The sequence below is a fragment of the Ambystoma mexicanum genome, chromosome 1p (assembly GCF_040938575.1).
Source record: "Ambystoma mexicanum isolate Mex_15411 chromosome 1p, UKY_AmexF1_1, whole genome shotgun sequence".
In the NCBI taxonomy this organism is placed as follows: domain Eukaryota; kingdom Metazoa; phylum Chordata; class Amphibia; order Caudata; family Ambystomatidae; genus Ambystoma; species Ambystoma mexicanum.
The window spans coordinates 707,932,272-708,004,360 of record NC_090921.1 but is presented as its reverse complement, the minus strand read 5'-3'; positions in this window follow the sequence as shown (position 1 = coordinate 708,004,360).

Genomic DNA, 72,089 nt, shown 5'->3' with positions numbered 1-72,089 from the left:
CTGATACCTTCAAAACTCTCTCCAAGGTACTTTGGGCCATTCCCTGTGCTTAAAAGATTGGGCGAGGCTTCCTATCGCCTGCAACTTCCTCCCTCTTGGTCTCGGATTCATCCGGTGTTTCATGTTTCACAACTCAAAAAAGATGTGGTGGATCGCTTTTCTCGCCAATTGACTGTTCGTCCTCCTCCTGTTCTAACTTCTTCTGGTCCCGAGTTTGAGGTGGCAGGCATTTGTGATTCCCGTTATCATCGGGGCCGTCTCCAATACTTGGTGGATTGGCGTGGCTATTCGCCTGCGGAAAGATCTTGGGAACCGGCTTCTGCAGTCCATGCTCCCCAGTTGGTTCGCCGATTTTATCGCTCTCATCCCGGCAAACCAGGTACGTCTGCCCTTTGGAGGGGGCATACTGTCATATCTCACAGAAGGAGATGGTCTTTGTGGCACCGATGGTCACAGCCACGTATGGCAGCCATTGTTTCTCCCAAGATGGCGGCTCCGGCTGGTTGCGACATTCCAGCCTTGCAGTGGATGCCTGCAACGGAGGCTCCGCCCCCTCAGCAAAGTTCTGGTTATCTGCCGACAGGCACAACGCTCGAGTGCGTTGCTACTCCTTACAATCAGCGCTCCGTAAGTTCGCCTCTAGGCTTTACTACTTGCTATAGCTCTCATTGTTCGATTCTTACCCTTTTCTGTCTCTGTGTTTTCAAAGCTTCCCACCCGCTCCTCCAGAATTGAGACTTCGCCACTTAACAACCGTTCTCTTCGAGCCAGCGGTCGAGTCAGACCTGATTCTTTGCTAGCCATCCGGGATTGCTTGCGTTCGTTCAAGTCGGGACACATTAAGCCGGCATTATCGCTCCATTCTCTCCGGACATCACCCGGCAATTCACTCGAACCCATTTCCGACTTATCCCACAAGGGGAATTTGCTTACCAGGTATTGTTTGCATGCTTAGTTTAGCTCTGACGCCTTAGTTAGCACAGCCTTCTTCTCATCACGTCTCTTCTTATCTCTTCCGCCTCACAGCCGAGTCCAGAACTCTCACAACTAGGATCACCCGTAATTTCTTTACGACTAAATTCTGTTTCGCAGGTATTTTAGATTCCTTTCCAATCGATTTAACATACCACGACATTTAGGAGACTCAATACCTTCAACCTTCTTTCTTCTATATTTCAATCATTCAGAAGGAATCCGTAATCTTGCTGTTCTGAATACTTCATTGCACATTCCCTATCTCCATAGGGTAAATATTTCCTTATCCTATATCCAGATCATTTCATCCCTATTTCTATCCCTGAACCTATTGTTCTATAATCTTTACCTTTCTTATTTCCTTGTTGTATTTGCATTCAGTCACCTGGAATCGTAACGGAAACTCACCCCATCCAGTGCAACATAGAAGATTACATCTACTGAGGCGATCAGGGTTTTTTCCCCCAGAGGGTTTCCCCGGAGAGCTCATTCCCTCCTGATTCATTTATCTAGGGAGAGGAAGAGGTTCTCCAGGTGGCCACTCATATGCAACACACACATCTACTGGAACAGGTCAGTGGGTGCATGTTTAGAGGGAGAGTATTATTCCTGAAAAGTCCAATTTATGCAACAGTTATTACAAGTAAGTCTTCGGACTGTGCGATGTTTTTTAGTATGGAAAGGCACGTTCCTCGCCAGAGACATAATATAATAGTATAATGAAAGGGTACAAGCGTTTAAAGTTTCAATATTTCAATCTACTCATAAAGAGTATATTAACATGTAAATCATTCAAGTTAAATCTGTCTTTAAGCATAACTGCATACTTGACATTGGTTAGTGTATAATCCGTTTTTTATCTCTTCACCAGAACCAAGAGACATGTGCAAATGTAACAGTTTCAACACATAAAAGATATACAGAATATATACAGCACCATTTGGTCAGTACTTGTCAATTGTACTTCAAAGTAAACAAGATTCAAGCAAAATCAAACAGAATTAAACATAATTTACATACAGATTTCCGATGCAACATAATTCCACACAGATGTAAATAACAACAAAATGTTGACTTGTGTTGACAATATTCACACCAAGTCGATTAGAAGGCCTACTAAATTCATATAAACAATTCCAAATAGCTCCATCAGGTCTACTCAATTGCCAACGCGTTTCGGATTTCTAAATAACCCATCCTCAGGGCTAGGGTAGCTATTCGTTCCAAAAAGTGCTCAATGTGTTCAGGATGAGAATACCTAAAGAATAATAAAGGTGATAATTACTAACTGTTCAATATGGGGACTCAGCCGATCACAATAGGTGTATCAAAGCAAGACACAGTGATCACAATTCAAGGGTGTTTATTAAACTGTAAAATGGGTGAGATAAATGCCTAATATAAACCTAAATCTAAGATGGGAGCAAACTACGCCCATCAAATAATAATAATACAGTCCTAGTAGAGTCTAGTAAAAAAAAAAAGGCCTATACTAAAAAAAGCGATTGTCAATCATTACCGCTATTTTACAAAAGAGTGTGCGATAATTTTCACAAGAAATGAAAGAAGTGTTCACAAAATGATAAGTCAGGAAGTTATGGTCGGGGTCTCCCTTCCCACGTTTTTAGCATGGGACAAGGGGGGTCTCTTGAGCACAGCAGACTCCTGGGCTTCTCTGGCACACGCTTACAGTAGTTCCTTTCCTCAATATCAGGGCCTTCTGTGCCCAAGTCTCTTTTATGCAAAGTCTCTTGCCTCAGAGGGCCTGATATGCCAAATATAATATAACAAAAGGTTCCTTCTGTTAATCTTCACATCGGGTGATTACTCTTTACACTTGGATCCACCCCAGCTGGGCTTCGATCCTTCTCTCAACGATAGCCTCCCTCAGTCGGGCTTAGACCAATAACTTCACTGTGGCCATCCCTCAGTCGGTTTCACGCGTGTCATCACAAGGTTCACTTTACTTTCCACAGAGTGTCAAAGCCTTTTGACTGTACGATGGATTCGGTTTGACCCTTGTAGGACCACTTTGACACTTCACGCCGGCCTCCCCTAAGGCCTCTTGGTACTTGTAGTTTCCTCTATATTAGCCTTGCTATGTTCTCCATGGTCAGGAGAGGGGTACCAGTCAGAGTCCTTCAAATGAACACCTACGTGGTGCAGGACCACTCTGTTTCTGGTACCAATTTCTCGCACAAAAGACCTCTATCTATTATCTTCTTTCTGCATATACAATGTTGCCACTGCAACCTTGAGCCTAACACAGTCCGGTCCACTATCAGTTTCTTCTGACTCACTGGCTGTGCTGAACTCGATGGCTTTTCTTTTGCTGCTGGAGTCAAGGACGGTACCATGATGGCAACCGCTTCTCCCCATCCTGGCTATCAGTGTGGGAGGGTCCCATGTACAGCTGACATCTGTCACAACATTTGCCAGCTGCGATTCCCGGTCATACCTTTCGTTTCTTGGAGGCTTTGCAGGTCTCAGTTGAAAAAGGTAAGGGGAAATCCCTCCTGGTCGTCCCTATGGTCTCGCTGCCTTTCCCCTCCATTTGAACTGCCATCCCAGAATAGCTGCTCCCTCATGCGTCGGCCTTGCTCAAAGTGTGCTCTCCTGCTCCAACTTTTATCCCTGTGGGGAAGGACAGAGCAGTCAGGTGTGTCTAGTTATTGGCAATTGCCTGACCCTTGAGTTGGGACATGTCAGGTAAACGGCTCTGGTGTTAGTCCGTTGTCGCTCACGGTGTGAGAAAGGGATTGTGTCAGAAAAGGGGGGCAAGGTGGAGTTTCTAAATATCCTACTGGGCAGGATGGGGAAAAGGTGTCATAAGGAAGGGGATACCGCATCTCACCCTTCGGTGTGCCACTTCCACTCCCTGAAGACCCCATCCAGGTGATGCTCCTGCACTGGCCCACCCCCAGGAACTGGATACAATAGTGATGGCTGTGTCCTGGCGACCTGGATGACAGATCCCCGGGGATTAGCAGGTGAGACACCTTCAGGTTTCTCACATACCCTTCCTCCATGTGATGTAGCCTCATCTGTTTCACAGGGGAACCGGGAAAGGAAATCTACATTTCCTTGGTCTTTACCTTTTTGGTGTTCCACAGTGAAACAGTAGGGTTGCAGGTCTAGAAACCATTGCATGACATGAGGGTTGGAGTCGTTGCGTTGGCTAATTCAAACTAGGGGAGAATGGTCTGTGACAAGTGTGATCTTCCTTCCTAAGAGGTAGTATCTGAGGTGGATAATGGCCCACTTGATGGCCATGGTTCCAGTTCCAGCACAAAGTAATTTTCTTCATCTGGGAAAATCTTGCGACATGTAAACAAGATGGGATGTTCTAATCCATTGCACACCTGAGATAGGACTGCTCCTAACCCTGTAAGGGAGGGGTCCATTTGCACAAGCTCACAGTTCCTTTCCTCAATATCAGGCCCTTCTGTGCCCAAGTCTCTTTTATGCAAAGTCTCTTGTCTCAGAGGGCCTGATATGCCAAATATAATAAAAGAAAATGTTCCTTCTGTCAATCTTGACATCGGGTGATCACCCTTGGATCCCCCTCAGCCGGGCTCTGATCCTTCTCTCAACGATAGCCTCCTTCAGTCGGGCTTAGACCAACAACTTCCCTGTGGACATCCCTCAGTCCGGTTCACTCTTGTTGTCAAAATGGAGTTTCCTCTGTATTAGCCTTGCTTCATTCTCCTTGGTTAGGAGAGGGGTACCAGTCAGAGTGCTTTCAATGAGCACCTACGTGGTGCCTGACCACTCTGTTTCTGGTACCAAATTCACTCACAAAAGACCTCTGTCTATTATCACCTTTCTGCATATACAATGTTGCCACTGCAACTTTGAGCCTAACACAGTCCTGTCCACTATCAGTTTCTTCCGACTCACCGGTTGTGCTGAACACGTTGGCATTCCTTTTGCTGCTGGAGTCAAGGATGGTACCACGATGGCAACCGCTTCTCCCCGCCCTGGCTATCAGTGTGGGAGGGTCCCATGTACCACTGACATTCGTCACACTACTCGCCAGCTGCGATTCCCGGTAATACCTTTCGTTTCTTGGAGGCTTTGCAGGTCTCAGTTGAAAAGGGCAAGGGGAAATCCCTCCTGGTTGTCCCTTCAGTTCACACCATCTTTCTCCTCCGTTTGAACTGCTGTCCCAGAATAGCTGCTTCCTCGTGCGTTCGGCCTTGCTCAAACTGTTCTCTCATGATCCCCGCCCATTATCCTTGTGGGGGAGGGAATGGGCAGTCAAGTGTGTGTAGTTATTGGAAATCGCCTGACTCTGTCTGACCCTTGAGTTGGGACTTGTCAGGTAAACGGCTCTGGTGCTAGTCCATTGTCGCTCACAGTGTGAGAAAATGTTTGTGTCGGAAAAGGGGGGTGTACAGTTTCTAAATATCCTACTGAGCAGGATGGGGAAAAGGTGTCATAAGGAAAGAAATACCACTTCTCATCCTTCAGTGTCCCACTTCCACTACCCAAAGACCCCCCCATCCAGGTGATCCTCCCGCACTGGCCCACACCCAGGAACTGGATCCAATAGTGATGGCTACCTGGATGACAGATCCCTGGGGACTAGCGGGTGAGACACCTTCAGGTTTCTCACACACCTCTCAGTTGGATACCTAACAGAGACCATCGAATGAGCACCTACGTGGTGCCGGACCACTCGATATGTGGCATCTATCTTGGCTTCAAAAGTTCAGTCACTCCTTGGATGTTCAATTATATTTGCGTCACTCACCACATACTCTTCAAACACTGTTTCGTCATATTGCTTCATTCCAAGTTTCTGCTTGCAACCTTGGTCCTAACACAGACCGGTCTGCTATCAGTCTCCCCGACTCACCGGCTGTGTTGACTTTACTAGTGCTGTTTTGTTGTAGGAGCCAAGGACAGTACCATGGCGGCAATCGCTCCTCCCCGACTGGGCTATCGACGCGGGAGAGCCCTGTGTACCTCTGACACACAATGCACCTTTCTTCAGCTTTCATTCCGGGTCTTACATTTCTTATTCACGAGGGCTCGTGAAAGTAGAGGTTTTCCTCCGAAATGGTCAAGATCACTTGCTTCCTTGCAACCCTTTCTGGTCTTGCCGTCTTTCTCCTCGTATTAAACTGCCATCTCGGAACTGCTGCTTCCTAGTGTGTTTTGCCTTGCTCAGAGTGTGCTTTCACGCTCCACCTTTTATCCATTTGGATAAGTGTGATGGAAGTCAGGTGTGTGTAATTATCAGTAATTGCCTGACTCTGCCTGACCTTTGAGTTGGGACATGTCAGGTATACGGCTCAGGTGTTAGTCCATTTTCTCTCACAGTGAGCTGTCCGTGAGAAAGTGTTTGTGTCGAAATAGGGGGGGGAGTTGAGTTCCTAAGTATCCACCTGGTAGGATGGGTAAAAAGTGTTACCAGGAAGGGGATACTGTGTCACACCATCCGGTGTCCCACTCCCACTATTCGAAGACCCCCCATCCAGGTGATCGTCCCACACTGGTCCGCCCACAGGAACTGGATCCAAAAGCGATGGCTTGTCCTGGCCACTTGGAAGACAGATACCAGGGGACTAGGGTCACAGTGACCCACCATGAAGTGTGGGAAATTAAACCACTCAATGGTGCCTCTTGACACCTGGTCTCTTTCTCCTGTGGATGACCCCTGATTTCTGGGTCAGTATTGGTTCAAATTGGAAACATATGGCCTTTGCAGCCCCCACAATTGCAATGCTTAAAGAAAGTAGAGCAAGGACAGATTGTGTTAGTATGAAACCAAGTGTGTTGTGTGAAGAGACAGGAAGGAGACTTGGACACATTTCACACATGGTTTTGGTTATACACTTTTATTCAAAATAATAAGGGGTTGGGAAATAAATGCCTCACTATTCCTAATCTAGGAAGTATTTCCCTACCTCAACCAAAAAACAAATGGAGTCTGTGCTTTGTCAAAAGTAAAAAATATGCACTGTGTCCGAAATCCTATTCTGGCCCTCACACTCCAAAACGAACTTTAAAGTGCAAAGGGTAGTGTCTCTGGATCACAAGGTGCACAAATGTTAACTTTAAGGCAAAGATGTAAATCCACCGAAAAAGTTCCAAGTGGTTAATATTCACAGTTCCAGGAAATGGCTCCCTTCCCCTGGTTTCCGTTACCAATATGAAAAATTCAAACAGAGAATCAAACCAAGTTCTTTACAACCCCAAGAGGATAGCTCCTTTCTCTTGGCACATTCACAGTTCTCTGGGAAATAGCTCCTTCCCCCAAGTTTCTCTTCACGTTTCAAATAATTTAGAATCCTAAGGGCATGCGACTTCCTTGGAATTCTCCTCACTCTTGACTTTGCCTGGCATACTCTCCTGCCAGGACTTCTTTGCAGTCTTTCAAACACTTATCGTCCCCTGCTATACTCTCCTGCCCGGACTTTCATAGAATCCTCACAAACACTTATCTTCACGTGGTGTGCTCTACTGCCAGGGCTTTCACACAATGAGTTTTATGACACTTTACAATTTCAAGGCCATGGATCTTCCTTCAGATATCTGCCTTCTGCAACGTATTACACATACTTAACTTTGCCTGGTATACTCTCCTGCCAGGGCTTTCACACAATGAGATTTCCTTTTATCCATTAAATGATATTTGCCCACTGTTGGCATATTGTTCCTTGATTAACAGGATTTGTTTCAATCTTTCTTTCATACAATAGGCCTCTGCCCCTTTTCCCATTGTGTTCACCTTTACTTGGCTTTCTTTCACAATTACTTTGATTTCTCTTTTAAGGTGCAGGTTCAACAACCCCTTCGTGGCATAGTTTACAGGTACGTTAGCTTCTTCACAGATTTGCCTTTGCTCATGTGTTGCTTCTATGAAGCGACATACACTCTCAGGCAACCCAGTAACCATTCAGTTTTCCCTGGGTTTAGCAGGTACGTTTAGTGTCCCTCGTGCTTCTCTGCTTCTATTCCCTTCTGGGTTGCTGCATCGGTGTGTGTCTCGTTAGCCATGGTGCCCTTGCCATTTCTGTATATGATTCCTGCTGCCATGAACTCTCGAGCGGCAAGCCGTCTGTGCTCTGGTTTACTCTTCTGCTGTCTGGGTCAGCCTTGATATTGTTTCCTACGGTGTCCTCTCCCTCAGCATACTTGTCAGTGTCTGGGCAGGTCTCTGTGTAGCTCAGTGTCAGCAGCTCTCTCTGCTTGTTGTCAGCTGTAGTGGGTTTAAACTTCCAGGTATGATTGAATAGTTTCCAAATACTAGAACGCTGTGTGGGCTTGCCGGTCTTAGTGATCTTCATTGTTCTATCCCTCTTTTTTTCCTCAGTTATTATCACATCCTTCCTTATGTGATGTTGAGGAAACTGGTATGGGAACCTTTTGGGGGTGACTTAACTGCTCCATGCCTCTTCTTAGTCTCAAGGGTTGATATATTGTTCTTTATGTATTTGTCTCGGCAGGATAGCCCGGGGGCAACGTGCCCGCCTTGGAAGCAAAACGACACAGTGTCACACTCTACCCCCGGTCTGACCTGTTTGTCCTTTGTGGCTTTCTTCTTTGTAGATTTCTCTATTCTCCAGGATGTCCGGGACTTGAACAGGTAAGGCCGGTGGTCCTCCGTATCCAGCGTGGAACGAGAATAGACTCAGAGGAAGAGTTCTGGATTCCAGGATGGGAAGCAGTCAATGTCCGGGAGTAAGCGCAGAACCAGGAAGAGAAACCTACTCGCAAGTATAGCAATGGAGTTGCAGCGCGGGAGCAAGGGAAGGGGAACCCAGGAAGGAATGAGCGGAACGGCCTCGGAGAAGGCAGTAGGTCGCTTCAATAATCCAGGAATGAAGGAAGGGAAAATATGTATGGTATCGGAACAATGATACGAGGAAGGGAAAGGAACGGTGAGTACACTAGCTGCAAACTCGAAAAGGAGCGTTGAAGGAGCGGGGGCATTTCCCTTTCCTAGGGATCCATGGCTCCGGCGTAAACGCTAGAGCGCAGCTTGGCTGATGCGCCGGCCATGTGGGGAAGAGTATGGCTCCAGCGGTACGGTGCCTCATAGACCAGGAAGTCCAGAAGGGGCGTAGATGGCGAGTCATGACACACGGGGCACCACAGGTTCGATCCCCGGGTCCACGCTTAGAAATCTCCGGTCATATCGTATGTCATTTTGGGGATTACATAAAGTAGATCTGGTACATGGTTGAGGGAGAGTGTCGCAATATGTCATTAAGACATGAGGGATGGAGGGATCATCCCTGAGAAAGTATGGGGGTATGTGACTTTTCCCAATGCTGTTGTGTCCCCCCCCTGACGGTCGCCCCAGGTGGTCCTACCTCATATGGCCGCCCCCACGGTCAGGATCACGTAGTAGCTGCCGTTCCCTGGCCACCTGTGGAGAGGCTACCTGAGGGAAAGGAGAGATGACATCATCAGATTCATCACAGTTGGGAAGAAGAAGGTGCCAGATGTAATCTGGTAGGAAGATGGCTCTTTGGAGTAAAGGATAGGTGTGGGGAATTGGTACCTCCACCTGAATCAGATGTTCATTTTACTGTTCATACAGTAACGAAACAGTTTAAATTGTTCTGCTACAGAGATAAGAACGGTAAAAGTGCATGTTTAATTTTTGAAAGGACGGCCCACGTTGGTACCAAACAGGGTTGAAGATTTGGAAGAAATACAAGAGCTTATTAGACAAGTGACAGATATCTCAAAGAGCCTGTTTTGGAACCAGTTTATAATGAGGAGACACATGCATTTTATGTGAACCATCGTACTACTACTATGTGCACTCCAGGAGATATTTTAGTGTGCTGTAAATCAGTGTCTGAACAATCTTACATTGCCATCACTGTGAGTCTCATGGCTTTTTTCTTATTTTGGCAGGGGTTATATGGTGTTGTAAGTGGTGCTGTCACCGAAAAGGACCTGTGGTAATTAATATTGGAAACTACAGCACTCCTCACTTTCACTTTTAGTGCCCCTGATCACTGTGCTTCATTCGACCTCTTAGAGATTCAGCAGGAACGCAAATGTTGCAGCAAGAATTAGGGCACTTACTGTAGCAGGAAAAAGATGTGTGTTTGTTCTATGAAAAATGAAGAGCTTTTAACTGGTGAATAATCTAGATGTAGATGGTTCCCCGGCACAAACGAAAAGCTCGATTGTACACACAGATGAAGGATTAGTGGTAGAAATCTCTGTGCAAAGAAAAAACAGGTGAATTGGGTAAGAGAAGAGGGGTTTAGTAATAGAAGAGTTAGGAGAGTTGTGCAGTAAGCGCTAAAGGGGTGTCTGTTAACGGAAGACCCTGAGGGAGGGCGTAGGATCAGTGATGTAGAAATGTCATGAAGGCACAATTTAAGGTGTTGATTTGACATGTGGGTAAATGATGATGTCGGGAGGGAGACGTTTATTATGGACTATTACAGCAGACATCTAATGCCTGAATCATGCATCGCATCATATAAGCCTGAGTGTTTTTTATTTTCCTTTAAATCGTAGCAGACATTGATAGGATCATCCCCACATATGGACTTTTGGTAATGCTTGCCTTAGAGGCCCTTTATGACGCTCTCAAGTACACTGGGTCCACCCTTAGGTCCCTGAGAGCTGTCCAACATGCGGCCACACGCCTCATCAAGGGTCTACGCAGATATAACCACATCACCCTGGCCCTCATCGACCTTCACTGGCTCTCACTGCATGCATGAATCACCTTCAACTCGTGCTGCACCATCTATAAGGCAGTCACCCTCAAGTCACCCAGATACCTTACGGAGAAGCTCAGCATCTCCGGCGGGCAGTGCACCGCCAGATGCCATGACACATGTAGACTTGAAATCTGCCAATGCAAAAAGGAAAGGACCAGAAAACAAGCCTTCTCTGACTACATCCCAAGGCTATGGAACCTCCTCCCCATCAACATCAGACTCGCCCCGACGCTCCTACAATTCAGAAAAGAACTCAAGACCCGCCTCCTCAAGGAGTCTCTCCTCCAACACCTAGGCCATCACGTCACCTCCCGTGCCACCTGACTTGCTTATCGCGGCTGGCCCTCTCCTCCCCGCCACCCTGTACAGCTGTACCCCTCCTCTGTATCTTACCCCCGCTGTATACCTGTTTGGTTGTTACTTCTGAAAAGCGTTCTGTTATGCATCTGTACTCTTATATACCTCTGTAAAGCTCTCTGTTGTGTATCTGTTCTGTTGTATAACTCTGTAAAGGGCTCCATTGCTTCTCTGAATTAGGTCCACGCTCAATAAATAACATAATACTAATAATAACTGGGTCAAGGGCACCCAGCTGCCATCTTTGGATTCCAGTCAGTCTGTACCAGTTGCCATAATGGAGCCTTATTCCGCAGCAGAACTACATAGGGAGGTGGTGGCTCGACACCCCTTACCTGAGGATGTGAAGACCGAGATTGTTGGCCCAGAGGAGGACTGTCATAAGACTGTTTGTAATACACTAGAATTAGGAGAAAGACTCAGATGGGATACAAAGATGGCTATTGTTATATAGATGGGTGGGGTAGAGCAAACAGAAGTGATCTGTTCTGGAGGAGGTCGAACCATGGGTGGTATTAAGGGCAGGCAAGTTGGAGAGTGGGTTGGGTTGGCGTGGGCGGTTGGGCATGAGGGTATGCTTTTTTTCCCTTCAATATATATGCTATTAAATGCCCTTGTTGATCTGACTACGGAGAAGGCGAAACTCTGTTGGTCTGAACATATATCGAACATACGTAGTGTCAATCTTGAATCTCCTTTTACAACACATTTTGCAGAAAAGAAACACATAGGGCCTCATTACACGGATGGCGGTAAGGATTTACCGCTACCGGTAAAATACCGGTACCGGTAAATCCTTACTGCCTTACTACGAGGTCCGTTTGCGGGTTGGGGGATTTAACGCCTGCTTTTTGCAGGCGTTTAAAACCAACCCGCAAAGGGACCCAGGGAGTTAATTGCGGTACCGCAATTTGCGGTACCGTAATTAGCGCCTTCCCCATTCCCATTGAGCCCTATGGGGCAAAAATGGGAATGGGGAAGGGCAATGGTGGAAGGAGGAATTACCGCCCCGCCAACCTTGGAATGGGGCGGTAATTCCCCTTTCCGCCAAGGCGGTGCCGGTATTTTACCGCCCTCTGTGTAATGAGGCCCATAGTTTCCCCAACACCGTTTGCGATTTTGGAATGTATAAAATTGCCTAAACGGGAAGGAAACTTGACAAAGTTAATAGCACAGAGTGAGATGCATTGGATATACACACTTTCAGCTTTAGCCCTAAAAGTATTGAGCATAGACTCGAATTTACGTTGTTTTTTATGATGACTGATGAATGTTGTTTTTTCTTTATAAATGCACAGTTCTTTTCAAATTAGGTTGTGAACATTTCAGGTTAGATGTCCTGTTTGCGAAATCAGATAAGGGTATCATTTTGTTTTTTGAAATGCACTTATATCCAGAGACGGTTGCATTTCAATTTTGATTTTGAAATAGCCCCTTATTTATTTTTGTATTGGCCTTTTTGTTATCGTATCTGTAAGTGGTTCTTTAGAATTAAGCAGGGTAGTTTTAATGTTAGTAAGAGTTCACTCGGAATCTACAGGATACCCGCAAAATGGCGTTGAAGTAGAGATGTTGGTAACTTGAAGTAACGCTCTAGCTATATTCCAGATGAGTGATTGACATGATTGGTGCTCATATATGGGCAAAATGACTTTTGCTGTCGTTTTGCTTGAACTGTTACCTGTGCGGTGCTGCAGGTCGCTGTTTTTACTTACTACTCCTACAATGTTTAAAACCTGTTAGATGAGAAGTCTTTTTTGTCTTTTCATTGAGTTTTTTTGTTGATTTGATGAGAAGTATTTATCTTCACTTGTCCTCTGGGCGAATATATACATCATTTTTGTTAATTTCTTTGTTGTCTAGATGCTTGTACTAGGTGGGACTTCTGGTCAATTATTGGAATTTGTTCCTCTCATAACTCTAGCACCGTAAGGAGCATGATATAGAATGACGTTTAGCTATGGATGTGGAGATCGGTGGCTACATAATTGTCCCAGCATAGGATTTGGTATTTAAGTATTCTCTGACTACTAATAATTTTAGTGTTATTTTGTAATTTGGATTATTTTTTATTTCACTATAATAGATAAGGATGTTAGTAGCCTGTACTGCTGAAGGAGGGTATTAATATATAGCGAAACACATAGAGAAGGTGAAACATTAAAAACCACGGAACAAATACTATAAGTGTATTATGCCACATGTTTATGGGCTTAAGTATCATGAATAATTGGTGTTATTGTTTCTGGTTGATCTAACGTCATTGAAAATATTCTTTGTGACTCATTTAACGATGAGTTTTTATGCAATATTGTTGGTTGATTAACTACTATAATGTGAATTCTTGAGTACAAAACTGTTTTGAGAGCTCCTCCGAGGTGGGTGAGGAGGGTACTTTGGGATATGACCTCGACGACATCTTGACGATTATAAAGAAACTGAAGGCGTCTCAGCTCCGGGACCGGATGGCATTGCCAATGTTTCCATCAAGGCCAATCCTGAGTTTTGGGCTAGTACTCTCTTAATATTGTATCAGGGCCTTGAGAGCAGTGGAAAAGTGCCTGACAATTGGAGGAAGTCCATCCTAGTCCCTGTCTTCAAAAAGGGGGACAGGCAGGACCATTCCAAATATAGATTGTTGGCAATGCTTGACTCAAGTGCTAAAATCCTCTGCTTTATCATTCCAAACAAACTAACTAAGTGGGCTGAGGAAAGTCTTCTCAAGCGAATCCAAACTGAATTTCGGAAAGCACACAGCACATTACATATTATCTGTGCCATAAATTAAATCACAGCAGAGGCTTTAAGACGTTCTAAAAGAAGACTTTATTTTTGTTTCATGCTGTGGAGTAAGCTTGTGCGCTGGGAAATTGACCCCCTACTTTTGAGCCTCAATAGAAGCATGTATTCTGATACCACAGTGACAATCCGAGTCGAGCAGGACGGTGCTCTCATGCAGCCTATAGCCACCAATCAGGGATTAAAACAGGGTGCGTACTTGCACCCCTGTTATTTAATTTTTATGTCTCTGACATGGATTAGATCATTAATGCAGTTAAGAACCATCCTCCGAGCATTGGCGGTGAGGCTGCAGGGTGTCTAGCCTACACAGATGACAGCGTGCTCTTAGACCACACCCCCATAGGGCTCTGCCCTCTATAGATGCCCTTGATAGTGTTGCAAAGGGACATTTTATGAAAATCAAGAATACCAAGACAAAGATCATGGATATAGGGGGTTGCCGTTTCAACAAGTCATCCTTCATATGGAAATTGGACAATCTCAAGCTAGAAGTGGTTGGGCGTTATGTATATTTGGGATTCCCAATTAAATCCAACCACCCCACCACTTTCTGTGGCGAGTATATTGCTCCTAAAGATTAGAAAAAATGGCTTTCCATGAAGTGATTTGTCGACAGAAAAGGTGGGTACAACGTGGAGGGTATGTTAGCCATATAACGCACTAGTATTGTGCCAGGGCTTCTCTATGGCTTACAGGTGCGCCCCCACAAAACATGTATTATGGCTTGACAAAATTGAAGGTACAATAATTATTGGGCCAGTCGAGCACAGTATCTGTTGAGGCACTGAGAACCGAACTTGGGTTGTCATCACTTCAGTCCCGCTGTCTCCTTCAGCGTACTTGAAATTGAACTCTGTTCATTCTGATCCCAGTACACTGATGGGAATGATGACTGCTCAATTTGGAAGCGCCTAATGGCTTTATTCAAGACTTGCAGACGCAAGCATTAGGACATTTAATGAAAGTGGATCTATCCCCTGATCAGGTATCAAATCTACTGAACATTGACTCTATACTAAAATTTAAGCAAAGGGATTGGGATAGAGTGGACAATCTAAGTAAGCTGACCAAAAAAGAATTATTCAATGAATATTGCCATTAAGGATTTCATTTGGATTCTCCCTGCACACACCTGACGAAAATATGCTCTCTTCAATTGAGGTGTTGTATTTCATACCTTTGCCTCAATCTACTTCCAACTCAGGAGCACACTGTTGCCTGCTATAAAGTCCCACATAATGAATGAATGTGGCATTTTTGCAAATCTGGCATTGAAACCAGCAGACACGTGCTAACGGCCTGGCCTTGCCTTAGTTTCTTTTACATTCGAGCTTACCGGGGTTTTCGTAAATCAGGAAGAGCGTAGTTGTACAGATCAGTTATGGAGCACTCTATATGGAGCTGAATCAATAGTTATTTCTGTGGCTGCTCTTTACAGAGGAAAAAGGCACTGTCCCTTTTGCCAAAGTTTAAATAATGACACCAATTCTCACCAAGTTCTAAATGTGTTTACTTAACTGCTTTTAGGAGATTATTTGAGCCAGATTTTCTTTAAGTGTAAATGATGAATTATGTGTTCATTGATCATAAATTGGAAAATATATTTATCCAATTGAGAGCTGATTGTACTGTATGATGGATCCAATTGTTATCTTATGTTTCCATTTGTATCTGTTTTTCTTTTATCAACTGCTTTCTCTTTTGTACGTGCTAAAGGTTTATCTGTTAACCAAATGCACAATAAAAAAATTAAAAGTTTTTTTGTAATGTACTTGTTAGTTTGCGATTAGCTTTTCTCTTTCTTTTTTTATTAATTTAATCTGTGAATCTTTATATATATTTGTGAAAGCGTGTTTTGTGAAAGTGTGTTTGTATGTTCGGGGTTGGTTCCAGCCCCATAACAGTTGATGAGCTGAAATGTTGGCCCACATTTGACATAGCAGTCTGGGGTGTACTGGCAATAGTGAAATTTGACCAATCCCACTCATTCGTCCTGCACAGGGTGGGGTCCAGCCCTGTGCTATCAGTATAGGTAATTTTGGGAGATTGATGATTTTGCGATTGTTGGCTCCAGTCCCACAACAGTTGGTGGGCTGAACTTTGGCCTGAGGTTGACATACTAGTCTGGGGTGTACTGGACATAGAAATCTGAGTAACCACACCCATTCGCCCTGCACAGGGCAGGGTCCGGCGCTGTGCTATCAGTATAGGTGATTTCGAGAGATTGATGATTTTGCGACTTTTGCAGTAATAGGAAGTTAGGACACAAGGTAGGCATACCAGTCTGGGGTGGACTGGTAGTGGTGAAATTTGACCAACCCCATCCATTCACCCTGTACATGGGTGGAGCGGGGTCTGGCCCTGTGCTATCAGTATAGGTGATTTCGGGAGATTGCCAATTGTGCGTTTTTTGCGTTTTTTCAAAAATAGGACGTTATGACACAATAAAACATACAAAAGGCTATAGCAGAACCCCCCAAAAAAGAATGTATGGAAACACAAAGCAAATTAGCAGACATATCTATTATCAATCTAACATCACAAGACTTTACCTGCGAAGAACAATCAGTACTCAAACTGGGCTTAAACATCTGCCCCTCTTCTCCCTACAACAATGCTGAAACAAGAATAGACTTCGATAGATATATGCGTAAAATACGCTTGAAGAAATTCTTCGCCATCAATCCTCCTAAGCCAAAGACAGATGGACCTCTGAGTGGCTACACTCCTCTGACGATAGAGGACACACATATATTACCTGATCTAATCCATCTTGAATCGGAATGGCAAGATAACGAAGACATAAATGACCCACAATGGGACCTTATGAACATACAGACTGATTGGCCCAATAAAAGTAAACTCAAACTCAAGTCACATTTCAATCCCATGTTCAATCCAGGAGGGAACATTGAGGCTTTCCAAGATACGATTATCAGTGATCTGAAGAAATTTAGAAGAACGAAAATTGACATTAAAGACAATCTTACTCGCCATGAGCAGGAGATCCTGTCCAATATATGTGCATTGGATGACTATGTTATTAAACCATCGGTCAAGGGCACCAACATAGTCATAATGAGTCTGCAAGATTATATCAACAAAGCCAATAGACAACTCCAAGGACATAAAATGCTATAAGCTATTGGATACAGATCCCACAGCGGAGATGAATAACAAACTATTTGAGTTATTAACTAATGGAAAGAGAGAGGCCTGCTCGACGAAGACATGTGTAAATACTTGCATCCAAAATTCCCGGTGATGCTTATATGGCGGGGCAGAACACAGTACATAGGTAGAACACAATTGGATTAAATATCGAGCCACATTGATTCTGCCTATGTATATTTGTATTGTTACTGTCAAGGCACCTCACACCTCACCACTCACAATGTATATACCGACCATGTGTCCTCTACTTATGTACATGATACAAACTTGTCGCGCCGTGATTCATTCACCTTGTCAGAAATACACCAACACATCACCGCACATGCACAGCCTTGATAAAGACTTTGGTCGAAACACGTGTTGGCTCTTCTCACATGTAAATAGTACTGTACATGCTAGGATAACGGTCACATAAATCAACAATAAAAAATCAAATTGTGAACCAAAACAAGGTGTATTGACCTTCCTCCCCAATAAGCCCTACCAAGGATGTTAACATAATCCAGTGCCATTACCAACAAGGTTTTCCCACCCACTCGTATATACTCTACCATTGGGAACTTCAGAGCTTTTTCCCAAGCAAACCATGTACCAGGCTGCAGGATTTAACTAATCACTCGACAAGATCAAACAACAGCGCATAGGTCTGCCGTTCCTCCAAGCTCTCAATTCACCTACATATTGTCAGGTGTGAAAAAAGCCCAAAAACAAATGGGAAATGCCAGGGCACGCACCATCCAGGCCGGACGGGAGGTGTTGGTGGATGCCACCCATAGAGGCGGCACCCAACCCCGGGAGCAAGATATCCGCGGCGTGGGAGTATGAGCAAGGGGAGGGGAGGGAGGAAATTGAGCTGTATGTGCTATCTCGGGGCTGGCCTCTGGCTACGATATGGGGGACTGGTTACGGCTGAGGGCTGAGTCTGGTAGACGGGGAGAGGGGCGGGAACCAGGCAGTGCAGGAATTTTGAGGAGTGGCCCTTCCTCCTCAGCAAGGCTATATGTGCCTCGTCCCCATCCGGCCTCCAGACAGTTCACACACAATTTGAAAGGGGGAAGTATTAGCAGCTCCCTTTGTTCACTCTTGCCCCACATGCCACGTGTGATCAAAAGTATGGCTTTAAGTATCCGGCTCTGTCTGGAGATAATGACTACTTGAAAAGTCTCCCATATAACCCTAGCATTGGATACCAATGCCTACATTAGTATATAATTCAAGGCGATATCGGAGGTTAGAGATTGCTGGAATATTTGGTCTGATAATGAGACACGTCTAGCACGCCGGATCCTGTGATATACAGTTTGAGTGAAGAGGTGGATCTGAAAAAAGCCCCGGGCAGTGGTCAGAGAGTGGCCCAGGTAGTATGCTACAGGTGGACACTGCATTAATAATGGGGCATTTCACCAAGATGCAATCTATTCCATAAGAGGTACCATGAATAATATGTACAATCTCGGTCATGTGGGTGAAAGTATCACCAGGCATCATGTAAGGCATTCGATTTCAGTACTGCCTTATGGACGGGCTTCCCATCTACTGGATCTATTTAGGTCACTGCTGAGTGCACCATTAAAACCGCCCACCCGCCCACACTATTTCTTGTTCGCCTATTTATGCAATTCAGAGTTTGCATCTAGAAAGAACTTTAGGGAATTGATGTGAGGGCATATATATTCAGAAGCACCACCTTCACCACAGCAATGTCCCCCAACACAAGCAGGAATCTGCCATGTGGTCTTCTTTCATGCAATGGAATTTAGATTGCAGTGTTCAATGAATGTAGATGGCGACTCCTCTGGGGATGGACTGATAGAAAGGAAAGTATCTATGGATTCCCCAACTTGCAGTTGTGAGTACAGGCTGATTAGATTGCAATGAGGTTCCTATAGCATCAAGACGTTTAGATTACATCTACCTATGTACGACACAATCTGTTTAAATGTCCTCACATCACCAAGGCACCCAATATTCCATGCAAACCCAAACCTTGATGGCTAAAAGGTTTTGAATAAATCATATCTATGGGCACAGGGGCAACTCTCCAGGACATCGTTTTTCAGCCTGCCAAGCCATTACAAAAGGGGAAAGACCATATGCAAATGAGGCTTGGTCCCACCCCAAAAGGGCAGTTCAGCCCGAACTGATAGGTCACATCCCTTCTGCACGATACCCCAAGCATCCCCAGACAGGTTTCGGTTTTGTTGGGCATCATTAGTGAGGAGTAGCTTGGGTCTCTAGGCCCAACCAGGGTTAGGGGCCACGTCTGTGCATACCCGCCCTACTCGGGGTGACTAAAGAGAGATGTTTCGGCATTGTTGGGCATCATCAGTGAGGAGTAACTTGGCTCTCTAGGCGTTCCCAATTTTCCATGTTATTATAGTGGGAGTAACAGTGTGGGGAGCCCATTCCCTAGTGTTATTATCTAGGCCCATTCCAAGCTATGAGAAGATCAAGCAAGTGGGAGCAATCTAATGTCCTAATTTTGAAGAGTTGAATGCCTAGACCGCCCAGCGATGCAGTGCTTTAGAACCATTCTGAAATACGTACAAAAGGCGCCATACCTTTGGTGCCAACCTGCGATCCACCCCTCATCCACACCAGAAACCACAAATGATTGGCATTTCCAGTACAAAAAGCCCAGTCAGAAAGAAACTAAGCAACGATTGGCGAAACATGCTCAAGAAGAGTCCAGGAGCCCATCCTGTGACACTCAGGAACAGCGGACTGCCTACTTTATAGAACACCAAGCTGTAACTACCGAAGGTACATGTCTGCTAGAGCAAGCCAAATGGGGAGGAACTAGCCACAACAGAGCCAGAAGATATCTGCAGGTTTGCTTTCCATTTTTGCCCCTCTTTGGTGAATTGTGAAGGGTGCCAGGATGCTGACCTTATCCTTGGCAAAGACCATAGACTGCGCCGGGTCTGTGAAGAAATTAGTATTGCTGTCTGCTATTATTTTAAGTTTCATTGGGGAAATCATTCCCTATGACTCCTCAATTGTCCAATATTTTCTTGACCTCTATAAAGCCTTTCCTGGTGTCATGAATGGATGGACTTCAATTAGAATATAATGGCAAGTAGAGTTTTCGGTTCCATGTGTTAAAAACGCAGCAAAAATGGCTGTGGACGCAAAATATCCTGTGTTTGTGCCGCTGCAATCCATGTAAAGGATGTGGGGGACACCCCTGCAACCCCCGGACCCATTATACCATTTAAGGGAAGCAGGGAACACCCTGCTCCCCTTAAATGGTATAATGGGGTACACCTTTACCGGGTCAAACCACAGCATTTTGCAGCGATTTTTTGCACAGGCGACATTTTTGCCACGATTTTATCACTGCATACCGAGTTTTCATATTGAATCACCTCCTTCCTCTTTGCTGCCTTAAGATATGCGTCCTGCTCACCATCGTTAAAGATGCAGGCTATTATAGATCAGGTGGTGGTCTCTAGCCAAGATGCGATAAGCTCTTTCGACAAAGAAGTGTTTGGATGCCTGGGGAGTTCCCAGGAAACTGATCAGTGGGTTCCCAGGAGACCCAGGACTCAAACATTATTGCACCGTGAGCGCCCTTCCAAATCCTCATTCTTCATAATCATCTTCTTTAGTTCTGAAGGCACAGAACCATATCTCCTGTCCCACTGATCTGTTATTATGCATTTGTCATGTAGTTGTAAAGTCTTCCGATCTGAGCAGTGGAGGTTTCCATGTGAGTGCATCTAATTTCTGTCTCCTAGTATCAACGCTTTGCTTCAAAGTTTAGACCAATGTGATGTGTGTCATACTTTGGGGTCTACATGAGGTGGGATCTGAGGTGTTTACTCCGTCTGAGCTGCAGACTGACAGGGCACTTAATTCTTAGGTTGCTGTTGTACATAGCCATCCATTTCTGTGTGCTTCTTATTGTTGCCCATGTTTGTAGCAGTAGACAGCTTGTCTACAATCCACAGACTCAGCAAAGCATGAGTTCTAGTAGTTAAGGCACGGGAAAGCGAGCAGTGGTTCCCAGGCTAGCTTTTCAGAGTAAGGGTACTGTATGGCGATAGGTTCCTAGTAAAAGAAGCGTGGCCATATCCCCTCGGCTAATCCACACTCCAGCAACTGCGGGTCTAGACACCAGAGTTTCCTTCCCAGTCCTCTGTCAGTTGACTATTAGATGTCCAGCACTACAATACAGCCAATCAATGTGCATATGTGGGGCACCAATGCACCAGAGGTTCGTAGAGCGGCCTCGCTCTTGCCAACCAAGGAACACAGGTTCCTATCAAAATTAGAGTGGATTTGGGTAAGAACTGAGTCACCCAGGCGCTGGCTCAGAGATTTTATTGTTGACTGTGAAATTTAGATTGGACTCTTAAGAATAAATGAGAAATCTTGTCACTCAATGTTTAGGGTGATTTATTAACACACTTAAGCAGACACATGTTTTAACCCAAAATAGGCGGTCATTGCGATCTTTCGAAAGACCGCTGTGACCACCCATCTTTATGCAGAGGCACTACTGGCCTTTCAGGTTAACCAGCCAGAGCCCCATGCTGAGCTCACCACCACTTTCTATATATGTGTTCACCACACACACCTTGAAAAAGACCCATGTTGGGTCGAAACACGTGTCGGCTTAAGTGTGAATCATCCAAAATATCTACAGATCTACTGGCTGACATGTGCCTACACTATATTAATCTAATAGTGTTGGGTGATTTCAATCTCCGCGACAACATTCCTAGATCGAATGAGCTTAGATCCTTCTTTGACAGTTTACTTGATTTTGAACTGCACCAACTGATCCACAGCCCTACCCATAGTCTGGGCAACACTCTTGACCTGATTTTCCTGAAAGACTCTCTGTTGAGCCTGGATACCATTGAATCAGTGGTATGGTCCGACCATTACCTGGTTACTTGTGTATTTCAGTCCCTGAGCCCCCCGATTAAGATCCTCCCTCCCAAAATGCTGCTGCGCTCATGGTGCTCGGTCGATACTAAAGAGCTCAGTGCCCATATAATTGACAAATGTGACTCTGTGAGGCTTCCGTCTCTGCGTTCACTGTCTCAGTTATTTCGAGAATCCGCCAACACTCATGCTCCCCTGAAACTGGTACAAGGTCGTAGGCTACCATCCCAACCTTGGTTCTCAGAACAACTAAAAATTGCCTGTCTGAAGTTAAGACAGACTGAACGAAAATGGCAAAAGAACTACGATCTCGATCTCAGAGCTTCTTATAAAGCCTGTCTGTCCATCTACTTGGCAGATATTAAAACTGCCAAAGCTACTTTTGTCTGCCATAAGATCGAAACAGCACTCTGTCAACCCAAACCTCTCTTCTCTGTAGTTAAATCTCTATCCTCCTCTGAAGCCCTCACCTCCAGGGTCAAACCTACCCAAGAACTGTGCGACAATCTGTCCCTTTTCTTTATCAAAAAAATAGAGGTTATCCGCACTAACATTGCTAAAGCTTTAGCAACGTCGCCCTATGGTGCCTTCAATACACCTTCTCTTTCCCCGTCTGAAAATTCCGCCATTTGGTCGACTTTCCCTCTCTTTTCCGAGGCTGAAGTTCTATCTGTTATTCAACAAATCAAATCCTCTTCTCCCGTGGATGCCATTCCTATGGAGATTATTAAGAAGATCGCTCCTGACCTTCTGGTAGCCCTCACGTCAGCTGTAAATGACTCTTGCCAATCTGGCTTTGTCCCCCCTGAACTGAAATCGCCTAGGGTTGTTCCCCTTTTAAAGAAGCCCACACTTGACCCCACGGTTCTCGCCAATTTCCGCCCTATTTCTTTGCTCCCTTTTCTTTCCAAACTCTTGGAATCACTAATTGCTCCTCTACTATCTTCCTATCTGAAAACCACTAATATCCTTAATCCTGCCCTGGCAGGTTTTAGACCAGGCAGAGGCACCGAGAGTGTGCTGGTGTCCGTGCAAGACGATATGTCCAGACTGGTTGACTCCGGGAGGGTTGGAGCCCTGATTTAGCGCGATCTCTCAGCGGCATTCGACACGGTCGACCACCCCCATCTTGCTGTCTCGCCTGGCCCAGATTGGAATTTCTGCCCAGGTTCTTGCCTGGTTCAACTCCTTCCTGTTGGACCGCGCACAAACTCTTGCCATGCCTCCGTTTCTCTCTTTACCCTGTTCTCTCACATGCGGTGTCCCTCAAGGTTCTTCTTTGTCCCCGATTCTGTTTAACATATATATCTGGGCTTTAGTGTGCCTCATCTGTGCCCACGGCCTCAACTGTTACTCCTATGCCGACAACACCCAAATCCTGATCCGGCTAGATTGGGATCAGGCGTCGGCGGGCCTTCGTGACTGTCTGAGGGCCGTGGGTGACTGGATGGACCATAATTGGCTCAAGCTTAATGGGGATAAAACCGAGGTGCTGGTGGTGGGCTGTCCCCCTGATCCCTCACTGTGGATATCTGCCTTCTGGCCATGTACTCTAGGTCCTCTCCCTTGTCCAGTTAGTAAGGTAAAATATCTTGGGGTTATTCTTTCCGACACTCTCTCCGTGTCTAACCAAGTAGCGGCTGTGTGTCAGGCTGGCCACTATCAACTTAAGATCTTGAAGAAGGTCTTGCCTATGATACCCGAACCCCTTCGTCCTCCGGTGGTTGCAGCACTGGTCTCATCTCGCCTGGATTATTGTAACTCTCTGTACGTGGCCCAGCCTATCGGCCTGATACAACGGTTACAACGATTACAGAACCTAGCGGCTACCGACGCCCCTGCCCAGGGCCTAGCCCAGGAAAGACCCAGCCGCTCCTTAGAAGACTTGCCATGGAGACTGAATGCAGTAACAGCCAAAGCGTCACATCCTGTTCAGAACCTGCTGAATATTGTGACCAATGAAAAGAGTCCAACTTCCATTACCCGATCGAAAGGGTTTCTTGATGAATCACTATCACAAACATGTTTCAAATTTAAAATTCTGGGCATTCTTATGTTCCGAAAATGCTCTTTGCTTTAATACAAATCGCCAGCCTTGAATTCCATGAAGAGATACTCTGCTGCGTGACCAGGCCTGGGGGTTCCCAGAGTAAATGCATCCCATTTCCAGCACTGCTTACAGGAGAGAATGTGGCCATAGTCCTCAAAGGAGTAAGAGGGGCACAATATAGCCTAGGAGATAGGAAGAGGGCACAAGAGTAACCTCCCTTTGTTCTAAAGGGACCCACAGAAAAAGGAAAAATAGACATGAGAGTTCCCTTTAGTGAGATAGCGAAGGACACCCTAACCCTCGGAGTGACCAGTGGCACTATAACCCAGGATCAAGAAGTATTGTGCCAAACAATTTCCGTCTGATGTGGATTACAAACAGTGATCAGAGCAATGGACCTCTGTGAAGAGGGCCTGTTGCAAAAATGTGGCTGTGCACTGCATCCCTGTATCTGTGTTGCTTTTAGAGAATATGGGGGCACTAATATCCCGAGGATAGGAACAGATCTAGCACCGTTTTGCTTGACCCATCTCCAGCTTGTTGATTTAGACCAATCTAATGGGCATGGCCGTTTATGACTATACTTTATAGACATGTATTCCAACCCTTTCCTATTTTGTGGAATGGGGTACAAAATGTGCACTGGTACCAATATTCTTGGGAGCCTGCAATAGTTTTCAGAATATGGGGGGAGTCCAGTATCCCACATCTTAAAGCGCACACTATCCTGACACCATGTGCTTAGTTTGTTCTGAGGGAAGACTGACCCTTTTTGTTTTGGTTACACCCTTAATCCCCCACAGGCCTTTAACTAGACCCGGCCATTGACACATACTTCCTTGTAGCAATGCTTGCCACAATGCACTTGCACTGAGAAATAAACTCTTGCATCCTGGGACAGATCCTCACCATTTTAAAAGGAGTTTGGTGCTTCATGCAACTGTCACTTATAATGATTCAAGCTCAGGTGAGTGATCGATGTAATGGATAAAAGGAACGCTGCCGCTAAGATCTGAATACATGACGTACTGGCATATGCAGTCATTGAAAGCTGCATAGCAAGCAGGACACACTTGAAACTCGCCCTACAAAGAGAATGATTATGCGGCAGAAACATGTGGATAATCGATTGACAGTTGATTTGAGAAAAAGGGACTCAAAAGTTCATAGAAACATAAACAAAGAACTCAGATGTGGACCATAGTGATAGCCAGGAATGTATGAGTAGGAGCGGGGGTGAGTTCCTAACAGGGCCGCCATTTAAATGTAAGCCCAATCAACAACGTATTTAGGCTTTCTGCTGCCCAAGGCCTAACCAAGTGCATGTGCTCCGCTCCCCTCTTTACCATGCCGCTTTCAGACTGCATCCCTTGTACAGGCTCCATCAAATATCATCTTAAAAACACATAGGGGCTCCGGTTCCCTGTAATTTGGCAGCAGGGTCCCTAAAATGAAGACGCTCTCATGTCCAGACACAGACCAGCTGTGAAGTCACTTGGTATAAAGCCAGGCAGTCTTTATTATACATATTTACAGGTAGGGTTCCAGTTACTCTTGATATATATATTACAGGACAAGGAGAGAGCAGCACACAATCAAAGGCCATCCTCACACACCCCTGCTCAAGCCCCAACTGACGCTCTTAGAACACTCACATACAGCACTCACCAACATTCTCCTGAGCTGCAAATCATTATAGTCAACAGCATCCTACCAGCATACATAGATGACCAGCAGGACAGGACAAGATTAGAACAATACATGCTAACATCCCCCTTTCTACACAGTCACACACCAAAAGAAGCAGCATACACACCGCCTGTCACGCCTCAACACAACCAGATGCACCACCACATCCTGACCCAACACCAAACCAAAACTCCTTCCATCCTAGACTGCCACTCTCTGATCCAGGGCCTGCCACACCCAAGCACACACATACCCACAGGGAAAACACTCCAGGAATAAAACAAACACACCAAAAAGGTGGGGAAGAAAATGACAGGGGAGGGAACTACAGTTTGCCCAACTACAGAACTAGGATGCATCACTCCTCTAATGGATGCAGAGCCGGGGCGTAACAGACAGAACACCCACGTCCACAAAACTGCAAATCAAGAGGGTTTTGCTACACATGTCCAAGAGCAGCAACACAAAATGGGGTACGTAATCCACCATTTTACACCATCACATACAAAAGCTCCATCTAGACAACCATTCCACTCATCACCCATGCCACCATATGTCCCATCCAGATGTATACCAGAGGAGAACACTCATACCACTACTCTCCTCACTTATAATGCTACATCTACCAAATATAGAGAAAATCACACAACCCACATCTTCACCATGCTCACAACAAAACAAAAAACATAGTAGAACAGATTCAACATTTGAGTACTCCTGGCAGCACCATATCACCGAATTTTTTAAAAAAATAATACTAACTTATATAAAAGTAGATCTGCAAAACTGTAGATGAAAAATACAATTGGTCAAACTATGTACAGTCCTTGCAAGGTCAAAAATGCATCAGCAATCCTTTTTGTTGTCAATATTAACCCTTTATATGGCAGTTTAAAGCATAACTGCTTTTGCACCCATTGCTGCTCAAGTTTCCGTTCACAAAGGACAGGTGTATGGTTCATCCTAACCCATTATCCTTTTCGTATGGCTGGTGCGCCTGTCATGACTCTAAAACAAGGTGCCTCACTATTAGTCACTATCCTAGACTATGCAGACTACCCTGTGCCTCATTAAACTAATAACCACAATTGAACAATTTGTTTCACTCTGCAGAACTAGTGAAACAGTAAAACAATGGAGCACACTAGGGGTAGGATGACCACAGAAACAGTCCCATAATGTTTGGTCACAACACATAACATGCAACAAAACGTTGCATACAACAATGGCCAGACACTTTACGCAAAATGAATTTCGAACTTTCCTGTTAACATGAAACTTTCTACTCTTTTCACAACCTTCAAAGTGGACCTAGGGTTCTTTAAATCAAGATAGACATCTAACACACCCACAATTGAGATCGTGCAAACATAATATACATGCACTCCTTGTACTCTGAAAAGAAATATGTAGAGACAGATCTCACAAGCAATGTTCTACAGGTACTGGCTTTTAGCAGCTGTCCTTTTGCATTCCTTTTGTGTACTTGCATTGTTAATTTCCCATTAAAGGCCCGTCTTCAACACCCCATTCCTCGCAAAACTCATTGACCACTCTGCATACTCTCAACTCAACCATTTTGCAGAATCTAATAACCTCCTCAGTCCCGCTTAATCAGGGTTCCGACCGCGCCACAGAACAGCAACCACTCTGATCTCGATCTGGGATGACCTCAAAGTCTCGGCAGATTCTGAGGGATGCGCAACACTGGACCTCCTGGATCTCTCAGTGGCCTTTGACACCATTAACCACTCAATCCTCTTCGAACAACTATTCTTCCCTAGGAATCCGAGACTTGGTGCTCAACTGGATTACCTGTTTCCTCAACAACAGGAAATAAATCACTTTCCTCCCCCCTTTTCTCTCCACCACTCGCAGGTGAACATTGGTGTACCCCAAGGAGCCTGCCTCTCAGCTCCCCTTTTCACCCTCTACCTGTCCCCTCTTCCATGGATCATCCACACACACAACCTTACCTGCTATAACTACGCTGATGATACCCAAATTATACTGAGAATCCTCAAAACAAGCATCTTCCACAAGTCCGACCGAGCAGCTTGCCTCAGAGATATAGACCTATGGATAACAAGAAACCACCTCCTTCTGAACCCTGGAAAAACAGAGACAAAACAGAGTGTGCGGCAACATAGCTCTACTCTGGCAACCACTCCCATGGCCCACATCCCTCGGCACTCCACCGCCTACCTCCAACATAGTCAAAAAGCTTGGCTGCACAATGGACTCAGGCCTAACCCTGTCCCGCCAGATCAATAATGTATCAAAATCCTGTCACTACCACCTCAGACTCCTGAGACGCATCTTCCCCTACCTCTCCTACCCCAACAGATTAGCTGCTATTATGTCCATTGTGATTTACAAACTATACTTTGCAAACTCCATTTAACTGGGTGCACCAGTCTACCAATTTAACAAACTCCAAAGAGCGCAAAACGCTGCTGCCAGACTCCTTCTTGCACTGGGACAAAGGGACCACATCTCACCTGCTCTCCGCACCCTTCACTGGCTCCCTATAGATTGAAAGGCCACTTTCAAAACCCTATGCATCACCCACCTAGCAGTATACATGACTGGCCCGACATACCCACAAGAAAAGATGGTAATATACCATAATGTCGCACTCATTCGTGCGCATCCGCAGTCACTGCGACTTTGGTGGTGTTAAGATGGATTTCTGAACTCTGTCCTGCAGGGGCAGAGGTTCAGAAGGCCAGCCTAGTTTCTTGGAACAGGGTAACCTCTGAACAAGCCAAGCCAATCAGGGTAGCGATGGCAGTGGTCAAGACTAGGTCTCAAGAGGGGTGAGGGCGACAGAAAGCCCGCAATGAGCACACAAAGCAAGGATGCTTACAAATTACTCCAGGCAGGTATTATATTAAAAATATAGACACATTTATTACAAGGCCTTTGTAACATCTACCATAGTAAAGAATCACGATAAAACTCCAGTAAACCAACACATCACAATCAATACAATATATATACAAGACCAATGGGTCTAAGGAATTAGAAGCACGAAATATGCAGACCACCTAGATGGGGGGGAAAACAGGCAGTGCAAGTAATCGTTAGACCCAGTTCGCATCAGAAGCCACCTAACTAGAAGGAAGTCCGAGCCCTACGAAGAGTGGAGCCTTGTGCTCAAAAGTACCTGCACACACGGGTGCCAACAGGCAAAGGAGAGTCTCTTCAGGGAAATCAGACAGTTCAGAGAGGTGAACGAAACGATGATGAACAAATCCCCGCTACTCAAGCGAGGCCTCCACTTGTGGGCAGAAGCAGGGAGTGAGCACGGGAAAGGGTTGCGGTTTACACCAGCGATGGAAAGCCACAGGCTAAAGCGGGAGGGCGACCTGTTTAGGGTATTGACTACTCACCGGTCCCCGATGCAGCCAGACCCAGGATTCTCCGGTTCGGTTTTCAGTACTGGCAGGTTCAGATGCGATCAGGAGGATGTCTCGACGCTGTGTAGATTCCACAATAGCAGGAGTCAGGGTCGAGGGTGTCCCAAATGCAGCGAACATGCACAGATTGTTACCACAGCAGGGCAATTCAGCAGCCGCGTGTATTCCAGTCCCAAAGCACACGTCTCATTTCAGACCTGGGAACGCCAAGTGTATGAATCGTGTGAGAGTGTCGAGGACTCAGAATTTAGCAGCAGCCAGATGGCGGTGATAGAGCAAGATTCCTGTGTCGGCTAGTCAGTCCACTGGATGGCCCAGGGACGCTTCCGAAGGCTTACGTACAGGATTTGGTGAAGAAGCCGAGAATAGTTGTTCCCACTATTCTAAAGGGTCGAAGCGCCTTTGCAGACCTTCTCGTACGATCAGAGGTCTCGTAGGACGACAGCAGTGCAGGGTGCCAAAACCTTCAGCGGGTCACCAGCGATTCCTCGACTTAGCTTCTTAGTTGCAGGATACTTGGCTCCTTATCCTTTGTTCGTGAGAACTCAGGAGATCGACATGGTAGTGGGGTTTTCAGCCTCCTCTTATGCAGAGTTCCCTCCTTGCCAAAACGGCGAGGGCCCAATGGGAGATCTGCTCGTAAACACTCACACCATACGTGGACCTATCACGGACCACGGTGGTCCCAGGCATTCAAGACATACTAGACTCTCTGGCACCCAGGATGGGTATTGGGAACAGACATCCCAGCCCACATCCTGGAGGCTCACACAAGGCATGCAGAAGCCCGCGAAAGCGTTGTGTTTTGCGGGAAAGTGCATGACCAAATAAGGACTGCCCGGGTCGGCTCGACCTGGGGGAAGGTGAAGGGGCAAGACGGTCAGCGGACAGGACAAAGAACCTCGTGGCATGGCCATTTTGGAGGCCAGGCCACCTATTTGGGCCAAACGCGGGAAGCTCGGTTAACATGGCAAAAAGAGGTTCAAACACAAAGAAACGATAGCTGCCACCAGTCCCGTCCTTGACACACTTGCATAGATCGTTATAGATCCATCGAGAGTTTCTAGAGACCCAAGAGTGCAGTAAATTAGGTTACAGTGCCCTCTTGTGACATGTTGCACGAAAGCTGCAACATGAGGAAAGAACTACGGAAAACGGCGTCTCCCGGTACTGACTGTCTTAAGGGCATGTCAGTTTCCTCGTAAGAATTGAGCGAAAGCCCAGAGGAGTGTGGCGTAAGGCTGCGCTTCTCTGGCAAAGTCGAGATCAGTGTGTAAAACAACAGCAAAAAGTTTAGGGGTTGCCATATGGAAGGAAAATGACCTACAATTATGAAATCTTTCCTAACACTCACCCCTCCCAGACTAAGGACAGAGGGAACTAATCCACCCCTGGATGAGTTTCTTGTTCAGGTCGGTTAAACATTCTGGACAACCCATCAGCATTGCTATGTTGGACACCTGGCCTATGCTCAATAGTGAAGTCGAAGCCCTGTAGACTTATGGACCACCTGAGCAACTTTGGATTCTCTCCCTTCATGTTCATCAGCCACTTTAAGGGCTTATGGTCAGTTTGCACAGTGAAGTGGGTCCCATAGAGGTAGGGCCTCAACTTCCATAGGGCCCACACAATAGAGAAACATTCTTTCTCTACGGTGGAACATCTGAGCTCTCTGTCCTTAAGCTGGTGACTAATGAAACCAATAGGGTGTTCCTTACCCTTCTCATCTACTCGCGATAGTACAGCTCCTATCCCAGTGTTAGAGGCATCTGTCTGCACAATAAAAGGTCTTTGATAATCAGGGGCCCTGAGGACAGGGGCCTGGCACAAGGAGTCTTTTAAGCCATTGAAGACCTTCTCACGCTCGTCGGTCCAAGTTACCTTCTTGGGTTTCTTCAGAGTGGTGAGGGCAGTCAGAGGGGCAGCTATGGTACCATAGTCTGCCATGAAGTTGCGGTAATACCCTGTGAGTCCTAAGAAGGCTCTCACTTGGGTCTGTGTAGTGGGGGTAGGCCAGTCTTGTACTGCTTGTACTTTACTGGGTAGATGCTGTATCCTCCCTCCACCTACTTCATGTCCAAGGTAAACCACGGAGCCTTGTCCAATCTGGCATTTACTAGCCTTTATGGTCAAGTGTGCTTTCTGAAGAGCCTCTAGCACAATCCTGAGGTATTTGACATGGTCTTCCCAGGTGACACTGAAAACTGCTATATCATCCAGATATGCAAGTCAGAATTCATCCAACCCATTTAACACATGATTCACAAGCCTCTGGAAAATGGCAGGTGCATTCTTCAACCCAAACGGCATTACCCTGAACTGGTAAAGACCGTTGGGAGTTGAGAACGCTGTCTTCTCCTTGGCATGTTCTGCTAGGGCTATTTGCCAATAGCCTGCAGTGAGGTCAAAAGTGCTGAGGTACTTGGAGGCACCCAAGGTATCCACCAGCTCATCTGTTCGAGGCAAGGGGTGTGCATCTGTCTTTGTGACAGCATTCAGAGCCCTGTAATCCACGCAGAACCTCAATTCAGAAGTACCTGCCTTTGGAACCAAAACCACAGGGCTGGACCAAGGACTACTAGACGGTTCAATCACCCCAAGATCTAACATTTTGTTGACCTCTGTCTTAATGTAAGACCGTACTTTGTCTGACATCCTGTATCCTCTACCTTTGGTAGGTACGCTGTCTCCTGTTTCTATGTTATGTTTGCACCAAGGTGTCAAACCAGGGGACTGCGAAAACAGCGGGAAAATTGCCTAAGCAAACTTTTCACCTCAGCCTGCTGATCAGGAGTCAGATGAAGGGCCACTCGGACACCCTCAAAGGAGCTATCTGAAGGACCGCTTTGGAACAGGTCGGGGAGAGGTTCAGACTCCTCTTCCTCAACATCTGAAGCCAGTAGCAGTCCTGCGATTTCGACTCTTGGGATGAAAGCTTTCAGCCTATTTACATGGAACACTTTTGGGGCTTGTCCAGGCCTTCCAAAGTCCACTAAATAGTTAACCTGACCCAGGGGCTCCAATACTGTGTAAGGGACGGACCATTTATCCTGTAAAGCTATAGGCCTTATGGGATTCATGATCAGGACTTGTTGACCAGGTGTAAAGTTGATGAGGGAAGCCTTCTGGTCATACCAATGTTTCACCAGTGCTTGTCCTGCCTTCAACTTATCACTAGGCAGACCCATCAGGAGTACCATCCGTTTTCTGAGCCCTAACACATAGTCTACTACGTTGGTAGTAATAGGGGGAGTGGGCATCTCCCATCCCTCCTTGACTATGGCTAAGGGTCCCCGTACCGGGTGACCAAACAGAGGTTCGAAGGGGCTGAAGCCAAGACCCTCCTGTGATACCTCTCGGTAGGTAAACAGTAAGCATGGTAAAAGAAGATCCCATTTTCTTCTTTGAGGTTCTTCCAGAGCCCCAATCATACTCTTTAACGTTCTGTTGAACCGTTCCACCAGACCATTGGTCTGCGGGTGGTATGCGGAAGATAACTTGTAGGTGACCCCACATTCTTTCCACATAGCCAGCATATACTTAGACATAAAGTTGCTGCCTCGGTCAGACACAACTTCTTTAGGGAAGCCAACCCTAGCAAAGATGCCAAGTAACGCTTTTGCAACTGACTTGGCAGTTACAGTTTTTAATGGGATGGCCTCAGGATATCTGGTAGCATGGTCCCCAGCACCAGGATAAACCTATTGCCTGAGGATGTTTGCGGGTCAAGGGGACCAACAATGTCGATCCCTACCCTTTCGAATGGTATTCCCACAACTGGGAGTGGTTCCAATGGAGCTTGGATTGTTGAGCCACTCTTACCAGATAACTGGCAGGAGGCACAACTCCTGCAGTGACTTTCTACTTGCACCCCCATCTTGGGCCAGTAGAAGTGCATGGATAACCTTTGCTTGGTCCTCTTAATACCAAGGTGATCAGCAAGGGGCACTTCATGCGCCAACTGCAGGAGGAAGGGTCTTATAGCAAGCGGGACCACCAACCTCCTATTGTCTCCTTCTGTAGACTCTGTGGGCTCACTATATAGGAGTCCACCTTCCCAATAAATCCGATGCTTGCCAGGAGGTGCACACTCAAGCTGGGAGCAGGCCTGTCTCCTTAGGCCTTCCAGAGATGGGCACTCACGTTGGCCTTTACTGAATTCTTCCCTGTCAGGACCACCTTCTACTAACAGGTCGTTTAGTTCAGGATGGTCATTGGGGTCAAATACTTCAGGCATCGCCGCCTCCTCGTCAGGTCCGGGCGATTGACCAACTTCCTCCACCGCAGTGGTAGGTGAGTTCGGGGGAATATTTTCTCTCCCTCGTTTTGGTTTTCTGACTCCTTTAGCCTTGGGTTTCCCCTTTCGCTGGGGCAGCTCACTGATCTTGGTCAGTGCTGCACTTGTTTGAGACCTTGTGCAGGGTCTGTCAGCAGTGTCTCCCACGAGCCCTAAAGCTCTGAGATCATTGCCCAACAAGACCTTTCCTGGGACGCTTCTCTGAATGCTCACTGGAATCCTGACTGCTGTACCATTGATAGTAAGGTTTACAGGTATTACTGGGAACAAGAGAGGTGGGCCGTCAGCCAACTTAGTGGGCATCAGAGTAGCTCTGGCAACTTCCTCTGGGTCTACCAAGGTAGAATCCACTACAGTTCGACTGCACCCACTATCCCTAAAAGCTGGAGTATCTACTCCATTGATCAGAACACTGTCCTTTAAGTAGTGCTTGGTGTTATCTGGAGTCCTAGCATAAGCCTCTGTGACTTTAGGCTCCCAGGAACCCAGGGAAACTAAAACTACCTCAGCTTCTAGCTCACTGGGGAAGGAGTCTGAGGAGAAGGATGCTCCGGTAATCTCTTCTTCCTTGTAGGAGGAGAAGGCCAGATTAGCAGAGTGGACCCCCAAGGTTTTGACCTTACATCCGGGATCCCCCTTCACGTGGTCAGTTGCTCCACAAGCAAAACAAGATCCATTGGGTCTGTTTACAAAGGGAGGCTTATTATAACCAGAGTTCTGTTTTGGAGGCTGACCTCCACTACCCTGTGAGTTCTCTTGTGTCTTACCCTTATTTTTCTTTTTGTGGCCCTTTTGAGAAGAAGAGTTATCAGTTTCTCCACCCTCCTTATTTTGGACTTTTTCCCTTCCTCCTGCTTACCAGGATGAGTCTTGTCCTTATGGGACACTCGATGTGACACCCACAAATCTGCTGCAATGCCAAGCTTCTATGGATCTATCTCCTTAGAATCTGCCAAATGCTGCTTAAGCTCAGGGGAAGAAGAGGCAAAAATATGTTCCAGCATGACAAGACTTATCATACCTTCAAAGGTAGAAACCGAATAACCTTCGACCCAGCCAGTCAAGTTTTTTAAGGATTCGGTTACATAAGATACCCAAGTACAACCTTCTTTTTTCTTATACTCTCGGAATCGTTTTAAATATTGGGCAGGAGTCTTTCCAAACTTTAAAATGAGAGTTTGCTTCAACATTGCAAAATCTGCTCGCTCAGCCTTCGACATTTCCATAATGGCACTGCAGCCAGAATGGGGCAGTCTGCTAAGTAACCAGGCATTTTTTTCAGCATTGTCAACTTGTTGAACTTCACATGCATACTCAAATGTATTCAGCCAGTCCATACTGTCATTATTTTCCTCATACACACTGAGCAGATCTTTTGGAAACCTTGGATGAGAGGAGGTCCCGGACCCGTGTCCAGGACCCTTGGATCCATTGGCAACTTGAAGCTTGGCCAGTTCCAACTGGTGATCCCTGTCTTTCTGTTCTTCTGCCTGTTCGATTTTTAGTTTGGCCATATTGAACTCAAGCTCCTTCTGCCTAAAAAGCAGTTCTTGCTTCTTGAATTCAAGCATGGCCTCCCCATCAGCACTGGCAGAGGAAACATTGGACATTTCATCCTCCCTGTCCTCATGGTCGCTGGGGACCAGTGCGGCGGCAGAACTGTCAGTTCTGCAAGTGAGAGCAGCCCCACCTCCTTCCGCACTGTCCTCAGAAGTTATAGCGCTAAACTGAGCTTCTTGCCACGCCATGATTCTTTGGATCATTTCCATTTTGGTGCCTTGAGAGGAGACACCTCTCTCAGCACACATCTTGTTCAATGTTTCGGATTTAGAAGCATTTAAACTTGTTAGATAGGACCATGGCCTTTAAAAAGTTATACTATGACAATTCACTATGTGTCCTGTTAGGAATAACTTGAAATGCCTTCGCTCGTGCGCAACACAGGGTACCTTCAGTCGTATCCCACCGCTGTACACCAATTTGTTAAGATGGATTTCTGAACTCTGTCCTGGAGGGGCAGAGGTTCAGAAGGCCAGCCTAGTTTCTTGGAACAGGGTAACCTCTGGACAAGCCAGACCAATCAGGGTAGCGATGGCGGCGGTCAGGACTAGGTCTCAAGAGAGGTGAGGGTGACTGAAAGCCCGCAATGAGCACACAAAGCAAGGATGCTTACAAATTACTCCAGGCAGGTATTATATTAAAAATATAGACACATTTATTACAAGGCCTTTGTAACATCGACCATAGTAAAGAATCACGATAAAACTCCAGTAAACCAACACATCACTCTGTCCTGGAGGGGCAGAGGTTCAGAAGGCCAGCCTAGTTTCTTGGAACAGGGTAACCTCTGGACAAGCCAGACCAATCAGGGTAGCGATGGCGGCAGTCAAGACTAGGTCTCAAGAGGGGTGAGGGTGACTGAAAGCCTGCAATGAGCACACAAAGCAAGGATGCTTACAAATTACTCCAGGCAGGTATTATATTAAAAATATAGACACATTTATTACAAGGCCTTTGTAACATCGACCATAGTAAAGAATCACAATAAAACTCCAGTAATCCAACACATCACAATCAATACAATATATATACAAGACCAAGGGGTCTAAGGAATTAGAAGCACAAAATATGCAGACCACCTAGATGGGGGGGAAAACAGGCAGTGCAAGTAATCGTTAGACCCAGTTCGACATCAGAGGCCACCTAATTAGAAGGAAGTCCGAGCCCTACGAAGAGTGGAGCCTTGTGCTCAAAAGTACCTGCACACGCGAGTGCCAAAGGGCAAAGGAGAGTCTCTTCAGGGAAATCGGACAGTTCAGAGAGGTGATCGAAACGATGATGAACAAATCCCCACTACTCAAGCAAGGCCTCCACTTGTGGGCAGAAGCAGGGCGTGAGCACGGGAAAGAGTTGCGGTTTACACCAGCGATGGAAAGCCACAGGCTCCTGCAGGAGGGCGACCGGTTTAGGGTATTGACTACTCACCGGTCCCCGATGCAGGCAGACCCAGGATTCTCCGGTTCAGTTTCGGTACTGGCAGGTTCAGATGCGATCAGGAGGATGTCTCGACGCCGTGGAGATTCCACGATAGCAGGAGTCAGGGTCGAGGGTCTCCCAAAAGCAGCAAACACTCACAGATTGTTACCACAGCAGGGCAAATCGGCAGCCGCGTGTATTCCAGTCCCAAAGCACACGTCTCATTTCAGACCTGGGAATGCCAAGTGTACGAATCGTGTGAGAGTGTCGAGGACTCAGAATTTAGGAGCAGCCAGATGGCGGTGACAGAGCAAGATTCCTGTGTCGGCTGGTCAGTCCACTGGATGGCCCAGGGACACTTCCGAAGGCTTACATACAGGATTTGGTGAAGAAGCCGAGAATAGTTGTTCCCACTATTCTAAAGGGTCGAAGCACCTTTGCAGACCTTCTCGAACGATCAGAGGCCGAGTGGTCTCGCAGGACGACAGCAGTGCAGGGTGCCAAAACTTTCAGCGGGTCACCAGCGATTCCTCGACTCAGCTTCTTAGTTGCAGGATACTTGGCTCCTTATCCTTCGTTCGTTAGAACTCAGGAGATCGACATGGTAGTGGGGTTTTCAGCCTCCTCTTATCCAGAGTTCCCTTTGTGCCAAAACATAGAGGGCCCAATGGGAGATCTGCTCGTAAACACTCACACCATACGTGGACCTATCACGGACCACGGTGGTCCCAGGCATTCAAGACATACTAGACTCTCTGGCACCCAGGATGTGTACTGGGAACAGACATCCCAGCCCACATCCTGGAGGCTCACACAAGGCATGCAGAAGCCCACGAAAGCGTTGTGTTTCGCGGGAATGTGCATGACCAAATAAGGACTGCCCCGGGTTGGCTCGACCTGGGGGAAGGTGAAGGGGCAAGAAGGTCAGAGGATAGGACAAAGAACCTTGTGACATGGCCATTTTGGAGGCCAGGCCACCTATTTGGGCCAAACGCGGGAAGCTCGGTTAACATGGCAAAAAGAGGTTCAAAACACAAAGAAACGATAGCTGCCACCAGTCCCGTTCGTGACACACTTGCACAGTTCGTTATAGATCCATCAAGAGTTTCTAGAGCCTTTGGAATGACTAGAGACCCAAGAGTGCAGTAAATCGAGGTTACAGTGCCCTCTTGTGACATGTTGCACAAAAACTGCAACATGAGGAAAGAACTACGGAAAACGGCATCTCCCGCACTGACTGTCTTAAGGGCATGTCAGTTTCCTCGTAAGAATTGAGCGAAAGCCCAAAGGAGCTCGGCGTAAGGCTGCGCTTCTCTGGCAAAGTCTAGATCAGGGTGTAAAACAACAGCAAAAAGTTTGGGGGTTGCCATATGGAAGGAAAATTACCTACAATTATGAAATCTTTCCTAACACTCGCCCCCCCAGACTAAGGACAGAGAGAACTAATCCACCCCTGGATGAGTTTCTTGTTCAGGTCGTTTAAACATTCTGTACAACCCATCAGCATTGCTATGTTGGACACCTAGCCTATGCTCAATAGTGAAGTCGAAGCCCTGTAGACTTATGGACCACCTGAGCAACTTTGGATTCTCTCCCTTCATGTTCATCAGCCACTTTAAGGGCTTATAGTCAGTTTGCACAGTGAAGTGGGTCCCATAGAGGTAGGGCCTCATCTTCCGTAGGGCCAACACAACAGAGAAACATTCTTTCTCTATGTTGGACCATCTGAGCTCTCTGTCCTTAAGCTGGCGACCAATGAAACCAATAGGGTGTTCCTTACCCTTCTCATCTACTCGCGATAGTACAGCTCCTATCCCAGTGTCAGAGGCGTCTGTCTGCACAATAAAAGGTCTTTGATTATCAGGGGCCCTGAGGACAGGGGCCTGGCACAAGGAGTCTTTTAAGCCATTGAAGGCCTTCTCACACTCGTCGGTCCAAGTTACCTTCTTGGGTTTCTTCGGAGTGGTGAGGGCAGTCAGAGGGGCAGCAATGGTACCATAGTCTGCCATGAAGTTGCGGTAATAACCTGTGAGTCCTAAGAAGGCTCTCACTTGGGTCTGTGTAGTGGGGGTAGGCCAGTCTTGTACTGCTTGTACTTTACTGGGTAGAGGCTGTATCCCCCCTCCACCTACTTCATGTCCAAGGTAAACCACGAAGCCTTGTCCAATCTGGCATTTACTAGCCTTTATGGTCAAGTGTGCTTTCTGAAGAGCCTGTAGCACAATCCCGAGGTGTTTCACATGGTCTCCCCAGGTGGCGCTGAAAACTGCTATATCATCCAGATGTGCAAGACATAATTCATCCAACCCATTTAACACATGATTCACAAGTCTCTGGAAAGTGTCTGGTGCATTCTTCAACCCAAACGGCATTACCCTGAACTGGTAAAGACTGTCGGGAGTTGAGAACGCTGTCTTCTCCTTGGCATGTTCTGCTAGGGCTATTTGCCAATAGCCTGCAGTGAGGTCAAACGTGCTGAGGTACTTGGAGGCACCCAAGGTATCCACCAGCTCATCTGTTCGAGGCAAGGGGTGTGCATCTGTCTTGGTGACAGCATTCAGAGCCCTGTAATCCACGCAGAACCTCCATTCAGAAGTACCTGCCTTTGGAACCAAAACCACAGGGCTGGACCAAGGACTACTAGAGGGTTCAATCACCCCAAGATCTAACATTTTGTTGACCTCTGTCTTAATGTAAGACCGTACTTTGTCTGACATCCTGTATCCTGTACTTTTGGTAGGTACGCTGTCTCCTGTTTCTATGTTATGTTTGCACCAAGGTGTCAAACCAGGGGACTGCGAAAACAGGGGGAAAAATTGCCTAAGCAAACTTTTCACCTCAGCCTGCTGATCAGGAGTCAGATGAGGGCCCCTCGGACACCCTCAAAGGAGCTATCTGAAGGACCGCTTTGGAACAGGTCGGGGAGAGGTTCAGACTCCTCTTCCTCAACATCTGAAGCTAGTAGCAGTGCTGCGATATTGACTCTTGGGACGAAAACCTTCAGCCTATTTACATGGAACACTTTTGGGGCCTGTCCAGGCCTTCCAAGGTCCACTAAATAGTTAACCTCACCCAGGGGCTCTGGGTAAGGGCCGGACCATTTATCCTGTAAAGCTCTAGGCCTTATGGGATTCATGATCAGGACTTGTTGACCAGGTGTAAAGTTGATGAGGGAAGCCTTCTGGTCATACCAATGTTTCACCAGTGCTTGTCCTGCCTTCAACTTATCACTAGGCAGACCCATCAGGAGTACCATCCGTTTTCTGAGCCTTAACACATAGTCTACTACGTTGGTAGTAATAGAGGGAGTGGGCCTCTCCCATCCCTCCTTGACTATGGCTAAGGGTCCCCGTACCGGGTGACCAAACAGAAGTTCGAAGGGGCTCAAGCCAACACCCTCCTATGGTACCTCTCGGTAGGCAAACTGTAAGCATGGTAAAAGAAGATCCCATTTTCTTCTTTGAGGTTCTTCCAGAGCCCCAATCATACTCTTTAACGTTCTGTTGAACCGTTCCACCAGACCATTGGTCTGGGGGTGGTATGCGGAAGAGAACTTGTAGGTGACCCCACATTCTTTCCACATAGCCTGCATATACTTAGACATAAAGTTGCTGCCTCAGTCAGACACAACTTCTTTAGGGAAGCCAACCCTAGTAAAGATGCCAAGTAAAGCTTTTGCAAGTGACTTGGCAGTTACAGTTTTTAATGGGATGGCCTCAGGATATCTGGTAGCATGGTCGACCAGCACCAGGATAAACCTATTGCCTGAGGATGTTTGCGGGTCAAGGGGACCAACGATGTCGATCCCTACCCTTTCGAATGGTATTCCCACAACTGGGAGTGGTACCAATGGAGCTTGGATTGTTGAGCCACTCTTACCAGATAACTGGCAGGAGGCACAACTCCTGCAGTGACTTTCTACTTGCACCCCCATCTTGGGCCAGTAGAAGTGCATGGATAACCTTTGCTTGGTCCTCTTAATACCAAGGTGACCAGCAAGGGGCACTTCATGCGCCAACTGCAGGAGGAAGGGTCTTACAGCAAGGGGGGCCACCAACCTCCTATTGTCTCCTTCTGTAGACTCTGTGGGCTCACTATATAGGAGTCCACCTTCCCAATAAATCTGATGCTCCCAGGAGGTTCACCCTCAAGCTGGGAGCAGGCCTGACTCCTTAGGCCTTCCAGAGATGGGCACTCACGTTGGCCTTTACTGAATTCTTCCCTGTCAGGACCACCTTCTACTAACAAGTTGTTAAGTTCAGGATGGTGATTGTGGTTAAATACTTCAGGCATCGCCGCCTCCTCGTCAGGTCCAGGCGATTGACCAACTTCCTCCACCGCAATGATAGGTGAGTTCGGGGGAATATTTTCTTTTCCTCGTTTTGGTTTTCTGACTCCTTTAGCCTTGGGTTTCCCCTTTGGCTGGGGCAGCTCACTGATCTTGGTCAGTGCTGCCCTTCTTTGAGACCTTGTGCAGGGTCTGTCAGCAGTGTCTCCCACAAGCCCTAAAACTCTGAGATTATTGCCCAACAAGACCTTTCCTGGGACGCTTCTCTGAATGCTCACTGGAATCCTGACTGCTGACCCATTGATAGTAAGGTTTACAGGTATTACTGGGAACATGAGAGATGGGCCATCAGCCAACTTAGTGGGCATCAGAGTAGCTCTGGCAACTTCCTCTGGGTCTACAAAGTTAGAATCCACTACAGTTCGACTGCACCCACTATCCCTAAGAGCTGGAGTAAGTATCTCCTCCATTGATCAGCACACTGTCCTTAAAGTAGTGCTTGGTGTTATCTGGAATCCTAGCATAAGCCTCTGCGACTTTAGGCTCCCAGGAACCCAGGGAAACTAAAACTACCTCAGCTTCTGTTCCACTGGGGAAGGAGTCTGAGGAGAAGGATGCTTCGGTAATATCTTCTTCCTCATAGGAGGAGAAGGCCAGATTAGCAGAGTGGACCCCCAAGGTTTTGACCTTAAATCTGGGATCCCCCTTCACGTGGTCAGTTGCTCCACAAGCAAAACAAGATCCGTTGGGTCTTTTTACATAGGGAGGCTTATTATAACCAGAGTTCTGTTTTGGAGGCTGACCTCCACTACCCTGCGAGTTCTCTTGTGTCTTACCCTTATTTTTCTTTTTGTGGTCCTTTTCAGAAGAAGATTTATCAGTTTCTCCACCCTCCTTATCTTTGGACTTTTTCCCTTCCTCCTGCTTACCAGGATGAGTCTTGTCCTTATGGGACACTCGATGTGACACCCATAAATCTGCTGCAATGGCAAGCTTCTTTGGATCTATCGCCTTAGAATCTGCCAAATGCTGCTTAAGCTCAGGGGAAGAAGAGGCAAAAATATGTTCCAGCATGACAAGACTTATCATACCTTCAAAGGTAGAAACCTTATAACCTTCGACACAGCCAGTCAAGTTTTTTAAGGATTCGGTTACATAAGGTACCCAAGTACCACCTTCTTTTTTCTTATACTCTCAGAATCGTTTTAAATATTGGCCAGGAGTCTTTCCAAACTTTCAAATGAGAGTTTGCTTCAACATTGCAAAATCTGCTCGCTCAGCCTTCGACATTTCCATAATGGCACTGCAGTCAGAATGGGGCAGTCTGCTAAGTAACCAGGCAATTTTATCAGCATTGTCAACTTGTTGAACTTCACATGCATACTCAAATGTATTCAGCCAGTCCATAATGTCATTCTTTTCCTCATACACACTGAGCAGATCTTTTGGAAACCTTGGATGAGAGGAGGCCCTGGACCCGTGTCCAGGACCCATTGATCCATTGGCAACTTGAAGCTGGCCAGTTCCAACTGGTGATCCCTGTCTTTCTGTTTTTCTGCCTGTTCGATTTTTAGTTTGGCCATATTAAACTCAAGCTCCTTCTGCCTAAACAGCAGTTCTTGCTTCTTGAATTCAAGAATGGCCTCCCCATCAGCACTGGCAGAGGAAACATTGGACATTTCATCCTCCCTGTCCTCATGGTCGCTGGGGACCAGTGCAGCGCCAGAACTGTCAGTTCTGCCAGTGAGAGCAGCCCCACCTCCTTCCGCACTGTCCTCAGAAGTTATAGCGCTAAGGTGAGCTTCTTGCCACGCCATGATTCTTTGGATCATTTCCATTTTGGGTCCTTGCGAGGAGACACCTCTCTCAGCACACATCTTGTTCAATGTTTCGGATTTAGAAGCATTTAAACTTAACAAGGTACTTGTTTCCATACTGTTAGATAGGACTATGGCCTTTAAAAAGTTATACTGCGACAATTCACTATGTGTCCTGTTAGGAATAACTTGAAATGCCTTCGCTCGTGCGCAACACTGGGTACCTTCAGTCGTATCCCACCGCTGTACACCAATTTGTTAAGATGGGTTTCTGAACTCTGTACTGGAGGGGCAGAGGTTCAGAAGGCCAGCCTAGTTTCTTGGAACAGGGTAACCTCTGGACAAGCCAGGCCAATCAGGGTAGCGATAGCAGTGGTCAAGATTAGGTCTCAAGAGGGGTGAGGGCGACTGAAAGCCTGCAATGAGCACACAAAGCAAGGACGCTTACAAATTACTCCAAGTAGGTGTTATATTAAAAATATAGACACATTTATTACAAGGCCTTTGTAACATCGACCATAGTAAAGAATCACAATAAAACTCCAGTAAACCAACACATCACAATCAATACAATATATATACAAGACCAAGTGGTCTAAGGAATTAGAAGCACGAAATATGCAGACCACCTAGATGGGGGGGAAAACAGGCAGTGCAAATAATCGTTAGACCCAGTTCGACATCAGAGACCACCTAACTAGAAGGAAGTCCGAGCTCTACGAAGAGTGGAGCCTTGTGCTCAAAAGTCCCTGCACACGCGGGTGCCAACGGGCAAAGGAGAGTCTCTTCAGGGAAATCAGACAGTTCAGAGAGGTGAACGAAACGATGATGAACAAATCCCCGCTACTCAAGCGAGGCCTCCACTTGTGGGCAGAAGCAGGGCGTAAGCATGGGAAAGGGTTGCGGTTTGCATCAGCGATGGAAAGACACAGGCTCCTGTGGGAGGGTGACCGGTTTAGGGTATTGACTACTCACCGGTCCCCGATGCAGGCAGACCCAGGATTCTCTGGTTCAGTTTCGGTACTGGCAGGTTCAGATGCGATCAGGAGGATGTCTCGACGCCGTGGAGATTCCACGATAGCAGGAGTCAGGGTCGAGGGTCTCCCAAATGTAGCAAACACGCACAGATTGTTACTACAGCAGGGCAACTCTGCAGCTGCGTGTATTCCAGTCCAAAAGCACACGTCTCACTTCAGACCTGGGAACGCCAAGTGTACGAATCGTGTAAGAGTGTCGAGGACTCGGAATTTAGCAGCAGCCAGACGGCAGTGACAGAGCAAGATTCCTGTGTATGCTGGTCAGTCCACTGGAGGGCCCAGGGATGCTTCCGAAGGCTTACGTTCAGGATTTGGTGAAGATGCCGAGAATAGTTGTTCCCACTATTCTAAAGGGCCGAAGCGCCTTTGCAGACCTTCTCTTACGATCAGAGGCCGAGTGGTCTCGCAGGACGACAGCAGCGCAGGGTGCCAAAACCTTCAGCGGGTCACCAGCGATTCCTCGACTCAGCTTCTTAGTTGCAGGATACTTGGTTCCTTATCCTTCGTTCGTGAGAACTCAGGAGATCGACATGGTAGTGGGGTTTTCAGCCTCCTCTTATGCAGAGTTCCCTCCTTGCCAAAACGGCGAGGGCCCAATGGGAGATCTGCTCGTAAACACTCACACCATACGTGGACCTATCACGGACCACGGTGGTCCCAGGCATTCAAGACATACTAGACTCTCTGGCACCCAGGACGTGTATTGGGAACAGACATCCCAGCCCACATCCTGGAGGCTCACACAAGGCATGCAGAAGCCCGCGAAAGCATTGTGTTTCGCAGGAAAGTGCATGACCAAATAAGGACTGCCCCAGGTCGGCTCGACCTGGGGGAAGGTGAAGAGGCAAGACGGTCAGTGGACAGGACAAAGAACCTCGTGGCATGGCCATTTTGGAGGCCAGGCCACCTATTTGGGCCAAACGCGGGAAGCGCGGTTAACATGGCAAAAAGAAGTTAAAAACACAAAGAAACAATAGCTGCCACCAGTCCCGTCCGTGACACACTTGCACAGTTCGTTATAGATCCATCAAGAGTTTCTAGGCCTTTGGAATGACTAGAGACCCAAGAGTGCAGTAAATTAGGTTACAGTGCCCTCTTGTGACATGTTGCACGAAAGCTGCAACTTGAGGGAAGAAGTAAGGAAAACGGCATCTCCCGGTACTGACTGTCTTAAGGGCATGTCAATTTCCCCATAAGAATTGAGCGAAAGCCCAGAGGAGTGCGGCGTAAGGCTGCGCTTCTTTGGCAAAGTCTAGATCAGGGTGCAAAACAACAGCAAAAAGTTTGGGGGTTGCCACATGGAAGGAAAATTACCTACAATAATGAAATCTTTCCTAACAGGTGGTGCACAAAATACCGAATCCCATTACTGCGCCCAAGTAGAGCAGGGTTGTCGAGGTGTCCCCCACTCTCCTTGTGGGCAGTAACGGGAGTCGAGATTGGAGGGGTGTCCCCTGCTTACCATTGTGATAAGCGGGGGACAAGAAAGTAAACAGATGTAAATTTAAAAAAGCACCTGCGGTGTCAGCTCCCAGCCACGCAAGTGGGAGGAACAGACACAGCAGGGATAACGGGGAGTCAGCAGCGCACACAGAAGTGTGCCGCTGTCAAGTTAAGTGGGGTGGGGGGGTCGGTTAGGGGTATGCGGGGCGGGGGAGGTGGGTAAAGTGATCTATTTGATCACTGCGCCGCACCATAATTGGTGTCGACATTTTAATTGGCGCAGTTACGGGTGGTGCAGTGATCACATAGATTCGAAAAGATTATGCCCTACGTCCCAACACGCACTCTAAGATCTAGCTTGACCCTCCTACTAGTGATTCCTGCCTCCAATTCAGCCAGGATTAGAGGGTCAGCGTTCTCTACCTTGGCTATAAAATATGGGTCTAATGCTGACAGATTGCGCTACAACTGATCATAGTCAATACATTTGTTTGTGTTGGTCCGAATAGACAGACAGTAATTAAATTACTATAAACCTTTTTATATTTAATAATATTTATCACAGCCTAGATCTCTACATTGGCACCAACACTATGGAACTCTCTGCCTCCCCAGATTCGACACAACCAGGACCACATGGCCTTCCTTAAAGCATTGAAAACCTGGCTTTTTCCCTAATTATTGGAAGTGACCGCCTAGGTCTGCCAAAACACTCCACCAATGATCATAACTTGGTTCTTTCGGCAGTACCTCTAACAACTGCTGGCCTCAGAAGCTGGCCAATAATCACACCATCACAGAAATAGGAACAGTTGTGACTCGAAAGCCAACTGTAGCGGCGGACAGGCTCTAGGACATGCAGCTGCTGACCCTCAGCATCGTTGCCTGACTACAAAGACCACTATTAATTGTATACTTCACCCTGACATGCTCATCTCATCCAGACCTGACATACCAAAGCTCTAAAACCAAATGATGACTTCCATGTTTATACCATCCCAGAGATCATGGCTCAGCAGTACCATAACTAAGCCTAATCACTATCTTCCCATGAGGAAGCACACCACCTTTCCCCCGGTGATACAAACCTCTGTCTTTCCGCCAAATCTGCAGACTCCACACCGCCACACTTCCAAGCTCAATCTGCCCCACTTACAGCAAATGCGACTGGACCAAATTGATTGCAGCTGATACTAATCCGCAAACCACCATTGCATACTGGGAATCTACTCATAGAGCAACTACTGCAGAACCTAAAGTACTATGGTTCAAACATAGCCTTATCATGTCACCCTCACCTGGTATACAAGTGGTACATGCTGAAGTCAGGCAAGCAATAAGGCTACAAACTACCCTCCTGAGGCTGAATACATCTATGCAGTACTGCCTCCGCCCAATCTGCTCTCTGGCACCCCCGCCTCGATGAGACCACATTGCTGCAAAATGATTTCACATCTATAAGCTCTATCATGCGAACGAGTCACCCAGCCACTAGCCATATACCATGACAAGAGACCCAGATCATGGGTCCTCTGTATCAAGGATTCCAAGAAACCTCCTTCGTGTTACTTGACACGTGGTGAAGAATATTATTCTTCCCACCAGTGTGGCCCTCTGGATGTCTTATTACAAATAAAGAGGGACTAATTGATTGGAAGATGGATCCCACAAAACACCAGGCTGTAAGGAGGAAAAAGTACCTGTTAATTACAATGTCAAATAACAGTGCAACAAAAACAGGATATCTGAGTTTTCCCTAACCTGTACTGGATGATGACTTGACTCAAAGTGAACACAAGGAAGACAACCAGGTAGATTTCTTGTCGTCTGGACATACGGTTATTGCCGCCAACTGATTGAATCTAGCTAGATAGGCTAGGAGTGTTGAATCACCCTGTTTCAAACTCAACAACTCCAGCTCCAAGGCCTGAGACTTGTATCGTGTATCGAACACTTTGCTCATTGCATCAATCAATGTGTTGCAGTCATACAACAGATTACTGCCTACCTCCAGCATTGGATTAGCCCAGGCGGCTGCTGTTCTTCCTAAATGTGACAAGAGAAAGGCGGCCTTAGTTGTGGAGTCCGGAAAAGAGCCCGGTCTACATAAGAAATGCAAATGGCACTGATTGAGGAAGGTCCTAAATGTCTTAGGATCCCCATGAAACTTCTCCGGAGGAGCTAGAGGGAACTGTGAGGTCACGTAAACAGGAGCATGGTCCTGCCTGGATGACTGAGATTGAGACCCGGAAGCTGAAGCATCCTGCGCTGCGGGCATGCTTGGCTGTTGTATGCTGGTTTGAAGTTCAGTGATACGATGCTGTGTGGCATCATGCGCCGTAACCATATCAGTATGGAGCACAGCCACCAGCTGAATTACATTCGCCAAAGCTTCCGTGGGATCCATTGTACAGGCTTCTGAATCTATCAAGGATTCCAAGAAACCTCCTTCGTATTACTTGACACATAGTGAAGAATATTTTTCTTCCCACCAATGTGCCCATCTGGATGTCTTAATACACATACAGATGGACTAATTGATTGGAAGATGGATCCCACGAAACAACCGGCTGTACGGAGGAAAAAGTACCTGTTAATTACAATGTCAAATAATAGTGCAACAAAAACAGGATATCTGATTTTTCCCTAACCTGTACTGGATGGTGACTTGACTCAAAAAGAACAGAAGGGAGACAACCAGGTGTGGATGTTAGGTCTAAAACAAGTAAAGCAAGGTATCAATAGAGTACACTAACCAAAAAGCAAAAGGCTATACAAGAAGTAGGAGTAGATCTTACCTGTGGAATCAAGCGAAAGGTGGTAAGGAAAATAGTACTGACGATTGTCAGTAGAACAATCCGGATAGCACTGCGATGTTCCGGGACCAGTTCTAGCAAATCCAAGGACAGAAACTTCCCTCGGTGCGCGCGTTTGCGTCCTCAATACGAGTCTGGAGTGAAGGAAATAACAGCTGATCGCTTGGTGTGCTTGTTCGCGTCCTCAGAGATGACGATATGAAGAAGAAACTGCTGATCCCTCGGTGCGTGAGTTTGTGTCCTCAGAAGTGAAAGGATAAAGTTAGTTAAACAGCTTATCCCTCGGAACGCGCAATCGTGTCCTCAACGATGATGGGGAAAACCACAGCTAGCGAGCCCGCCAAGTGAGTAACTTACTCGAGATTGTAGCGGAGGACGAGCAGGTAAGGTAAGTAAGTTAGGGGTTGAGCTAAGGAAGGTCGAATAAACGTTCCGAGTTCCGGCATCCATACATCAATGGATAACCAAACACCAAATCTGACAAGGGCAAGACAAAAACACAGAATCCATGAACCAGGCAAGAAAAACCGCGACGTGAAGTTTCCAGGACCAAGACACAGTGTACTGAAAAATGTTCAGAAGCAAGGTTTCCTTCGGCAACAGGGCTTATAAGGACCTGATCACATGACTAATCTGACCCATCCCATACGTAACAGATGCCACTGTTTCCAGGGCAACCGCCATCTGTCTGTCACACGCCCAACTTGGAAAGTTTTACTTAAAGGAGAAGTACGTTTAAGACCGTGTTTGGGAGAATGGTTTTTGTTTACTTTGTAAACTGGTCTCTGGACACAAGTGAGACCCGCATTTCCAGATCTATAACCCTGAGCCATGACAGTACCCTTCCACAAAGAGAGCCCCCGTCGGGATGCCCAAAACCTGCTAACAAGACGCGGGGCATGAACGTTCCCAACCGGCTCCCAGGTCCTATCCTCTGGTCCATAGCCCTTCCAGTCAACCAGATACATCCGAACACCCCAAACGACTTAAGTATCCAGTATCTTGTTGACCTCATACTCATCCTCCCCCTGAACCAACAGTGGAGGAGGATGCGAGACTAGCCTAGTGTCAGGATGAAAAGGCTTGAGAAGCGAGACGTGGAATACCGGGTGAATCTTCCACTCATCAGGAAGCTCCAGACGTACAACCACTGGATTTATGACAGCAGAGACAACGAAAGGACCCACATAACACGGTAGCAGAACCTTACTTTTTACTGCCAACCAAACTTTGGCGCCAACAGTGTACGATGGTGCAGAAGAACGAAGCTTGTCAGCATACCTTTTGTAACGCTCCTGAGCTTCAAGTAGGTGTTGTTTGATTTGTTTTTGAACATCTAGGATGTTGCCAACACCGGATTTAGCTGCCAGACTGTGTCAAGATTATGAGGGAGAAAGGGGCAAGGACCTAGGATGTCTACCATAGAGGGCAAAAAATGGGGATGAACGAGACGCTGTGTGGAGAAAGTTGTTATAAGCAAATTCCGCCATCGGCAAGACGGAAAGCCAAGATTTTTGATATTGTAGCGTAAGACATCTTAGATATTGTTCCATGGTAGAATTAAGACATTTGGTTTGACCATCAGTCTGCGGATGGTAGGCACTAAAAAAACGTTTGTCAATACTGAAAAGACTTAGTAAGAGAGCACCAAAAACGAGGCGTGAATTGAGAACCCCTGTCTGTGATTATAATGGAAGGGAGTCCAAAGAGTCGGAACACATGTTTGATGAAAAGATCGGCTAAAGCCGGAGCAGATGGAAGGCCATGACAGGGAACAAACAAGGCTACTTTAGATTCATTGGGTCTAGAGGTATTGGCCTCTGCATACATATGCAATAGAGCATCTGCTTTAGTATGTAAGGACCCTGGACGATGTGTAATCACAAAAGTGAAACATAGACAAGAACTCATGCCATTGTACATGACGCGCTGTGGTACACTTGACTGTAGAACCAAGAGATTGCGATTATCTGTGTAGACTTGAACCACCGGTAATGCTGTTCCTAACAGATGGTGTCTCCATACCAAAAAGGCATCCCTGACAGCAAGCAATTCTTTTTCTGTAATAGTATAGTTGCGTTCATAGGATGCTAATTTCCTTGAATGGTAAGCGACCGGATGGAAGCCGCTAGCATCAGGACAAGTCTGAGAGAGAATCGCTCCCAAAGTGACATCTGATGCTTGCGCCTCCACAATAAAGGGAAGCCTGGGATTGGGATTGGGAACAGGAGCAGTGGTGAATGCCGTCTTAAGTGCGGAAAAGGCCTTATTGGCCTCATTATTCCATACAAACCCGCTCTTGCTACTGGTTAGAGCTGTTAGTGGTGCGGCTATGGCTGAAAAGTTTCTGTATAAACGCATGTGAAAGTTAGCAAATCCCAAGAAGGATTGTAGGGCCTTCAGGGAAGTAAGAGTAGACCATTCGAGAACGGCCTTGACCTTGTTATCGCTCATCTGCTCCCTCTTGCTAGTGATTTCATAACCAAGAAACTCCACCTTTGAAGCATGAAATATACATTTTTCTAACTTAGCGTAGAGATGGTTATCCCGTAAGCCGCGAAGAACCCTGGATACATAAGATACATGTAGTTCATAGGAAGGAGAATAGATCAATATGTTGTCTAAGTAAATGACCAAGAATAGATCCAACATGTCTCTGAAGATGTCGTTGATGAAATATTGAAACGTGGCCGGGGCGTTAAAAGTCCGAAGGGCATCACTCGATATTCAAAAAGGCCATATCTGGTCTTGAAGGCAGTCTTCCACTCGTCTCCCGTCCACATACGGACCAAATTATAAGCGCCCTTGGAGGTCGAGCTTAGTGAAGATTACGGCGGAACCCAGCTGGTCTAATAATACCGATATCAATGGATTCAGATATTGATTCCGTATCTTGATGGCATGGAGTGCCGTGTAGTCTATACATGGGCGTAAATCCCCTTCCCTCTTCGGAACAAAGAACAATGGTGAGGCTGCGGGAGAATGGGATGGTCTGATAAACCCAGACTTCAGTGATTTGTCAATGTATTCTTTAAGGACTTGGTCTTCCTTCTGTGTCAAGGAATATATCCTACCGGAAGGTATCTGAGCCTCTGGAATGAGGCCAATGGGGCAGTCATACGGCCTATGAGGCAGGAGGATCTCTGCCCCGCCCTTATCAAATACGTTCAGAAACTCCTGGTATTCGGAAGGCAAGGAACTAAGGACCACCGCTCCTATAGTAGAGGCGGTGTCCAAAAGCGATTTACATGGTGTTAGAACAGTATCGTTGGTCAAAAAACAATGAGCATCACAACACAAAAATCAGAAAGAAATTCCACTTGTCCGGCAGTCCAGTCAATGGAGGGATTATGTTTCCGTAACCATAGCAATCCCAGAATAAGTTCATACTGAGGAGTCACAATGAGATCAAAGTAGATTGATTCGGAATGACCTGAGGACGTCGTCATATGCAGGTCGATGGTTTTCTCAACAACCAAACCAGACAAAAAGGTTGTGCCATCCACAGCATTCACCTGTTCAGGCTTCTTCTTGGAGACAATGCGTAATCCCAGCTCCCTGGCATACAGGTTATCTACAGGTTATCTATATAATTACCAGTACCCCCAGAATCCCGGACAGCTGTAACAGGAATGACAACCCCAGGAAGATGGCTCAATATAACAGCCAGAGTAAATGGGATTCCATTTATTGGCGGGCTTTCGCGTTTCCCTGCTTCCTGACCGGTTTCTTGGAACATTCTTTCAAGAGATGTTCCGAAGAACTGCAATAGAAGCATAGGTTATTCTTTTTCCGATTTTTCCGTTCCTCAGCATACAAGGGTCCTCTGGCTGTAACTCCTATTTGCATAGGTGCAGGTGCTTGAGTAGGGGTTACAGGAACAGCTAGGGAAACAGGAGGCAAGGCCCTCTTTTCCCCTCAACGCTTGGCCTTACGGGCATCAATTTGCAAAACTAAATCTAAAAGTTCAGGGAAAATAGTAGGAACTACCGGTACCAGAGCAAGGGTGTCTTTTAATGCATTGGATAAGCCTTTATAAAACAAGGTAGATTTCTTGTCGTCTGGACATCCGGTTTCTGCCGCCAACTGATTGAATCTAGCTAGATAGGCTAGGAGTGTTGAATCACCCTGTTTCAAACTCAACAACTCCAGCTCCAAGGCCTGAGACTTGTATCGTGTATCGAACACTTTGCTCATTGCATCAATCAATGTGTCGCAGTCATACAACAGATTACTGCCTTCCTCCGGCATTGGATTAGCCCAAGCGGCTGCTGTTCTTCCTAAATGTGACAAGAGAAAGGCGGCCTTAGTTGTGGAGTCCGGAAAAGGGCCCGGTCTACATATGAAATGCAAATGGCACTGATTGAGGAAGGGCCTAAATGTCTTAGGATCCCCATGAAACTTCTCCGGAGGAGCTAGATGGAACTGTGAAGTCACGTAAACAGGAGCATGGTCCTGCCTGGATGACTGAGATTGAGACCCGGAAGCTGAAGCATCCTGCACTGCGGGCATGCTTGGCTGTTGTATGCTGGCTTGAAGTTCAGTGATACGATGCTGTGTGGCATTATGCGCCGTAACCATATCAGTACGGAGCACAGCCACCAGCTGAATTACATTCGCCAAAGCTTCTGTGGGATCCATTGTACGGGCTTCTGAATCTATCAAGGATTCCAAGAAACCTCCTTCGTGTTACCTGACACATTGTGAAGAATATTTTTCTTCCCACCAATGTGCCTATCTGGATGTCTTAATACACATACAGATGGACTAATTGATTGGAAGATGGATCCCACGAAACAACCAGCTGTACGGAGGAAAAAGTACCTGTTAATTACAATGTCAAATAATAGTGCAACAAAAACAGGATATCTGATTTTTCCCTAACCTGTACTGGATGATGACTTGACTCAAAAAGAACAGAAGGAAGACAACCAGGTGTGGATGGTAGGTCTAAAACAAGTGAAGCAAGGTATCAATAGAGTACACTAACCAAAAAGCAAAAGGCTATACAAGAAGTAGGAGTAGATCTTACCCGTGGAATCAAACGAAAGGTGGTAAGGAAAATAGTACTGATGATTGTCAGTAGAGAAATCCGAATAGATAGCACTGGATTGTTCTGAGATCAGTCCTAGCAAATCCAAGGACAGAAACTTCCCTCGGTGCGTGCGTTTGCGTCCTCAATAGGAGTCTGGAGTGAAGGAAATAACAGCTGATCCCTCGGAGCGCACGTTCGCGTCCTCAGAGATGATGATATGAAGAAGAAACTGCTGATCCCTCGGTGCGTGAGTTTGCATCCTCAGAAGTGAAAGGATAAAGTTAGTCAAACAGCTGATCCCTCGGAGCGCGCGATCACATCCTCAACGATGATGGGGAAAACCACAGTTAGCAAGCCCGCCAAGTGAGTAACTTACTCGAGACTGTAGCGAAGGACGAGCAGGTGGGGCAAGTAAGTTAGAGGTTGAGCTAAGGCAGGTCGAATAAACGTTCCGAGTTCCGGAATCCGTACATCAATGAATAACCAAACACCAAATCCGACAAGGGCAAGACGAAAACACAGAATTCATGAACCAGGCAAGAAAAACTGCAACGTGAAGTTTCCAGGACCAAAACACAGCGTACTGAAAAATGTTCAGAAGCGAGGTCTCCTTCCGCAACGGGGCCGATAATGACCTGATCACATTTCTAATCTGACCCGTCCCATACGTAACGGACGCCACTGTTTTCCAGGTCAACCACCATCTGTCCATCACACGCCCAACTTGGAAAGTTTTACTTAAAGGAGAAGTACATTTAAGACCGGGTTTGGGAGAATGGTTTTTGTTTACTTTGTAAACTGGTCACCTAAAACAGAGTCACGGATTTCAAGGACCCTTCAACTGAGTGAACATAACATATTCGCTCCAACCAGAGAGCCTGACTAGAAGATCCTCTACCACAAACATCCAGGAAAATCATGGCATGAACTTTGGGCTTTGAAAGTAATTAGAATCAGAGGCCTCCTACCGGTAAGCACTAGCTCTCATCACTCATACCAATATGCTCACTCTCCACTTTACACCAACAAACAATAGAACACAGCTATACCCCTCAATCAATATCGGCCTTGCTGCACACATACCTACACTATTCCATGAACACCCCAACAGCCTGCTAGAACGCAGCTATACCCCATGAGAAAATCGGCCCAGCACACATAAACCTCTTACACAGGCCATTGGCCACCAGAATGCATACTGGGTGACCACCTTCCTTGCTGTTCACATTCCACTGATCTCTCACAACCACTGCACTGCACCTTATATTAGAATGGTGCTATCAACGCGCCAACCACCCTGGCTGCACACATACAGAGTGCACCCAACACTACAGACTACATCAACTCTCTGCACTGATCTGGACTACGGTCCCCAAGGGCGTTCAACCCACAAGCACTTTGAGTTCATACCAATGGTACATAAAGCGCTATACAAATGCACAATAACAATAACAGTTCATGAATGCAGGTCTACACACACCACACTGCATTAACTCCAGGACCAGCTTAACATGGCAAACCTGACAAGGGACATTTTGAGAGATCTGAAAACTCTTCCACTGCATTGTGGATTCTAGATTCAAATACACAATCCAAAAGAGCCTGTACTACAGTAACCCGCTTTTAGTAATTATTAGGCACAATAATATACACAGAAACTGAACGCTTATTTCCAGCAGCCAGGTCTGTCTGTTTGACCATGAATAAAGATGTCTTACAGGAAGCACAAGTCCAAATGTTCATGGCGAGCCAGGCTTTTAGGTCAGTGGCCACAATTTGAAAAACAAGCATTGGCTAGGCCAACAGTTTGGACTTTTGAATAGGCATGGGAAAATCACTTTGTAAGGCACTGCCGTAGTGGTATTAACTGGCTCTTGATGGTAGCAGGTGCAAAATGGTGCGAGTCCTGGGCATCTAATAGCAGTGCCTGGCAAATGCCTAATACTTATACAAAAGCCAAAACGATTGGCTTTGTCAATGCTTGCTTTTCACATGGCTTCAGTGAAGGACATGCATAGTGCTTATTTATCATGTGGCTGAAGGCAGGCATGGCTAAGACATTTACATTACACCAGTAGTAGTTTACAGCTCAATTTAAGTCATTGGGCCAGCAAATCCAGTGGGATACCACCAAATGGTAATACTGTTACTGGTGCCTGATATAGCGGAATTACTAGCAGATTAAAGATGCTGGCAACACAAGGTTAAACCCCATTCCATGGAGTCTATAGGACTCCATGTGGGGATTGACAGTATTACCGGCACCTAAAACGGGCTGTTGTTTGCCGGTGGGATGCCTGACTTACCTCCAGCTCTTATGTACTGCATGGAATGTCCTTGCGGTTTAAGATACGTACGGCAAACGACACAGTGTGTGGGGATCCGCATATCAAAGCATCGCTCACGGATCCGCTGCAGAAATTTGTCGTCACCACTTGTACAGCACTACATTGAATTCCATCACATCCCCAATGATTTGAAGTGGTGGGTCCTTGAACGGGTAGGTTCAGGTACAAATATACTAGGTTGTTTGCTCGACCTAGAGTGTAGGTGGATCCATAGGTTAGATTCTTTTGAACATGGCCTCAATGAACAATTTCTACCACCATAGGAAGATCTCCTTCCCTCCACCTCATGTCTACACCACTTACCTGAATTTATCAAATCTATTCAGCAAACACATTTCACAACAGTGGGGTCCAAGGGTGCACACTTTTTTGCACCTCACTTGGGATGCTTCCATTAGGCCCCACAGACATTGGGTGGTTGGTATCTGCGGTATCCCAGGCAGCATAGTCTGGGTTGCTACTATCAGCAGTATCCCCCTGGTCTTTTGGATCCGTCCTGTCTGTACTGTTTTGATTTACAACTTTCAATCCGTTAATTTCTGGACAACACTTTCTATGCTCACATTACTTTTTATGTGCAACGTACCAACCTTGGGACATACCTCCGCCGTCCAAATATATTGGCCGATGTGAGGTACAGCATACAGGATTGTTTATTACGCGCCCGCTCTGAGCCCCTTAGGCAGCGGTCGCAAGCTGATAGAGGCAGCGGCAGCACATAAACAATTCTCGCCCACAGCCCGGCACGTAGCCACTTTTCTATTGGCTTACGCCGCCACACACACAGTGTACTCAGAGTCAGGCAGGCCCTATTGTCATTGGCCCACGCCGCTAGACACCTACCGCTCGCCCTCTGTTTTACGTAACAGTTAGGGCGGCTCTCTGTCTTTCCGTACTATGGTTCCTATGGAAACACTGACAAAGAGACAGACGGCATTCTGGCCGCTGAAGCAGTCTGAGCCAACTTCCCCTCGGAGGCGGCTCCCCTCCATATCGATGGCTGCCCAGCGCATTCCATTTCATGACAAGCTTTGCTACTCATGATTACATGCCCAGGTGAATTTTCTACTCCCCTTCACGCTGTACAGACACCACTTTTATATTGATGACATAGTGAATGCACCGCGACTGATACAGCATTACTTTAGTTTTGTCTGTTCCTCCTCCCCCACTAGACGAACTAACTTCACTCTAGCAGCACGTCCATGCACCCGATCGTAAGCTGAGGGGCTCTGAAGCAGTCCCACTTCTTTGCTTCACCCTCGAGTCATACATTGGCCACCTGCATGGACGTAGGCACAAATGACTTGGTCCACCTGAAGCAGAGGGATAGTTGCAGCATTAACCGTGGCTCTTGGGAGGTTTCTGTGCAAGGAGAGGGGATCCTCAGTTCCCGTGGTAAGCCTTATTCCGATTCCACGGCGGGATTGTGTTTGTCTCCAAAAATATATATATTTTTCATGCTAAATTTGTTTCAATTTTAAAGTGTCTTTGGATGCTCTTCTAGGACACGCGCAGTCCTAAAGGGTGTGTTTTGCCTTACAGGGTCCTTGATTCTCGCCCTGAAGAAGGCGGCCTTTCTTTATACTTACTGACCTGTCGCCGAAACGCAATTTTCGCAGGGGGATTTACATCAGCTATATATATTCTTCCTGACCAGTTCCATTGGTCTTTTTTCAGCTCAGGATTCTGTCAATTGACTGTCCGGCCCCCTGCCGCATCAATAATAAGATTAACTTTGAAAGTACCAGTTTGGTGTACTGCGCGTTTCCTTTTTGGCTCTCAAGATTTGTGTTTTGAACATTAGTTTTTTTATCTATCTTTAGGTGACCTTACTAGGCTCCAAATAAATTGCCAGTATTTGTATCACCCCACGGTAGCAGTAATCCTCTTGTGGTTACTTACCTCCAGCTCTTGGCTGGCGGTAAATCAGGCCACCCCACTGAGAAACCTGTACTCTGCCGGTCCAGAAACATGCCGCTAAACAGAATTACTGGCACGTTAATTCTGGACGGGCAGGGTTATAATGAGGCCCATTAACTCTCAGAAGACTGCTTTGGCAGGCACTTCCAGTGTAAAGTTTGAGGGTAAGGCTTGAAAAAAGTGAGCTCAAAAAGTTCCCATGAGTAAGTGCTGAGGGGCAGGAACTGGGTGGCAATGGCCAGATGGATTAGCTTGGCCATGGGAAGTCAATTAGTGGGTGAATAACCCAACAACGTCTACAAGCTTTGTGTCCCTCCTCAAATGCCATTTCTCGCTAGCTGTGCTCTAATGGAAATGCCAAACTACTGAGCTACTACAGCAAACATATGAGAATTTTGTGGAAATGTTTTTTGTATGTACTTACACTAAACCTAGTGAATACAAAAAAGGAAGGTACATGCAGTACCACTCCATGTAAATTACCTTATAAAGACAACCCACAGTTCCATTCCTCCTTCCAGCCATACCCCACCAGGTGTGATCTAGTCAATGATTGGTGCCTGACATGTCAGAGGGTGGAGCACCACATATTTCATCTTCACAGGTGCAGCTTGCCGCAGTATCTCATACTTGTCATGTTTTCCTCATATTGACATAGGCAGCATTCAGAAATAATGTCATGTCACGTTATGTCATGAGCTGGCCAAATCACTTTGTTTTTTTAGTAACAGAACAATGATCCCATTTTCAGTTTTAAATACAGTACCAAGAAACACAAGATATGCTTTCCCATAAGCCCTCTTCTGTAGTTGGTTATCATTTATCCAGTTTCTGGCCTGCAAAATATGATACTGATGACACACAAATAGAAAACCAACACACACACACACACACACACACCTAAATCTCGTCACCCCATCAAATCTTCCATCATGGGGAAAGGCGTTGTAGACCTAATTATAAACTCTAGAATATAATTGATAGAGTTACCTTTTTTACAAAGCAATTTCCGTGCGTGTACATTGAGTGGAGGGCGGAAGATGCATCTGTTGTATGGAGGTCACAGAGTTTAATGGAAAGTTACAGGAAGGAGATGCAGCTTGCTGCTGAGTGTTTCTTAACTGGATGTTTTTGGTCCACTAGAATCCATGAGACAAAGGTTAGTAGCCCTTGCATGGGAAAGGTCACGTTGGATGGTCCCTGGCCATCAGCTGTCTACGGTGGCCCAAGATGGCCAAGACGCTTGGAAATCTTGTCCCGGTGTTTGAAATTGGTAGTGAGTCCTGGCTTGTGCAGGGCAGACTCTTCAGTACACTTGCACACATAACTGTGTGAAGGGATAGCCCGTGACATACTGGGCCCATTCAACTTATTGTGTAAAAACCGAAAGAACATTATAGTTCTGATGGACTACTCCTCACTGAGTGCCAGATCCAAAGGATCTTTGTGCAATTCCTAGATAAAGTGCTTAGGAGAGTGGGGAAACCTGAAACCATTCTTTCAGAAAATGATATAGAATGTGTGTCTATGAGTAATTTGTTAGATAAAGATGGAGAGTACCAGGTGAATATGGCAGTCTGTCAATGGCCAGGCCACCTGCTGGCTGAGCGGATGACTAGAGTGTTGAAAGGATGTGCGAAGCCTCGCTGACTAAAACAGATGGACTACAAATGCCAGCTCATTGTATGACAGGAGATGAATACACGCTCATTGTATGACAGGAGATGAATACACGCTCAGCACAGTGTCTCAGATGCATTAAAAGAAGACAGAAGAAAAGAATCCATCAGCGATATCGTCAGACAACTGCTGTATGCACTTTGAGGCAACATTCTGAGAAATAAAAGCTGTCTTTGTACACAGAGGCATGTGTGTCTGCCATCAGCGCGCCATTGCTCTTTATTACTTCACAGCGAGAAAAGCTAGATGCGACTTCTTTACAGTGACAGGGGATGGCAATAGCAGATTTAAAAGTATATTGCTTCCAACAGTTTTACACTACGTGGGATCAAACGACCCCAAGTTGACATTTATATTATAATATTGTCATCATTGCATGTCTTTTTGTATGTTAAAATCTGATCAGAAGGGAAATGTATATGTCCATATTTTAAATCGTTTTATACTGACCTTTAGCTTTCATCTCTGTACTTCTTATTTTCCATCAGTAAAAGAAGGGCTGTGCCACGAGGATGCAAAATGGTTTGCCCAAGAGCAAACAGTCTAGTGAAGTGGGAAAGCTGGGACTAGTCTCTGAGTATCTGTGTTATGTTTGATATGTTGCCAGCATGTAGAGTCAAGCTCTTCAAAATTAATACACATGTGCACCACAATGGAGCAGATAGAGCAGCTCTATTGATTGCAGTTTATTCCTTGCATTCACATACTGGCCTTTAGCCTGGCTCGAAGGGCTAACAGTTTTGGCAGGTAAGGGCACTCTGGTTGAAGGGAATAAAGTTCCCAGGATTAGGCAATGTGGGGGCAGTCCTGATGTAGGAAAGCCCCTCAGACGCTCACACCAGAAAAACACATTCCGCTAGGGAAAAAGGCCCAGCTCACCTCTTGCAAGGATAACAAGTTTTATTTCCATACAAAAGGAAAAAGCTGTGGAACGTCCTGGCCACTTATGTGCAGTACATTATAACATTACATAGAATCACTGGTGACGTCATTACATACAGTAGGTACCCACGCTGTGTATTAGCAAGGCCCTACACGTAGGTCACTTGCTCCATAGGAGATGCCAGGCCATTGGTCTCTGCATGATCCGTCCATCTTCTTCCACGTGTGCGATGTTGCAGTTGTCACTGGTCAGCCGATGGTCATGTAACAATTATACTACAAACTAGAAAAAACACATATATCTCTATACAACAGGGAACCTAGCACAAAGCAGACAAGGGCCCAGGGGGAAAGCTGAGATCACACAAACTCACACACACTTCACTCGCTCCCAGGCAGGCCGGCATTCCTCCAAGGTCTCCCACCCTCGTTCTGGGCTACAATTTCATTCCACCCTGCACCGCGCAGCACAAATCACGTGACCTAAGAGTGAAGGCATTTGGGTCTTGCTTTCTGATCTGTTGATTGATCAACGGTCCCGCAGGTGTATGGGCAGTGGTCTGGGGGTTATCTGGTACACTGGAATTCAGGGGTCCTAAAGCCAAGACATTTGGGTGCTATAATTTAGGATTAGGGCTGGTGGGGGTTGGCGACCTGTGTCTCCTTCTCATGGGATCACGCTGTTCACAAGCACCCAGCCCTCCTCCAGTGGCCTTGCAGGGCACATTCTTCCAAGGGCGCGAAGGTTGCCAACATTTTAGGACATTGAAGGATTTGATGGATCTGTGTAGCTCTAGGCTTCCTCATCAGTGTTTGGAATACAACCTACTGCTGTGCTGATGTTCGCAATCTAACCTAGGGTGCTGTCTGGCGCGCCGCATTTAAGCTGCATGCTACAATATGGCTGCTATTCCCACAAGCATACAACACCTACAAAATGTGCAATAATATGATCGTGTACAGGCCGGTAAGGGTGCCCCCCTCCACCTGGTCTCTTACATCACTGATGATGGCCTTTGTCACATTCTGTAGGGGGCGGGAAGAACGTACCCCCTTCCCAATATTCCCCCCTTTTGTTAATTGTACATTAACAAACTCCCCCAAGTGCCCACCCTTATTTGTCTTGCTCCTGCGCTGCTCCTCCGACCATTGTGGGATTGGGTGTGAGTTTGTTCCTTGCAAACCTGATGACTACAGCTACCAGAAGTCCTTGCAGCAGAATCATCATTGATTGTCAACACCTGCACTTGCTGTGAACTGCAAGTTAAGACTGCCTCCCTGATGATGTGAAGAGCACAGAAACCGGTAGGAGGAGAACACCAGTGGCTGCGAAGGTTTGCTGTGCAGGCAACTGGAGTGCACCCCTCTCCTCTTTTTCACCACATTTGCAAGTTTTATGAAGGGTGGAATCTTCAGAAATCTTATAGGGTGCTGCACCGGGGTGACATATGCCCTACTTTGGAGTGCCTCACTGTAGGCCACTCCCCCCCTTTCCCCACTTATGGGATTGGGTGTGAGTTTGTTCCTTGCAAACCTGATGACTACATCTACCAGAAGTCCTTGCAGGAGAATCATCGTTTATTGTCAACACCTGCACTTGCTGTGAGCTGCAAGTTAAGACTGCCTCCCTGATGATGTGAAGAGCACAGAAACTGGTAGGAGGAGAACATCAGTGGCTGAGAAGGTTTACTGTGCAGGGAACTGGAGTGCGCCCCTCTCCTCTTTTTCAACATATATATATATATATATATATATATATATATATATATATATATATATACACCCCCCATCCCCTGCTAGGTCAACCCAATGTTCAGTGTAATACTCATGATCAGGTGGGGGTGTAGTGATGGTACCGGAAGGGTGCAAATGCTGCTCTACCACTGCCATGCATGGTTTGTTTGGGTCATCTGTTTGGACAGCACTATCTCTTGTACATCGAGGTGCATTTGATTCCCCAACAGAAACCATCATCCTCATGGTACCGCTAGGTACTGCTTTGCCACAACATCGAGGTCCCACTTGGCAAGTGCAAAAAAGGACCAATATAAATATGATGATGCGCACCAGCATCTTCACGACCACCCACATCCAGGAAGGTGCCTAGGCGAAAAGTCTGTCAAACCAGTCCGTCTCTTGTACGCCAGCTTCTGTTTGCATGTGTGATCCGAGAGTGTGCAGTGCCCCTATTATTTGCATCAGCAAGCTGTTCTCTGCGTCATTTGGAAGCGCAAATGTGCAGCAGGAATTGCCACGTTTTCGGAAAACCCTTCTTTCCATTGTCGTGAGCAAATCCAACACATAACGATTCTGAAGGGTCATCAGCCTTATGGCGCGCATCTCGACTTTGATTGCGTGGAGGCCTTGTTCTGTATCGTTAGCCAGCTGCACGACTTCCCATCCGACAATTTGCAGCCATTTTGTGTTTGGGGCTGCTTGGACCCCAGGCAGAAGTAGAGATGCAAAACATGTCTCTTCTTTTCTAAACAGCCTTGGGTATTTCTTTAAGCAATTTGGATGAGTGTTGGGACAGATAATTAGAGCTTTTTCTGCGCAACTTGCTGTTCTTCTCTTTCTCAGGCAAGACATGGAAGACGATGTGTGGTGAGGGGTTTCTTGTGGGCCCCAGTGTGGCAGGAACTAAGGTTGTAGCAGTCAAGGTCCTTGATCCCACTGCAAGTTGTTCTTCAGGGATCACAAGGATTGCTGGGTGCAGCATGGCCAGTGAGCAATAGCCCCTCCATGATAGCGGGAGGTGCAAGAATGCTTGCTCTCCACACACCCAGTAGTAGTCCATTACTGCAGCTGTACCTTTTTTGAGGTCTGGGATAAACAATGTCTTATTGCATTTAAGATTGGCCCCACGAAAACAGTTCCTTCATTATAAAATCATGCTTCATGATTATCTTTTTTTTTAAATTTATTTTTATTATTTTGAAACAAGACAACATACATGAGCAAAAAGGAAATCAAGGGAGAAGACAATAGGCTTCACGGTATGCATTATTCCATCCGTTTCATCTATTGAGTTGTTATAGCCATCTTGCTATGACATTCCCCAGGGCTTATGACTCATACCCGTGCCCTTCCTTGCCCCGCTGCCAGGCATACCTTGCTGAGGGTTCTTGTATGGAGTTCCATTCTAGGTCCCGGGTCTCACTCGCCATTATTAGTTCATGGGTATCTTGCTGCTGCACTGTCACTGGCCTTTCCATCGCTTCGACCCACGTTTGCTTTGCAACATGTTTGTTGCAGAAGTGTGCACACACTCTGTTTAATTGCGTCAACACATCATCTCCGAATCTCAGTAACCCTCCTGCTGAACAGCTCATTGAGGTTCCTTGCCATCTGCTGTCTATTTATTTCACTCCTTGCAAGTTCATATATGGCCTTCGCAGGTACAGGGAGCTTTTGGGGTTTTGTTTGCATTGTAGCAGATCAGTAATCCATAGTCTCTAATTGCACAGATTGTGCCTGGAATGTGCCTTGCATCCTACACAGTGCCAGATGAATCATTTATTGAGCCTCTATAATTGGTAGTTCTTGTGGTATTAATCCTTTGGGCACCCCTGCAGCGTGTGGTATCAACAAACAGACATAACGTCCATTCACTCTATTCATTCCCACCGAGCTCATGTCGGCATACCAACTATTGGAAAGTTTCGGGATGATGTACATCTTCTACTGAATCCAAGCCTAACCCAGTATATTTATCGTATCTATATTTTTTGTGTTGCCATTTCTTACATGTTAAGACTCTACTATACACATTTTCAAGAGACATGGTAAAATCAACTGGTGTCAAGGGAGGGGCCCCAACATTATTAACATCATCCATGGAGACATTGTTTGCTATTTGATCATCAGCATTGGTGTCTGTGGCCACAGTGTTGTGTGTGTGTGAAATAGTTTGGGCATATTTACATCTTGCATTCCCCTTCCAGCTAATTCAGCATTGTGAATGGACCCGTTGGTGGTAATATTTGCTTGTGTATAACCCCCCTCTTTTATATGCCCACCCCATATAAAAGAACACCCTAAATATATTCTCAGACCAAACATGAGTATTGCAAATAGTCCAGCAATGTAATGCATTGCATATATAAATACGAATATGAAAATCTTGACCTACTACTACTACTATACACATTACTTTTCCTAACATAAATCGAACCATTGGAGCTCGATGGGTCCATTCTGGTGATGACCTGAAATTGAATCTTTTGGTTACAAGATGGATTGTGCAGCTGGTCGAATGCTAACAATAATAACGCATGGGAATCACTGCCTTTCCTGATGTCTCTTGCCGCCATAAGAGATCTGTTGCGGTCTGTTTGCACCCCCTTTTTATCCAAAGCTATTTCTACTCCTGCAGTGCCCGTGCCTGCAATTCGATCAACTGGACAATTGGTAGGGCATTGTATGGGGTGGGCAATTGTTCTGTGTTAGGTGTTAACATGGGATACTCTGCCACTTGTGCCACTGGGAGATTGGGAGATATGCTGCGGTTTTCACCCCTACATCTGCAGCAGCATTACCGAGTGAGACCTTGTCTGTGTTGTAGTGTGGGCGGCGCATTTAACGACCGCCACTACAGATGGTTGAGAAAGGGGCGTGGATGAGCTCATCCAGTAGAGCAGCGTGTTGCACTGGGATCTGTCTGCTCTCTGAAATCCCCTTCTCTTCCACCATGCAAGACTTGAATGCAATCTTGTGGTAACATGTGCCAAATTGGAGTAGATGGTCATGGGACAATGAGTGCAAAGAGCTCAGCTGCCTGTGCCGAGAAGTGCATTGGTAATCTCTTTTTCACCAATGTTTCATAGTCCCCATTCACCAGACCTGCCACTGCCACACCAGTGTGTCTCACGCCTGTGTCCTGGTCAATTATGGCTGATTCCTCAACAAAGAGGACCTCTCTCCCTCGAGTGATCTGTCATGTGCTTTGGGGATGTCATTCTCCTCACCTTCATAGGTTACACAATCATGGTTGGCCAAGTCTTTTTCAGAACACATCTCAGTCAGGAAAGTGGCATGGTTAACTGTCCTGCACCGCACAATGTGAATGTTTAGGCTGGACAGGATGATATTGCATTTGGATGCTTGCTGCGTGGCCAGTGTGAATTTAGAGCGTTCCAAGATGGCGAGCACTGCATGCTAGATGTACAATGTTACGGAGCATCCCATGACAATGATAGAACTTTATTCGATAACATATGTAGCTGCAGCAAGTGCTTGCTCACAGGTAAAAAGGCCCCTGCATTACTGAGTCTAGGATACCACAGTTGTAGGCCAATGGCTTGTGGCCCATGGAGCACTTCTGTGTCAGTACCTCAGTCATTAACTGTCCGTAAGAATGGGAGAATAGGTAGAACTCTTGCATATAATCTGGGGTTGCTAACACTGGTGCAGTCGAAATGACCTCTTTGAGGGCATCGAAAATTGCACACATGTCTTCTGTCCACATAATTTTGGTGTCGCCCTTCTGATTTTCTTTGAGGCCTTACAATAGTGTCCGCGTATAGGCTGCATAATCAAGTGTCCACGCCCTGCATTAATAACATAGCCCCAACATTTTTTGCATCTGTTTTACTGTTTTGGGCTGTGAGGTGGCGTGCATAGATGCTGCACAATCGGGAATTATTCTTTTGCCATTGATGGAAATTAGATGACCCAAATATAGCACCTCCTGAAGGCAGTACTGTAATTAAGTCTCATCTACCTTGTATCCCTTGCGGGCCAGAAGTTGTAGGAGTGTTATGGAGTCCTGCCTGCACTGGTATTCGCTGACACTACACACTAGTAAATCGTCAACATATTGAATGATGGTACTTTATTTTTCTTTCTTTATCTTTTTTTATTAAAAGTGTTTTACAGTTTACAAGAAACTTTTACACTCAACTAAAACCATAAGAGTTACTAAAATACCACAGCAAAAATGAGCAAAAACCATGAATTACCACATCTTTTCTCACAACGTAAGTCAAATTCCTCAAATATCCACAGAGTGAGTAGATTACACAAATAACTAAGCCCATATCTCTGACCATGCTGTTTCACCCTCAGCCATTCTTTTCTTCAAGCCCAAGAGAATTTCCTCCAGCAAAGATGTCAGAGCAATTTATTAGAGTTTGATTTTAAGTGGTCATAAGCCTTTCCCACAGATCAATAGTCAAGACCCGAGCGGTCGAGTGTAAAAGTGCCCCCAAATGGTAAATTCTCTGTTGCAAAAACAAGGGGGCACACCAACACTAGATGGGATAATGAATCAGTTAATTCTAGGCCACACATCCGGCATTTGCACATGCATCTCGATAGGCCCAATTTTGGCCCCATGACTTACAAAGTGGGTAAGACATTTAATTGAAATTTAAGTTAAGATAAAGGTCCCAGTGTTTTTTAGATGGAAACTTCGATAGATAAAATCCCAACGTAGGCAATGGCACAAATAAATGGTAGTTATCTTTATACAATACCAGTCTATCTAAATCTTAATGGTCTTCAATTCTATCCCAGGCGAGGATTTTCCTTTTTTTCACATAATCGCTGTCTAAGGAATCAAGCGAAATGATATCAGTAAAATGTATGCATTTCCTATGAAACCTAGCTAGTGATGAGGAATAAGGCAAACTACCCTTCAAAAGGTTCTTCATGTAGAAACAAAGGAAGGTTCCATCTGCCCCCATAGGTTTTAAGTGAAGAGACAGATAACTTTTTACATATTGGGCCCACCAAGAAGTGAGGCCCAGTTCTAATCTAATAGCACTGACGGGTGAAGACTTGGGTAGGCCTAAAACAGTCTTCTAAATTTTCCCTTCCAGTCTATCAAAAAAGGATCTGTCATGACAAGGCATCAATTCGCAACCATACAAGATAATGGGCCTCATTACACGGCAGGCGGTAAGGGTTAACGGTCACCGGTAAGGGTACCGGTGACCGTTAACCCTTACCACCTTATTACGAGGTCCCTTTGTGGGTTGGTACTTTAACGCCTGCTTTTAGCAGGCGTTAAAAAACGAACCCGCAAAGGGACCTTGGTGCTAATTACGGTACCGCAATTTGCGGTACCATAAATAGCGCCTTGCCCATTATGCCCTATGGGGGCAAAAATAGGAATGGGGAAGGGCCTTGTTGAATGGGGAATTACCGCCCCCGCTCACCTTGGAGTAGGGTGGTAATTCCGCCATCCACCAAGGCGAACACAGTAAAATGCCGGCGGCAATCATGGCGCTAAAAGCGCCATGGTTACCGCCTACCGTGTAATGAGGCCCAATAGCAGCGATTTTAACTTTGTACAGTTCAATCAATGGCAGTAAAGAGAAGGCACAAAGCTTACTCGGAAGGGCCTTCAGAAGGGCAATACCAGGCCCAAGTTTCGTACTCATTCTTTCCGTTTGAAGCTGAAATTGTTTTTTTGGGGAGATCGGAAACCCAAGATATATTATTGCGGGAACATGCTTGATTTTGGTCTGATTTAAAGTACAGGAGTAAGACTAGGCCCTTCGCTTTGTGGAGTAAGATGAAAAAAATGATTTCCAGGGGTTAATTCTTAGATTATTTCTCTCCATGTACCCATTTATCCCATGCAGAGGTTTCTGGAGCCCTGCAGGGGTGTAGTCCATTAACAGAAGGTCATCTGCATAAGCGATAATGTTTACTCTTAAATCATCCCATTTGGGTGCGAGCCCCCCGCATAACAGAGACTCCATCCACAGATCTGCCAGGAAGAGATTAAAGAGGATGGACCTGAGAATACAACTGTGGCGAACCCCTCTTTTTTTTTTTTTTTTTAAATATTTATTTTAAACAGGCAGGATAAAGCGATACAACGTCTGATCAAACACGACAAATGGCATAAAAAGGATACAGCTGGTTGCACTTCCCTCCCCTCCCCCGGGCTCTATCGTTCTTCTTCCTGTCCCTGCTGGAAGTCATCGTCCCGTAAGGTTCTCCTGGCTAATTGGGGCCTGTACGTTAAGGCTGGATAGTTCCGATCAAAGTCTAGAATTGGGCCCCAGATGTTCTCGAAACGATGCAGGTGGCCTGCCCCGGCTGCTGTAACCCTCTCCGCGATTAGGATGTCCCAGATTTTCGTCCACCAGAAAGGCATTAGTGGGCCCTCCACCGTTTTCCAAGTGCGAGCTATTACGTTTCTGCCCGCCAGAAGGCATTGGGACAGTAGTTTGGCCCTGGGACCGGACCTGGGATAGATCCCGGGGACTGGGGCACCCAGGAGGATGGGTTCGGGCTCAAGGGGAAGTCGTACCTTAGTGATGTCCGTAATCATCGCTAGGCATTGTTCCCAAAAGGTCTGGGCCCTCGGGCAAGACCACCACATATGGAAGAAAGTTCCTACCTGGCCGCATTGCCTCCAACAATTCGGGCTGAGTGTAGGGTTCATGTGGTGTAATCTCAGAGGAGGATAATACCATCGGAGGAGGATTTTGTAGGCGCCTTCTCTGTTCGTGATGCAAGACGAAGAGGAGTGAGCCCGCGACCAAATATCAACCCACAGCTGGTCTTCGACTGGGTGGCCTAGGTCCGCCTCCCATTGAGCCATGTATCGGGTTTTGGAGGTAAGGAAGTCATTTTGAAGGCGCTTGTATAGGGTGGAGATGCTTCCCCTGGGTGGGAGATCATTTAGGGTCAATTCAATGGCCGTGGGGGGCCGGGTGGCGGCTTGACGGGTCTGTGGATGAGAGCACCAGTGGCGCAGCTGAATGTATGTAAATCTGTCCTGTTCCTGCAGTTGGAAGAGTTCTTTACATCGCCCGAAGGTGCAGGGCTGTCCCCCTTCGAAAAGCTGCCCCAGGGTCTCCAGGCCCCCCGCTATCCAGGATCTGAAGTTCCGGGTGGACCAGCCAGGTGAAAAGGCTGGGTTCAGGAACACGGGTGAGGAGGAGCTGAGTCCCACTGGGGTTTTCTTCTGTTTCAGCGCTTTATCCCAGGTAGTGATAGTGTGTTTGGTGGATCTCAGGAGGTCCTGCCATTGGCGGCGATCGGAGGGATTGATATGCGGGAGAAAGCGTAGAGGGAGCGGCAGTTGTGCTTGTTCGAGGTCCACCCATTTCGGACGGTTGGTAAGCACCTGCCATGATCGGATGCAGGAGAGCTGGGCCGCTATCTGATACTTTCGTAGGTCCGGAACTCCGAGGCCACCCAGTCTAGCATTGCCCAGCATCGTGGTCTTGGAGATTCTGGGCTTCCTCCCCTTCCAGATAAACCGTGACATTTTCTTTTGTAGATTTTGAAGGGCCGGGGCCGGGATCGATACCGGAAGCGAGGAGCAAGTATATAGGAACCTTGGTAGCAAGTTCATTTTACAAGCCGTGATACGGCCCATCAGTGAAATTTCCTGTGTCTCCCACCGTTTCAGGTCAGCCTCGAGGTCCGTGAACAGTTGGGGAAAGTTAGCCCGGTAGACGTCTCCCGGGTCAGCTGGGATCCGGACCCCCAGATAGCTGAAGCTCTTAGTTGTCCAGTGTATCGGGCACATTGGGGCCAGAGCCTCCTTGACCTCTCGGGGAAGGGCTACCCCCATGGCAGCTGACTTCTGGTAGTTGATGGCGAAACCGGTGACCTTTCCATAGTTCTCTATCTCAGCTAAGGCCTGAGGGAGGGAGGCGCAAGGTTCTGTGATGGTTAATAAGACATCGTCGGCATACAAGGCCAGTTTATGGTGTGTCGTACCCGCCTGGAAGCCCTTGATCCGCGGGTTTCGCCTGATCCGTTGGGCGAATGGTTCCATGATTAACGCAAAGAGCAATGGGGATAGCGGGCAGCCCTGTCTGGTTCCACAGGTCAGGTCAATAGGGGGAGAGAGGATGCCATTGACTCTGAGCAAGGTCTTGGGCGCGGTGTAGTTAGCCCAGATCATGGCACGGAACTCTGGGCCAAAGCCAAAGGCCTCGAGGGCAAGCTTCATAAAGTTCCAGTCTACTTTGTCGAAGGCCTTAACTGCATCCAGGGCCAGAAGGACCAGTTCTCTGGAGTCTCGGGAGGCTAGTTCCACCAGATTCAAAGCTCTACGAATGTTATCAGTGGTTGAACGGTGTGTGATGAAGCCACTCTGGTCGGCATTGATTATCTCTGGCAGGATCCGGGACAAGCGGGTTGCTAGAATTTTGGAGTATATGTTGGCGTCTATATTGAGCAGCGCGATTGGTCTGTAGGACGCCGGGTCCTTCGGGTCGCCGCCAGGTTTGGGCAGCAAGACTGTGATTGATTCTTGCATTGACGGAGTTATAGAGCCTGTGGTTTTGAATGAATTAAACAGCTGTACCAGGGGTGGGAGGAGTTGGGGTTTGAAAACTTTGTAAAATTTTGCTGTGTAGCCGTCCGGACCAGGGGCCCGAGACTTCAGGGATTTTATCGCCTCGTCGACTTCCTCGCCGGTAATTGGGGCTTCCAACGAATCCCGGGCTGTGTTTTTCAGTCGGGCGAGCGCTACCCCTTGCAGGTATTCCCTCTGTTCCTTGTCGTTGCGGGGCGGGGCGGTCATTACCTGGGTCAGGTGGGTCGATGCAATTTGAAGCTTGTCGAGATCCGAATATTGAGTCTTGCCCTGCTGATCCCGTAAGCCCACGATTGTGTTATTTCTTCGCATCTTGGCAAGTTTGGCCACCAGCAATTTGTTCGCTTTATTATTTTTGGCATAATAGAATTGTTTGGCTTTCGTCATTTGATGGGCGGTGTGTTCAGCATAGTGGGCTTCGATTTTCTTTTTTGCTATGCGGAGGGCTCGCTGCGTTTCAGGGGTCCAGCCCTTCTCCTTGTGGATCCTTTCAGCCCTCTCCAGTTCTTCTTCAAGGCCCTGGCGGATTTGTTGTTTGTGCCTGTGATAGGCTGCCCCTTTGGCGATCAGATCTCCTCGCACCACTGCCTTCATTGCGTCCCAGGTGTTGGCTAGGGAGGTATCTCCGCTCGGGTTTTCCTTGAAAAAGTTGTTGATCGTGGTTGCGACTGCGTCTCTGAGTGGCATCTCATTAAGGATGGGGTCATATAATGTCCATCTGCGCCGGTGGGGGTCAGGAGGCCCCTGGACTCGGATTTCCAGGGTTACCGGGGCGTGGTCGGACAAGATTCTGGAGCCTATGGTCACCTCCTCAGCGAAGGCAAAGATTTGCGGGGATATTAGGAGGAGATCTATTCTGGAGAATGTCCGGTGAACATAAGAATAAAAAGAAAAGTCCTTTTCGGATGGGTGGAGCACCCTCCATGCATCCACCACCCCCAAGGTCCTGAATAGCCGTAGGAGAGCCAAGGCCGTGGTGTAGTCTCCGGGAGAGGGCGGATGCGATTTGTCCTTCACGGGGTCCGGGACCCCATTAAAGTCCCCACCGATCACAATCTGGCCTTCCAGAAAGGGAGAAAGAATTGTAGTTAGCGAGTCATAGAAGGACGCCTGGCTCGCGTTCGGTGCGTATACGGAGACCAGGGAGAACAGCTGTCCCGCCAGCAGGCATTTCACCGCTATATAGCGTCCTTCCGAGCAGCTTATGGTGTCCAGAATCTGGGGATTCAGCCCCCTCCGAAACAAAATCGCCGTGCCACCTCGCTTGGAATCACCGGATGCGAAGAGTTGCTTTGGAAAGTCACGGGAGTGTAGGCGGCTGAAGTCTGCCGGTAGCAGATGAGTCTCCTGTAGCATGGCCACTGCAGCGGTCTCATTCCGGAGCTTTTGCAGGATTGATTTGCGTTTAGCCGGCGAGTTCAATCCCCTGACGTTTAGGGAAACAAAGTTCCAGATCTGCTGATCCGGAGCGGGACTTGGGGTTGCTGATGAGACTTGTGGGAGGGGGGAGGCCATTAAGGAATCAGCCATCATGCCGTGGAAGATGAGCCCATCTGTTATCCTGCTTCTGGGGTTTTTGCTCGGGCCGCCAACGGGAAGTCCGAGATTTAACTGGGGATGGGGGACCCATTGTGGGGTTGGGCCCTCCCCTGGCCAACAGGGCCGTGGAACGGGGGATAGCCAACATGGCTGAAAATGTGAGTGAAATGCTCCAAGGACTCATAGATGGAACGTACCTTGGAGCCGGGCACGGGCCGTGGGGGGGGGAGCCCGCCGCATCAGGGATGGAGATCATCCATGTCTTCAAAGAAATGGCGCTGGGATATGGGGGTCGCAATAGTCCCTTGTGGGGTCGTTTCCAGTTATCTTCTCCTCCTAAATCTTGGGACCTTCGACCATGTGTTATGGTTGGACCTGGGGGAGGCTATGAGATCCGAGTCCGTTGCCGCTTCGGAGGCCTGTGGAGGCGAGTGGGTAGCGGGGTCCGGGTGCAAAATACTTCCAGCGTCATCCAGATGGTTGATCCGGCGTGTAGTACCCTTATAGGAGAATTGTAAAGCTGTAGGAAAGAGCCATTTGTAGCGGATTTTTTGGGCTTGCAGGAAGGTGGTCAGCGGGCGCAGGGCTCGCCTTTTCTGGAGGGTCAACGGAGATAGATCTTGATAAATCTGGAGAGGAGAC